The sequence below is a fragment of the Chelonia mydas genome, chromosome 3 (genome assembly GCF_015237465.2).
Source record: "Chelonia mydas isolate rCheMyd1 chromosome 3, rCheMyd1.pri.v2, whole genome shotgun sequence".
NCBI lineage: Eukaryota > Metazoa > Chordata > Testudines > Cheloniidae > Chelonia > Chelonia mydas.
In genome coordinates, this window is record NC_057851.1 from 36,795,832 (window position 1) to 36,866,847 (window position 71,016).

The 71,016-nt window shown below is 43.3% G+C and overlaps 2 protein-coding genes and 2 long non-coding RNA genes across 13 annotated transcripts; 2 read left to right on the plus strand and 2 right to left on the minus strand.

Moving 5' to 3' along the window:
* Positions 1-12,970: 12,970 nt before the first annotated feature.
* On the plus strand, positions 12,971-22,028 carry LOC122465325. Its single transcript, XR_006290074.1, has 3 exons — positions 12,971-13,122; positions 20,033-20,127; positions 20,363-22,028. It is a non-coding gene; the product is annotated as an uncharacterized LOC122465325 (long non-coding RNA).
* Positions 22,029-31,832: 9,804 nt separating this feature from the next.
* Positions 31,833-34,441, minus strand: LOC122465326. 4 transcript variants are annotated; one of them, XM_043544347.1, is made up of 5 exons: positions 33,290-34,441; positions 33,060-33,206; positions 32,855-32,968; positions 32,700-32,759; positions 31,833-32,604 (listed from the first exon to the last, which is right to left on the minus strand). In XM_043544347.1, the coding sequence occupies exons 1-5, from the start codon at positions 33,548-33,550 to the stop codon at positions 32,029-32,031; spliced, it is 1,158 nt and encodes a 385-aa protein (XP_043400282.1). In that variant the 5' UTR covers positions 33,551-34,441; the 3' UTR covers positions 31,833-32,028. The 4 variants fall into 4 exon arrangements, with proteins under 4 accessions (XP_043400282.1, XP_043400283.1, XP_043400284.1 ...); XM_043544350.1 differs by having other exon boundaries at positions 32,463-32,604; positions 32,690-32,759; XM_043544348.1 differs by lacking the exon at positions 32,855-32,968.
* A 6,256-nt stretch (positions 34,442-40,697) lies between these two features.
* On the minus strand, positions 40,698-46,055 carry LOC122465327. Its single transcript, XR_006290075.1, has 3 exons — positions 45,334-46,055; positions 42,006-42,189; positions 40,698-41,456 (listed from the first exon to the last, which is right to left on the minus strand). It is a non-coding gene; the product is annotated as an uncharacterized LOC122465327 (long non-coding RNA).
* A 376-nt stretch (positions 46,056-46,431) lies between these two features.
* Positions 46,432-54,447, plus strand: TMEM18 (transmembrane protein 18). Of its 7 annotated transcripts, XR_005224585.2 has the most exons (7): positions 46,433-46,587; positions 47,370-47,490; positions 48,221-48,275; positions 49,936-50,029; positions 50,120-50,205; positions 50,799-50,928; positions 52,563-53,522. XR_005224585.2 is itself a non-coding variant. In XM_037894160.2 (6 exons), the coding sequence occupies exons 1-6, from the start codon at positions 46,540-46,542 to the stop codon at positions 54,150-54,152; spliced, it is 435 nt and encodes a 144-aa protein (XP_037750088.1). In that variant the 5' UTR covers positions 46,432-46,539; the 3' UTR covers positions 54,153-54,446. The 7 variants fall into 7 exon arrangements, 5 of the variants coding, with proteins under 5 accessions (XP_037750088.1, XP_037750090.1, XP_037750089.1 ...); XM_037894160.2 differs by lacking the exons at positions 50,799-50,928; positions 52,563-53,522 and adding an exon at positions 54,122-54,446 and having other exon boundaries at positions 46,432-46,587; XR_006289392.1 differs by lacking the exons at positions 50,799-50,928; positions 52,563-53,522 and adding an exon at positions 50,386-50,776 and having other exon boundaries at positions 50,120-50,295.
* The last annotated feature ends 16,569 nt before the right edge of the window (positions 54,448-71,016 follow it).

Genomic DNA, 71,016 nt, shown 5'->3' on the forward strand with positions numbered 1-71,016 from the left:
ACCCCCTGCTCGAAGCAGGACCAATTCCCAGTTAAATCATCCCAGCCAGGGCTTTGTCAAGCCTGACCTTAAAAACCTCTAAGGAAGGAGATTCTACCACCTCCCTAGGTAACGCATTCCAGTGTTTCACCACCCTCTTAGTGAAAAAGTTTTTCCTAATATCCAATCTAAACCTCCCCCATTGCAACTTGAGACCATTACTCCTCGTTCTGTCATCTGCTACCATTGAGAACAGTCTAGAGCCATCCTCTTTGGAACCCCCTTTCAGGTAGTTGAAAGCAGCTATCAAATCCCCCCTCATTCTTCTCTTCTGCAGACTAAACAATCCCAGCTCCCTCAGCCTCTCCTCATAAGTCATGTGCTCTAGACCCCGAATCATTTTTGTTGCCCTTCGCTGGACTCTCTCCAATTTATCCACATCCTTCTTGTAGTGTAGGGCCCAAAACTGGACACAGTACTCCAGATGAGGCCTCACCAGTGTCGAATAGAGGGGAACGATCACGTCCCTCTATCTGCTCGCTATGCCCCTACTTATACATCCCAAAATGCCATTGGCCTTCTTGGCAACAAGGGCACACTGCTGACTCATATCCAGCTTCTCGTCCACTGTCACCCCTAGGTCCTTTTCCGCAGAACTGCTGCCTAGCCATTCGGTCCCTAGTCTGTAGCGGTGCATTGGATTCTTCCATCCTAAGTGTAGGACCCTGCACTTATCCTTATTGAACCTCATCAGATTTCTTTTGGCCCAAACCTCCAATTTGTCTAGGTCCTTCTGTATCCTATCCCTCCCCTCCAGCGTATCTACCACTCCTCCCAGTTTAGTATCATCCGCAAATTTGCTGAGAGTGCAATCCACACCATCCTCCAGATCATTTATGAAGATATTGAACAAAACCGGCCCCAGGACCGACCCCTGGGGCACTCCACTTGACACCGGCTGCCAACTAGACATGGAGCCATTGATCACTACCCGTTGAGCCCGACAATCTAGCCAGCTTTCTACCCACCTTATAGTGCATTCATCCAGCCCATACTTCCTTAACTTGCTGACAAGAATACTGTGGGAGACCGTGTCAAAAGCTTTGCTAAAGTCAAGAAACAATACATCCACTGCTTTCCCTTCATCCACAGAACCAGTAATCTCATCATAAAAGGCGATTAGATTAGTCAGGCATGACCTTCCCTTGGTGAATCCATGCTGACTGTTCCTGATCACTTTCCTCTCATGTAAGTGCTTCAGGATTGATTCTTTGAGGACCTGCTCCATGATTTTTCCAGGGACTGAGGTGAGGCTGACTGGCCTGTAGTTCCCAGGATCCTCCTTCTTCCCTTTTTTAAAGATTGGCACTACATTAGCCTTTTTCCAGTCATCCGGGACTTCCCCCGTTCGCCACGAGTTTTCAAAGATAATGGCCAAGGGCTCTGCAATCACAGCCGCCAATTCCTTCAGCACTCTCGGATGCAACTCGTCCGGCCCCATGGACTTGTGCACGTCCAGCTTTTCTAAATAGTCCCTAACCACCTCTATCTCCACAGAGGGCTGGCCATCTCTTCCCCATTCTGTGATGCCCAGCGCAGCAGTCTGGGAGCTGACCTTGTTAGCGAAAACAGAGGCAAAAAAAGCATTGAGTACATTAGCTTTTTCCACATCCTCTGTCACTAGGTTGCCTCCCTCATTCAGTAAGGGGCCCACACTTTCCTTGGCTTTCTTCTTGTTGCCAACATACCTGAAGAAACCCTTCTTGTTACTCTTGACATCTCTTGCTAGCTGCAGCTCCAGGTGCGATTTGGCCCTCCTGATATCTTTCCTACATGCCCGAGCAATATTTTTATACTCTTCCCTGGTCATATGTCCAACCTTCCACTTCTTGTAAGCTTCTTTTTTATGTTTAAGATCTGCTAGGATTTCACCATTAAGCCAAGCTGGTCGCCTGCCATATTTACTATTCTTTTGACTCATCGGGATGGTTTGTCCCTGTAACCTCAACAGGGATTCCTTGAAATACAGCCAGCTCTCCTGGACTCCCTTCCCCTTCATGTTAGTCCCCCAGGGGATCCTGGCCATCCGCTCCCTGAGGGAGTCGAAGTCTGCTTTCCTGAAGTCCAGGGTCCGTATCCTGCTGCTTACCTTTCTTCCCTGCGTCAGGATCCTGAACTCAACCAACTCATGGTCACTGCCTCCCAGATTCCCATCCACTTTTGCTTCCCCCACTAATTCTACCCGGTTTGTGAGCAGCAGGTCAAGAAAAGCGCCCCCCCTAGTTGGCTCCCCTAGCACTTGCGCCAGGAAATTGTCCCCTACGCTTTCCAAAAACTTCCTGGATTGTCTATGCACCGCTGTATTGCTCTCCCAGCAGATATCAGGAAAATTAAAGTCACCCATGAGAATCAGGGCATGCGATCTAGTAGCTTCCGTGAGTTGCCAGAAGAAAGCCTCATCCACCTCATCCCCCTGGTCCGGTGGTCTATAGCAGACTCCCACCACTACATCACTCTTGTTGCACACACTTCTAAACTTAATCCAGAGACACTCAGGTTTTTCCACAGTTTCGTACCGGAGCTCTGAGCAGTCATACTGCTCCCTTACATACAGTGCTACTCCCCCACCTTTTCTGCCCTGCCTGTCCTTCCTGAACAGTTTATAACCATCCATGACTGTACTCCAGTCATGTGAGTTATCCCACCAAGTCTCTGTTATTCCAATCACGTCATAGTTCCTTGACATCACCAGGACCTCCAGTTCTTCCTGCTTGTTTCCAAGGCTTTGTGCATTTGTATATAAGCACTTGAGAAATCCTGTGTGTGTGTGTGTGTGTGTGTATATATATATATATATATATATATATATATATATATATATATATATATATATATATATATATATTTAAAAAATTAATAAAAAGTTAACAGAAAACACAAGAATTGGCAAATTTGCAGTTTATGCACAGAACAATGTCCTGGAAAACAAGGCCACGGGGAGCTGCAGGTGGCCGTGCCTGTGGACGGTCAATGTAAAGAAACTGTCTTGCGGCCCACCAGCGGATTACCCTGATGGGCTGCGTGCAGCCCGCGGGCTGCAGGTTGCCCACCAGTGCCCTAGACAATATGCTACAGGTTAATATATTTCTAGATGGTCATGTCCTATACTCTTGAGAATCAGAATGTCAACACTGGCGATATGAAGAAAAACCTAACAGCACTGGAGAGATGCTGGCATATTGAGGATAGTCAGACTTATGCCTGTTCGTTAAGACAAGGGGATATGGGCTTTATTCTACCCAAAAGTATTCAAACTTGATAAGATTGGCTGCAGCACAGAAATATGGTAGATCCTAAACAGAAAAGAAATTATGTATTTTCAACAAACCTCTATAAGAAACTTGAATTTCCTACAATTAACACTTAACATTTCGCTCCATCTTTTGTGGTTACAGCACAGAGAATGCAGAATACACAGATTTTCAGGCACATATGATTTTTTAAAAAAGAATCAATCCAGTAAGTCAATATTTCTTATTTTCCAACATTTCAGTTCAAGTTCCCATTTCTAACATTTTCCTTTTGTATTAAAAGTATTTCCCCTTTAGCATCAATATTACTGGAAGTGACTTTACTTTCATGTATTCATCACACATGTAAACGATATCTTAGAGTTATTTAATGTTAAATATGTTAATTTTTTAAATTATTACAATTTGAAATAGGCTGTGAAGTACTTAAAATGAACCACATTTTAACATTACATCTGTCATTAATGATAAATTAAACATTCTTTTTACACTCTCTAATTTCACTAATTAGGACACACAATTATCATTAAGATTGCTTACAGCTGACATTAATGTGGTGAAACTGCAGTCTATCTTACTGCTTAATTTTTGCATACTACTTTCTAAATGATTTATACCTCTCAGTGGGTTTTTTGCAGTTTACAAACTAGATTTTATTAGAAGTAATCCTATTAGTTTTTTCCATTATCTCCTTATTCACCACACAATATTCAGGTGTCTTCCATTATGTTTTCTGTCTCTACAATTTCTTCACAGTAGTATTTTCCCTTTCTCTCTATTTCCTCAGTATTTGTTTTCTGTAAACTAATATAACATCTGTAATGTTTGTATGAGAGAAATTTTTGAATATGGAATCATTAACAGGGGGATTTTCAAAGGGGATGATGTGACTATACAACAGGGAATCTGAACACTCTTTTATGGAACTTACAGCAATTGTCAAAGCTGAGAGTAGATGTCACTGGAATTTTTAAAATTTAACCCCTGCCCTTGAGGTGTAAGCAACCTAAGCACTCTGTCCTTAGCTTTATTTCCTACCCTGGCATAGCTAATAGGGAGCATCTCCAATGTGTTAAGTGTCAGTGACAAGTTCTGTCTTTTTCGGGGTGCAGGCATATGCTAGTCTGTGGTCTAGCTGTCACTATATATCTGATGAGCCTCATCACTTGAAATGTATCTTATCAATATTTTGTGCCTACCTTTCACCCTCCCCTCCTATGGTAGGAGAAAACCAACAGAAGTTTATTTCATGAGATAGAGATTTCAGACTTGCATTTACATGAGACATTAGACCCACAAAAAGAAAGATCACTGCCTGGAAGGTTTTCCCACTTTAGCCTCCCATCAGAATGATTATATTGGCCAATGAAATCACTACTTTTGGCCACAGCAATGCATACAACCAGCACATCCCTGGAATATGATAAAATTATTCATTCCAAGTCCATACAACTTCTGCATTTCACACTCACATTCATCACAAATTAGTGCTTGCTGTATTCCTTATTTGGGTTTTCAGCATGTCAAGCAAAAAACCTCACCTACCTTATTTGCACTCCCACTCCCACACTGTGCCCTTGTGCTTATGTTGCCTTTTTTATTTTATACTACTGTCTGAAACCCCAAGAAACCCAGACAAAAAGCTTTGTAAAAAAAAACAGTTATACCATAAAAGAAAGCATATGTGAACAGAAATCTAGATTACACATCTATTTGAATACCAATTTTGCAACTGTAGTTTAAAAGAGATCACTATTATATTTTGCAATATTTACCTTAAATGTCTCTTTTCTATCTTTTTAATGTTTGTGTCAGATGAATTGTTGGTAAGTTTACAGTTTTGTTTGCTGATATAAACAGTTGGTTACTTGGTGTCAGACTTCAGATAAATATACCAAATAGAACATAGACTAAAGAAAAAAATCTAAAACTAAAACCCCCCTCTCTATCCACTGTTAGAGTGAGCAGGCACGGTGGAATTCTCCTAGCTATTGGTTTTATTGGTAAGACCTTGAATCTTTATATAACGATGCACAGTCACACTGAAGTTAGTGGGGCTATGCCCAAACTAATCAGCACTGGGACCTACGTGGCTACTAGTGAGTAAGGTAAAGAAGAAGTGTAGATACCAATCCATAAACCCCAAAGATTTTTTTTTATTCATACTAGGTTCTATGATCACAAAGCTTCTCTGAACTCACTATATCCCTGAAAATGTATTATGTGGTCAACAGTGCTCACTAAAAGATTATGTTTCTGAAAAAATAATGTACTCAAGAAATACCAAGTAATAGTGCCATCTACTGTTCTTATTTTGTGTAATAAAAAAATGTCAGGATGTTCCTTCATTATACTTTGCATTCTGTTGTAAAAAACTGCGTTAATCCTTGCAGTTATTTTCTTTCTAGTTATGTACACATATTGACATTAGCATTAACAAAGACTAGAATGGCATGGTATGCCATTAATAAAGTACTGTAACACAATGTCAACTCAAAATGAAACATTAAAACAAACATCAGGTAGACTTTGGACATAAGGATGATCTAGCAGGTAGGGCACAATCTTTCCTATGCAACATAACTATGAAAAAACTCTTTCAAAAAACCTCTCAAAATCTCGCTTGTAATAATTTTTTACGGTTCTAGCTAAAAAAAAAACAAATGTACATTTTTCAGTGAAGGACATTATATATTGCACATTTTGGAAACAGAAAAAAATGGCTACTTATATACACACATATATACACATACACAGAGCAATGTTCTGTATTGAAATTTGACTTTATCAACTTAACCCATTCAGTACTCTATCTCTGTTACTTTCCTGAGTCATGGTTGAGAGAGTCTTAGGGATGGTAGAGAAGCAAATCATCCCAAAGCAACATAGTTATTTGCAAAAGCAACATTCTCTCCCTCCAGTCTTCTTCTCTCACCATCACGAGAGAGAGGTAAACAGAAGACAAGATAAGTTCTCAGAATTACCATAAATATTATCCCTAAGCATATATCAATCACCATTTGACAGATCTCACACACAGTATTTCCATTGTTTTGTCCATTACTAAAGACAACCAACAATGAGCGGCATAAATTAGATGCTCAAAGAAGACTAAAGATTTATTCTTGTAGAATTTAGAGGAATTCAGCAGCTTTTGAGATAAACAGGTATCCAAATGTATAAGTTCTTGATGCATAAGGACAGGCATTCAAGAGGCTTACAGAACCAACAAAAATAGAGCTAAGGCTGTTTAACAGGAGGAAAAATCTTGCAAATATGTATACAGATACCAGCTATTCTAAACTAGACCTTCATTCATCATCAAGTCAGATTTTGGAAGATAGCAAAGACCATAGCCAGATAGACCTAAGGACAAAATTCTGAAGTCCTTAGTTTTATTCACTCCTTATTCAGGCAAACTCATGGTTTGTGAATCAAACTGTAACCCCCAAGGAGCTCACCTAGGTTCCTGGGGCTCTGTGTGCTGGTAGCTCAGGGAGAGGCCCACTGACCCTGGTAGGGAGGGAGAGCCAAGGGCAGAGTCAGAGTCTGCTCTGGTTGGCAACCAATACGGAGAGAGATGTCCCTCCCAGGGAGATGAGGAAGGGGAAGAAGCCATTTTGGAGCAGTCTGGAGCCAGCCAGGGAAAGGGCAGGAGCTAGTGAGTCCCAGGTCTGCATGCAGGGTTCCATGTGAGAACTGGCCCCTGGGGACCTAAAGGCAAGATCCCTCATCTTGATCCTTTCCCTCTCCAAGGTGACTCCCAGTTTGTAGACAGGTTTCAGAGTGATAGCCGTGTTAGTCTGTATCAGCAGAAAGAACGAGGAGTACTTGTGGCACCGTAGAGATGCAAATTTATTTGAGCATAAGCTTTCGTGGGCTAAAGCCCACTTCATCAGATGCATGCATGAATTTGTTAGTCTCTAAGGTGTCACAAGTACTCCTCATTCTTCCAATTTGTAGAGTTTGCTAGGAAAACTTCTCCCAGGCAGGCTGAGTTTGCACTTCAGCTCTCTAGGTGAGATCAGTCACCACATGGCACCACTAATCTGGCTGCTAGTCCAGGGCTGCTGCCTGCTGTGAGTGTGTCTGAGTTCTGGGGTGGGAGACTAAAGTTTGGATTTTGGGATACTTTTGTAATGTGCACCTTTAGCCCTGCACCCCTTCGTGGTGAGGGGAAATCCTAGGACTAGAAGTAGCCTGACTCCTGCATGAAGAGGACGCCTGCCAGCAGTGATCATCAGCCCTTCTACAGAGACTGAGGAGTCCACTACATCTCTGAACCTGAGGATCATTCACAGAGTTTGTGAGTGCACCATCTTTTAGTTAGCTAGTCAGGGAAATTGTTTGGGAGACCCCTTACTCCCTGAACTATGTCCTCAAGCCAGGGGGTAAGGGTTTGGGGATTTTATTACTTGCTGCATATTAAACCTGAGGAAGGAGTTACCACCTTATCCTACTTGTGAGTCCTTTGGACTGTACTGAACCCAGTCAGTCGCATTGCTAACTGCTGCACAGAAGATATCATGGTCACAGGTCATCAAGGGCCACAGAAAAGTACATGTAGCAATGGAACACTAACTTTATATTTGCTATATCAGGTAACATGACTGGGGAACTTTGCAGGTATTATCAACAGGGGCACCAGTGACCCTGAGATTAATGTTTTACCCTGTTATATTTATCTCCTGTTTAATATAATTACTGAGTTGAATATATTGTATGTGTTTGTGTTATTTCTTGGGAGTCCCCAATTATTTGGCAAGTAAATGGGGATTACTCTGTGTTTTGAATTTTCCTCCCAAGCTGCCCCAGTGACCCTGCCAGGAAGGAGTGAGTGGAGTAGAGGCATTGCCAAATAAATTTCTCTAGGAAGAAAATAAAGCAGTTACACCCTGCTGAGTGGGTGGCAGGATCCAGAACAACCCAGGCCTGTCCATTGATACCTGTAAGAAGATTGGCATTAAAGGAGGTAACCAGGTGGAAAGGGGACACTACAAAAGTTAATCAGAACACTAAAACTCCTTTTGCCTTTTTATTACTATGGCCTGTGATTCAAACTAAAAAAAAGACAGTGAACTGTGGGCTGAAAATAAGGCAACTGTACGTGTTTAAAAAAACGTATTCCATTTCTCTGCCATTCTGCAAAATGACACCTGATGGCACTGCAGAGCTGACAATCATTGTAGCAATTCTCTTGAAATAAAACTGGTTGGTTACAGGTTAGCCAGCTATTTCAAATGAATAATTATGGGGCAGTACCTAGGATTCTGAGGGAGCCAAAGCTGCTTTTCCACCTGCAGTTTGGCCTGGCCTCTTCCACGTTTGAAAAGTAGCCCAGGAGAGGTATAAAATAGTTGCCTTACTGTAACACATCAGGTCAGTGAGGAAGGGCTAAAACGTTCTTTAAACGTGAGACTGGTGGAGTTTGTGAATGGTTTCTGTTAACTGGAGGTGCAGAATTCACCAATACAAGCTGCCAAAGCCTAAGGCTCTCATTTTACAGCTTCCTGTACTGATGTTGAAAGTTACAGCCATAAGTTTTCTGGAAGCCATTCAATTTCCCTACTGATTTAATTAGATTTAGTTGAAAACATAGGTAAAAGTGTCCTGATGACTGAACTAAAGAATACTTGTTTGTAGTGTTGTAGCCATGCTGGTCCCAGAATGTTAGAGACAAGGTAAGTTAGGTAATAAATATCTTTCATTGCACCAATAGAAGTTGTTCCAATAAAAGATAATACTTCGCCCACCTTGTCTCTCTAGAGAATATTTGTATTTCAGAGTGTTTCTAAGTGGTTTGGAGATTGTGGGAAAGTAGTTGTTGTAGATATTGTTCTGTGAAAAATCTTAGAAAGAAACTATTGGATAAAAGAGCAACATCAAGTTATGTGCACAAGTATTAATAAGTACCTTCAACTGTTGGACTACTGCAGCCAACTTTAATGGACATGCAAGTGAAATATCTGATTAAGCCTCAATACAGCATAAAAAACCATTACTGTATTTTTATCAACCAAATCTGAACAAAATAAACCCCACAAATCATATACCCTAGACCAGTGGTTCTCAAACTAGGGACGCTGCTCCAGGCCAATGGGGGCTGCAGGAAGCGGCACGGGCTGCGGGATGTGCTGGCCGCCCTTCCCGCAGCCCACATTGGCCTGGAGCGGCGAACTGCGGCCCGTGGGAGCCGCAATCTGCTGAACCTGCGGACATGGCAGGTAAACAAACTGGCTCGGCCCACCAGGGGCTTTCCCTGAACAAGCGGTGGCCCTCGTTTGAGAACAACTGCCCTAGACATAGCCCCCACACTGAAGTAGTATCAGTTTTCAGAGAGAGAGAGAGAGACTCCATCTGCTACATTGTAATAAGTGCAGTATAATATATCAGCATTGTAGGGCTTGTATACATATGTACGGAGGGTCTCTGTGTGCCTTAAGTATCACGTTGTAACTGTTATATGATTTGTGTAGCTATGTGTTTTGTGTAGTTTTTGTCTTTCTTTTATTGCACTACTTTAATGTTTAATTTCTAAACAAAAGTTAATAATGTTATATTTTATGTATTATAATATATTCCCTCTTGCTTTATTGAATGCATTGTAACTGCTTATTGCCTTTAAATAAATGATACTTTGTTTTTGAAGAATTACTGCTTGAATGCCAATCCTTTGAGCGGAGGGCTGTATCCATGTCCTCCCACAGGGTAAACCTGGTAAAACCCTGACAATTCCTCTAGGGCAGGCCACCACCTTATAACCCATTTGGGCACAATAAATTGACGATAAATTTATTATTATAGGCAAGCCAGTATTGGAGTGCCTTGGGTCCAAATGTTGGGGTAACACCCTTGTATATATCTTCTGGAGCTGCAGAAAAATGCATGTCTGATGTGGATGAAACAATATTGGACACCTGACACAGTGCAATACAGCAGAAGACATTTAATCAGTTTCAAAGAGAAACATAAGAATTGCCATACTGGGTCAGACAAATGGCCCATTATCCCAGTATCCTGACTTCCAACTGGCCAGTGCCAGATGCTTCTGAGGGAATGAACAGAACAGGGCAATTATTGAATGATCCATCCCTTCTCATCCAGTCCCAGCTTCTGGCAGTCAGAGGTTTAGGGACACTCAGAGCATGGACTTGCTTCCCTGACCACCTTGACTAATAGCCATTGAGGGACCTATCCTCCATGAACTTATCTAATTCTTATTTGAACCGAGTTATACTTTTGACCTTCACAACATTCCCTGGCAATGGGTTTCACAGGTTCACCATGCATTGTGTGAACAAGTCCTTCCTTATGTTTCTTTTAAACCTGCTGCCTTTTAATTTATTTGGGTGACCCCTGGTTCTTGTGTTATGTGAAGGAGTAAATAATTCTTCTGTATTCACTTTCTCCCTACCATTCATCATTTTATAGATCTCTATTATATTCCCCATTAGTCGTCTCTTTTCAAAATTGAACAGACCCGGTCTTTTTAATCTCTCCTTATATGAAGATGCTCCACACCCCATATCATTATTGTTGCCCTTCTCTGGATCTTTACCAATTCTAATATTTTTTTTCAGATGGGGCAACCAGAATTCCATACATTATTCAAGGTGGGGGTGCAATACAGATTTATATAGTAGCTTTATGATATTTTATCTTATTAGCTATCCCTTTCCTAATGGTTCCTAACATTCTGTTAGTTTTTCAGTACCACTGCACACTAAGCACATCTTTCAAAGAACTACTCACATAACTCCAAGATCTCTTTCTTGAGTCCTAACAGCTAAGTTAGACCCCATCATTTTGTATGTATAGTTGGGATTATGTTTTCCAATGTGCATTATTTTGCACTTACCAACACTGAATTTCATCATCTGCCATTTTGTTGCCTAGTGACCCAGTTTTGTGGGTTTTGTAACTCTCTGCAGTCAGTTATGGACTTTTCTACTCTGAGTAATTGTATCTGCAAATTTTGCCAACTCAGTGTTCATCTCCTTATCATTAATATATTCAACAGAACAGGTCCCAGTACAGATCCTTGGGGAAGCCTGCTCTCCACCTCTCTCCAATATGAAAACTGACCATTTATTCATACCCTTTGTTTCCTGTCATTTAAACAGTTAGTGATCCGTGAGAGGACCTTCCATCTTATCCCATGATTGGTTACTTTGTTTAAGAGCCCTTGATGTGGGACTTTGTCAAAGGCTTTCTGAAAGTCCAAGTACATTATTAACTGGATCACCCTTCTGCATGTGTTTGTCAACACCCTCAAAGAATTGTAATAGATTAGCGAGACATGATTTCCCTTTACAAAAGGCGTGTTGACTATTCCCCAGCAAACTGTGTTAATCTATGTGTCTGAAAATTCTGTTCTTTATTATACTTTCAACTAATTCACCTGGCACTGAAATTAGGCTTACTGGCCCATAACTTTCAGGATTACACCTCTGGGGCCTTTTTGAAAAAAAATCAGTGTTACATTGGCTATCCTTCAGTCATCTGGTGCAGAGGCTGATTTAAGTGATAGGTTACATACCACAGTTAGTAGCTCGACAATTTCATATTTGAGTTCTTTCAGAACTCTTGCATGAATACCATCTAGGCCTGGTGATTTCTTACTCTTTAATTTATAAATGTGTTCAAAACCTTCTCTACCTGTTTCCAGAGAAATTCTCCAGTCACACTTTGTTTGCCTGATCTCTCCACACTGAGATGAATACTACAGACCCAGAGTATGCTGAGTTGAAAGCCCAGAATTTCTAAAATGGTGCCCTGCCAAAGAGGCAGGTATGTGTGTGTATTGATCAGCAGAATCACAGCTCTCAGGTAAATAACAGTGAGCATAGGCAAGATTGGTGGCTATTGAGCAAGCACAGTAAGGGCTGACAGAGAGGTCAGTTAGCTGAAGAGCTAGCTGATCAGAGCCCACTCATACTAGTCAAAACTTCTTCTAAAGGTCAGAGCTGTCAATCAGAACTCTGAAATAATGGTTGATCCTGGGCACATGCGAGTGAGGTAATAATTTCTAAGAATACAAAGGTATATTAGAAGAGAGCCACAATGCAGCATAAAAGGCCAGCTGTCAGCAGACAGTTTTGGAATCAGAGTCTGAGTCAGAGGGAGAGAGAGAGATTCGAGCAGAAGTAGATGGAAGAACTGGAAACTAATACAAGAGATTTTCCAGCTGCTCTGTTCTGTGGAAAGAATACAGCACTAAGAGCACTGTGCTGCCACCACTAGCTGAAGCAGGGAGAAATCAAAATTAAACTTCTTTAAAATAACAGAAATGGAGTGGTGACAGTGAATCAGTGTTACAGTATACTTACATATGGATAGTTGTTTATAAATATAGAGGTTTAATAATTAATAAAGATAGTTTTAGGTGGTTACAGCTTGAAATAACAAGATGGCAGTTGCAAGAAACACAGTCAGAGAAATCCAAAATGGAGGTCTGGGAGAGAATCAGCCAATATCAAGCAAGCAGGCTCAGGTGAAACAAAGGGAGGGGTCAATTAAGCATAACACAGGTCTCAATCAGGTCCAGCTTTGATTGACTGAAGGCTTAAACCTGACTGGTGGGAATGCTTAGGATTGTAAAAATAATCAGTCAGAATAAGCAAACATCTGTATATAAGACAGAGAGCTGACAGGTCTGGGTCAGTGAGTGCATGTGTGGAAAGCCTGAGGGAAAGGAAGCAGAAGCAGGAAAGAAGAACACATCTAAAAGAGTGACATCACAGGAAAAAGGAAAGCAGAACATTGAGCAGCAAAGCAGCAAAATGTAGAGAGAGCAGAAGGACCACTCAGAGGAAGGAAGACTACAGGAAAAGTAAGTTTGGTGATTTCAATAAGAAATAAACTGTGCCAATGGGTGTGTCTGAAATAATAAAGCTGGATGTCTGTGTATGTATATTTATTATGTTATTATTATGTAGTTTTAATGTTTAAATAAGTAGTTTGTTGCCAGCATCCTGTATGTGATCTGCCATTGCATATAGAATGTAACCACTGAAAAGCCCTTTCTAACTGTATTATACCCAGGGCTGGATTACTCAATAGGGAGACTAAGCACGTGCTTAGGGCACCAGCAAAGCAGGGGGAAACCCCAAAAAATGATATTTTTTTGGGGGGGGGAATTTGATATTTCAAAAAAAGCACTGAAGTAGTCATCATGGGAAAAATCAGAACTTTGTTAGACTTCCTTACATTCCACTACACACTCTTCCCCCATTTTTCTGTTCTCTTTTTGTTACTTATCCCCACCTAAACTAGGGGGTGTCCTACTAACATAGATCAAAATAATGTGAGGAAATCAGATCCTGTCATTTATAACATTCCTCAATCTGAAAAGCCACACTGGTGAAGAAATGGCAAATCAAGTACTGCATTATCTGTGCGAAGTTTTCAAAGTAGATTTCTCAAAGTGCAGAGGTCAATCTTATGACAATGCTGCCAACATGTCAGGGCGTTACCAAGGAATGCAGAAGAAGCTTTTAGAACAGAACAAATATGCCATATTCATACCATGTGCTGCACACTCTCTCAATCTTGTTGGCCGCAGTGCTGTTGATTGTTGTCCGGTGGCAGTAAGTTTTTTCTCAACAGTCCAGTTACTTTATACATTTTTCTCTGCCTCAACACACCGATAGACAGTTCTTAAAACATATTTGGGCAATGATTGTGTGTTGAAATCTCTTTCTAATACTCACTGGGAGGCACATGCAGTGGCAATAAGTGCAATTCTGGAATCCTATTCAAAGATTGTGGATGCATTAGAAAGTATAGCTGAAGACCAATCACAAAAGGGAGAAACTATACGAGAGGCAGAAAACATTGCAAACAAGATGCAAGAACTAGAGTTTGTATTCATGTTGACCATGTGGAATGAAATTTTACGACACTTTTACCACTCAAGTCAAGCTCTCCAAGAAAAATAATTGGATTTGAAAACATGTGCAGACTTCTGCCAATCATTAGCAGACCACTTACACACTTTGAGGAATGATTTCGAAAGATTTGAAGACATATCAAAAGATATCTTGCCTGATACTAACTACAAAGAAGCCCAGTCCTGCAAGCAAATCAGGAAAAAACAAGCAAATGATAGCAGTGCAACAGAAACAGCATTGAATCCTAGAGATAAATTTCGCATATCTATTTACAACGCTATAATTGATACACTTGAAGCTCCTATGAAGAGGAGAGGTGAAGTGTACAAAGAAGTATCAAGTAGATTTTCTTTTCTAAATGATATGGACTTATCTGACAAACAATATTCACAAGGTTCCCAAAAGTCAGTTGACTCATACCCTGTTGACTTGAGCATAAGTCTCTGTGGAGAAGTATGGCAGTTCCACTGTTATATGCACGCAAAGTTTAATGAAACAGGAAAAATGAAATTCAGTCACATTGATCTTCATGACACAATATTGAAAGACAGAATACAATGTGTATTTCCAAATGTAGAGATCGCACTACATATTTTTTCTAACACTGATGATAACTAATTGCTCCACAGAATCCTCTTTTTCTCAGCTGAAAAGAATAAAAAACCCTCAGAGAACAACAGTGTGTCAGGACAGACTTGATTCACTTTCCCTATTGTGTATGGAAATGGACATGCTTCGTTGAGTCAGCTTTGATGAACTTATCCAGAATTTTGCAATCAGAAAAGCTAGAAAGAAGCTATTTTACTTTCAGCATACATGTAAGTTTTATGTCATTTCGAAAAATAAATTTTTATTTTACGGTATAGTATTGTTTTTATTTTGAATTACATATGAGGGGGCACCGTAATCTTTTCAGTGCTTAGGGCCTCTAAAGGTCTTAATCCAGCCCTGATTATACCTTAATATGCATCTGTGCTAATACAGTTTATAAGACATAAACTGTAAGAACTAATGTATTGTTTCTCTAAATATACATTTTATATTTATTGTGTTAGGGTTGTGTTAAATAAAGGTTATTTTTGTTTTTGAAGAATTACTGCCTGAGTGTCAATCCTTTGAGTGGAAGTCTGTAACCATGTCCTCCAGGGGTTAACAGAATTAGTCTGTTCTGGGGAGTTCTCCACAGGCTGAAGGGAAACCCGCTGGTAAAACTCTGACAGTTCCCCTAGGGTGGGCCACCCCTTTTCACCTACCAAAAACAGACAAATTGCGAATTAAGTTACGGGTAAAGGCAGGCCATTGTAGGGCTGGCTCGATTCTGATTTGGGGGGTAACATATCTTACGTCCCTGGGTGGGCCCACAGTGTTATTTGAAGCCTCAAGGAAGGTATAGTAACCCCTAATAGATAGGAGGACAATTGACAGCAGGAAGTATTTTTTTTAATTGCTTTAAAAAACTGATGCTATGTGCTCAAGACAAGAAGGCCCACAGGAAACAGAATCAGCCACCAAGGGTAAGAAGACCCAAGAAGGCAGATTCTGGAATCGGGTACTGAGGGTAGAGAAGCCCTGGGAGGCAGACTTTTTCCTGAGAATTATTAAAGTATAGGAGCCTCTGAAGAGAAGTATTATTCTGAGGATAATAGCACAGTTTGAAGGGTGGAAATTGAGGATCACAACCTAAATTTCTGCTGGGCTAAGTGGTTGAAATAAAATATAATACAACAATGAAAGGGATACGAAGTCATGATATCACTTAGAAATGCTGTTGGGAGATAGAATTATAAGACTTTGTTAAAAAGATGGGGTGCGGCACTTGGAAATTAGAAGCATGCATTGGGCCTGGTGCTTACCAACTGTGTAAACAATGGCTTCAGCCAAGAAGAAAGGGATTCTCTCAGGAAAACCCAGCAAAAAGGAAAAGAAACAAGCAGCTTTACAAGGTTTATGAATAGTAACAAATATTTTAGATTTAGATGTAGATAACCTTATGGAAGAAATATAAGAAGCAAGTGTCACACCATGCCCATATTCTTCATAGAAATATGCTTATGATATGAATATGGCATAACTAAGTTGTATTTGATGCAAGATGGGTCTTGTGAGATATCACTGGAAAGGTTATGATTTACTGACTATGACTGTCCTATTTGAATGTATGTATCATTGTGGAATCTGAAGTTAGGGATATAAGCTCTGTATCAATTGCAAAAGTGTTTGTCTACTGTCTCGTGGGCATTTCCCAGATGCAATCAGCCTGAACGGGCCATTAGGAAGAACAATAAGACTTTGAAGATACTAACCTCCCACCTTCCTGAGAAGCTTCCTGGTTTCCTGCTTTGACACTACAGAGTCAGGTGATTATGTCACCGGGTACTAGACCCAATCTTGGGCTTTCACTGTTTTTCCATTAAAGGGGATCAGACTGGGAAACAAGATCCCGGTCATATATAAATTTTATTTAAGGCTGGAGAGTGAGTTAATCCAGGTTGCCAGTTCTTCACTGAATCCCCACCCAGGATGACTGCTGGGAACACCTAAGACTGATCTGGGGAGAAAGGTTAGCCTCTGAAGGGTATACCTGGAGATTTAAGCTGCAAGCAGTGCAGTTTACCTTCAAGAGACTCTGCAACCTGCATAAAAACAACATTTAGGGTGAGAAATTACTATTTGTAGCCAATTTCTTTAATATATTAAGCCTAGGTTGTGTGTTTTATTTGCTCAGGAATCTGCTTCGATCTGTTTGCTATCCCTTCTAATCACTTAAAATCAGTCTTTAGTAGTTAATAAACTTGTCTTTGTTTTCTATAAACCAGTTTGTATAATTCATATTGGGGGGGAAGGGAAGCAGTAAAAAGCGCTGCATATCGCCCTCCACATTTAGGGAGGAGGCGAATTTTATAAGCTTGTGCTGTACAGATCTCTCTATACAGTGCAAGACAATATTATTTTGGGTTTACACAGCAAAGGAGGTGTTCTCAAGAGTGCTGGGTAAATCCCCGAGCTGAATCCTCCCACACAGAGCTGATTTCAGTCTGTGTCTGCAGCTGGATGTAGCCTTACCTGTGAGTAGTATATGGCTCGATAGCATTCATCGCCATGCATTTTTTGACAGTTTTCCATGCCCCCTTTGGGGCTTATGTCCCACCCTCCAACCCTGTTTCCGTTGGCGCGGAAGTTTGGCGCCATCGGCCATTTTGAAAAAAAAATCTTATGTTTAAATAGGGGGAGTGTTGTGTATGTTTGTGCTTGGATACATTTAGAAAAAAAGGTTGAAAGACTAGAGTGAGAGAGTTTAAAGAGGGAAAAAAGAAAGTTTGGGTAAGGTTTAAAGGAAAGAAAGGTTATTTGGGGAGGTAGAGAAAGGAGAGAGGATTGTAAAGGTCTAGTTTGGCATTTTATTCAAGAATAGAAAGAGAACTTGAAGAAAAAAGGAGATTTTTGTTTTTAAAGGGTTAGTTTTAAAGAAGAGAGGTAAGTTATTAAAGAAAAGAGATTTTTGGTGAGTTTAAGTAAGGAGAGATGATTTTAAAGGTCTAGTTTGGCATGTTATTAAAGAATAGAAAAATTTGAAATAAATGTAAAAGGTTATTAACTAGCAGGGTCGGTTAAGAAAAAAGTTAAATAATAAAAACTAGGTTTAAAAGGGGAATTTACTAAGGCAGAGCCTGTTTAGTAAGCACATGGTAAAGTGAATACAAAAGCATTTAAATACAAGGGTAAGTTAAGAAAAGAGAACAGGGCAAGAAAAGGGAAAAGAAAGCCCCTTTGCAAAGGGCAAAGATAGACAGCACATGGTTGAATCAGAGAGAGAGAGAGAATTCTTACCTTTCAAGTTTTTCTGTAGAATGAGGCAACTTCCCTGGTTCAGACCCTCTCAGCCTTGTTATCACTGCCTTTGGATCAGCCCAATCAGAGGTTGTTCTACAGAAGCGTCATGGAATTAATTTTCCAGAACCAATCCTATAGTTCCAAGATTTTAAACAATAGCCAACTCCCTTCTCTCCCCGCTCCCCTCCTCTCTCCCCCTTCCCTTTTAACTGCCTTATTCTTATCTAAAAAAACAGACCCCCAGCATTTTTTCCCACAATATAGTCCTTTTACATAGGGGCTTTCATAAAAGTTAAAACCATAAGCTTTTCGTAACAAACAATTTGTAAAAGTTGTCCCCTAGGTTTTAGACTAACATGGATTATTTTTAGTAAGAAGAATGTGAAGCTGCAGCAAAGCCCCTGTTAGCAAAAACAGCCTCTGTGAGTCAGTGGATCAGAGAGAAGCAGTCTGCTTCTTTCCCAAACTTTTTAACAAACACCAGTAAAAGTTACATTAAGCTTTGTATACAAATAAAGCTCTGCTTTATAATGACTTGAAAAGACAAACATATCTAAAGACACATTCCTTTATTTATAGGGGTGTTTCAGTAAAAAAGAGCATGCTGAAGCACCCATAGCCTAAACCCTGACTAACAAAAAGTTTTTAAAAGCTTTTCCCCAAGGTTTTTAGTAAGAACAACTTGAAACAGCCTTTTGAAGGTAGTGGATTAGAAAAGAAGACGACCACTTTCAAAAACAAGGCCAGCTGAAGACACATTCCTTTATTTAACCCCCTTGGCATAGGTGTTTCAATAAAATGTGAGTCTGCAGAAACAACCCAGGGTTAAAAACACTGAAAACCTGTTTAGTTGTCCCCTAGGTTTTAGACTAACGTGGGTTATTTTTTAGTAAGCACAATTTGAAACAGCAGCAAAGCCATTTGTTAGCAAAAACAGCCTCTTGATCGGAGATAAGAAGGCCAGAACATAACAAAGCCCTAAGCCTGCTTTTAAAACAAAATGATACCAAAGACTTGTATTAGAAAGAATGGTAACTTTAACTGTAAACTTCCAGATGCCCAACTAGTAGAGCGGGCCAGACATCTCCATCAGGAGTTGGGGCTTTCGGACCAAAAAATGATTAGCTTTACAGACGTGAGCTCTTTTGAAGAGCGCTTAGGCGTGGCTATTAGCGTCATGTATCATGAAAATGGGAACTTGTGCTTTTTAATATATAAAATAAAAACTTTTTACAATGAAAGTTTAAAAAAGCTAAAGTATGTAGCCAGAGGCCCTCCCGCATTTTTTTTTCGAGAAAAAGGGCCTCTGCTCTGCTCTTATCTAAACAACCAGGACCTTCTTTGTTTTTTTCCACCCTGTAACAAAAGCTGACCAACACATAATATAAACAATTTTAAAATGTGTTTTTTAACGTGTTGCCTAAAAAACCCCTCTTTTCAACTTATTAACAATGTAAAATAATAAAAAGATAACTAAAAACAACCCTCATGGCCTGTAAATTGTGCAGAAAGCTTTAAAAGCCAGGGTTCAGTTACAACCCATACCAACTGTGACTTTTTAAAAAAAAAGGTTAGACCATCATATTAAAAAAAAAAATTAAAACCCACAGTAAAACACAGCAACCTTTTTAACAAAATGTAAAATAAGGGTTTTTAGTAATAAGTTTAACAGGGATTATTTTAAAATGAGCAAGCTTGTTTTAAAAAGCCAGGGCCACAAAATGAATTAAAGAATACAGGTTGCAGCTTTTAAAGACTTCTGGTTACAGAGATGTTAATGGGTATATTACCATTTACAGTGTCTTTTTATTAACTGTTTAAACACATTTACTATAGAAAATAAGAACTTTTTAATTATTAAAGTTTAAAGAAGCTAAAGTATATAGCCACATGCCCCCCCCCCAACACACCTACCCACCTTTTTTCCTAGAAAAAATGTCCTTTACACACCTTGGTTTTTCGAAGAAATGCCTTTTTAAATATTATTTTTTAGAGGTCCCAAGACCTTTTTTCCAACAGGTTTAAACCTATAAATAGGGACAGAAAACTGGACAACGCTGTTAAAGAAATACTGCTGATACAAGACTTCTGCCGCCACGGGGAGCAACGCCATGGTAAGAAAAATTACTATGGTGTGTGTCTGTGTGTTTGCCACCATGGTTTTATACCTGTGTTGTGCTTAGTTAACAGTCAAGATATATATATTTTAAATAGGACAAGGCCTTTTTTCTTGACATACCAGATTCTTCACTAGAAGTTTTAAATTTTGGTAAGCTGATTAATATGCTACACATTTATGGTTTATTTTTAAAAGAAATGGTTTTATGGATTTTTTTTTTTTTAATTTAGAACAAGATGGAAGTCAAAACCAACCAATAGGTTTTCATGAGATTACAGAAGACAGTATGATTTGTTTTTAAATAGGTGTTTGAAATAACGGTTATTGGAAATAGTTTTCATGTTTCTAGGGGGGGTGCGTTAACAGGTGTATTGGGGACTATGTTTGTTGTTGTTAGTAAAAAAAAAAAAAAAAAAAGCTGCCTTTGCCCCCAAAGGTTTTACTATAAAAAAGTTTCGCTGGACGTTGTTGAGAATTTGGAAGCTGTACTGCCCCCATATGGCGTAAGCGGGAATAGCGCTTTATTTTTGTACATTGTATTTGAACATAGTTTTTAGCCCCCCTTACTAAAAAAAATGTTTCAGCATTGAGGGGCAGGTTATCCCCTATATATATATATATATATATATATATATATAAATTTCACATATGTTGTGTTGCTGTTAGTAAAAAGAACATACAGGCTTATGTGCTAAAAACATTTTGTCTATGTGTATTGGCAGACTTATCAAGCGTTATCCCTCAAGAAGAAACGTTGAAGGGGGCCAAGAAATTTCCCTCTGAATCAGCAACAGTTTCCAGGGTTTGAAGCAAGGGTATTAGGCACTCCGATTTTGAACAGCCCTGCACATCCAAATCCCTCATTACACAGAGCCAACTGCCTTTAAAGAGGGGCAAAAAATTTCCCTCTGAGGCAGCTGCAGTGGAAGCAAGGGTATTAGCCCCCCTGATTTTGAACAGCCCTGCACATCCAAATCCTTCATTACACAGAGCCAGCCATCCTTAAAAAGGGCCAAGAAATCTACTTCTGAAACAGCAACAGTTTCCAGAGGTGGGAAATAGGGGATCAGACCCCCCAATTTTGAACCGCCCTGCACCTCCAGAGCCAAGAAATCTACCTCTGCAGCTTCCAGGGACATTGGTAAGCAATCCAAAGGGGTCAAAGCCCTTAGTTCTCAACAACCCTATGCCTTCACAGCCCAGAAGGAATCAGCTTTAAAAAGGGTAAAAGCAAACAACCCTGTAGCAGCAACCATGTCTGAGATGGGTTTGAGCAGGGACTAGGGGCCAGCCCCCCTGCTTCTGGGCAACGCAGAACCTCTGCTACAAATAACAACCTCCCCGTAGGTCTTGCTGCATCAGTTGTTGTTTGTAATGAGATGTTTAGTGTTTATACATCTCTTGAGCGTTTAATAGATAAAAAGTTTTCGAAGCTAATTCTTGAGGTTTTTCAAAAGCAAAATGCTCCAGAAGAAAGGGTGGTTTTAGACCAAAAGATAACAGAAACCCAGGCACTGATTGAAAAGGTGGAAAGCGCATTGAAGGTGGAAGGGAGGGTGTGACTAAACATGAAACCTAAAAACATAAAGAGGGGTTAGGGGGAAAAATGGAAGAAATCTAAAAAATTGAGGAGGCTTTTGGCCAAAAACTTTAAAAAGCCAGAGCTTTTTACAGAAAATAACCCCCCCAACCAAGAAAGGGAAATAGACATAGACTCCCCCCCGACCCCCTCTTCTGAAGGTCCAGATTCTCCTGCTCCTAATACACCTCCTTAGGTGTATTTGGAATGTGTGAGACACTGGATAAGACCCCGAAGAGAGTTTAACACTTACGAATATTTTTAAGAATTTCGTTTCACTAATTTGGACAGAGTAATGGGGTTCACAGAGGCCACGGCAGCCATTGACACCGCTATTCAAAATTTTCTAGGTGATATTAATAATCAGGTGGGCCCTGAAGATTTTGTACAGCTACACTTAGATGCCCCAGGACTAAATCAACCGCTTTTTTCTCTACGGAGGCCTTGGGAAGATTTAAACACCATAGATTTTTTTAAATAACATCATTACGGTGTTGCAAAGTAACGCAGAGATTGTGGGGTCTGGAACTCTAAAACTGGTTGTTACGATTATTAGAAACAGGGCTGGTGGAGGTGGGTCTGTAAGACCCTCAAAGACTATCACATACAGTAAAATCATCGGGGAAAAAAATAAAACAATTAATTGATTTAAATAACCAGGGTAACAACCTGTGTTTTGCCTGTAGCGCCCTGGGTCTTTTATCAGATGAAAAAGTTACAGATGCCCAACTATTAGAGGGGGCCAGACATCTCCATCAGGAGTTGGGGCTTTCGGACCAAAACCTGATTAGCTTTACAGACATGAGCTCTTTTGAAGAGCACTTAGGCGTGGCTATTACCGTCATGTATCATGAAAATGGGAACTTGTGCTTTTTTACAATGCTTGGTGTACATTACCCCAAAACTGTTTTGTTCGGTTACATGACAAACATTATTACGGCATCCTAAATATTAAAGCCTTCACAGGCACACCATATTTGTGCAACTACTGTTACGCCACGTACAGCCACAAACACCAGCATGCCTGTAAAAACTACTGCTGTTTGTGTAATAGTGCTGAGTGCCTTGAAGTGGCCAGTGAAAAACAGAGATGCCCCAGCTGTAAGCTATTTTGCAGGTCCAAGGCCTGTTTAGAAAGGCACAATGCTCTGGCAAAGGACGGTAAAGTTGATTGTAAAAACAGAAGTTTTTGCGATAAGTGCAGCTTCTATGAAGTTAAAAATCATTGAAGCAAAAATTGTCCCCAGTGTTATCAGAAGACCAACAACACAGATGGTCACGAGTGTTATATGCGTAATATCTGGTCTCCAGAAGAGGGGAAGGATTATGTGTTTTATGATTTTTGAGTGCATGCAAGAAACAGGGGTACATGTGCCAAATTATGTTTATGCCTTGTATTTAGATAAAGGAAACCAGCTGGGAATTTAAGGGGAAAGAATGTATTAGTAAATTTGTTCAAACCTTTGTAGACAAGCGCTTTAAGGGATACACTTTTATCGCTCATAACGCTAAATGTTAGAATTGTTGTTTTTTTTCTTAGACAGCTGATTAAAGAAAAAATGGCTGTCAGCCCGGTAATGCAAGGTGAAAACTAATGTGTGTAACAGTGGTGGACTTAGACATCAGATTTATAGGTTTTTTACATTTTCTTCCCATGACACTCAGCAAGTTACCCAAAGCTATGGGGTTTGAGGAAGTCAAGGGGTACTTTCCGCTGAACACCGTTGAAAATCAGAACTGTGTGGGGCCTATGCCCAGGATAGAGTACTTTGGAGTAGAATACATGCTGCCTGAAGAAAAAAAGGAATTTCTGAACTGGTACCAACACAATCGCCAAAACAAATTCGATCTCCAGAAAGAACTGCCCTATTATTGTCAAAAAGATGTTGAAATTTTGCAAGAGGCTTGCGATTGGTTCAGAAATGAAGTCATAAAAATGTCAGAGAAGCAGATTGTTAAAAACCCAGGACAGGATGATGAGGAGGTGGTCACTAAGTGTATAGACCCCTTTCAGTACCTTACATTAGCCTTGATTTGTATGGCCATGTACCGGTTTAATTTTTTAAAACCACGAACCATAGCCCTTCTGCCATTAGACAATTACCACAAACAGCAGAAGAGATATTCCACCCAGGCCATTCAACGGTTGCTGTACGTAGCCCACACTGAGAACATTTACATCCAACATGCTTTTCAGGGTGGGGAGTTTAAAGTGGGGTCCTATTTTTTGGACAGTTATGCTGTCATAGCAGGTAAATCCACAGACTTTGAATTTCACGTTTTTTCATGGCTGTCCTGTCTGCTATTGTGAAAATGATTACAATCCGTTGCTTAATGTTACCTATGGACAACTGTACAACCGAACCATGATTAAGGCTGAATTTCTAAAAAGACAGGGGTTTGAGGTAAGGACTGTGTGGGAACACTAATGGCAGGCTATGCTAGCTAACGATAAGCGGGTGGGGGATATTTTCTGAGAAAAAAAACTGCCACCACCTTTGGTTCCTAGATATGCCCTTTATGGTGGTAGAATGAATGCCATCTGCCTTTATTACAAACCACAGCCCGGGGTGCAGATTCATTACTACGATTTTACCAGCCTCTACCCTTTTGTTAAGAAGACTAAACAATACCCTGTGGGACACCCCGTTATCGTGTATGAGGGGTTTGGGGATATCAGAGGGTACTTTGGCATCACCAAGGTTAAAGTGTACCCTCCAAGAGGTCTGTAGTTCCCCGTATTGCCATACAGGGTCGGTAGTAAACTAATATTCCCCCATGCGCCCTTTGTGCAGAAAGAAGACAAAAGGACCCCTGCACACACAGTCAGGAGAAGAGGGCTTTAACAGGGACTTGGTGCACAATAGAGTTGGTGGAGGCTTTAGACAAAGGGTACAGAATCACTGAGATTTATGAAGTCTGGCATTTTAACAGCTCTTCAGATACCCTGTTTTCAGACTACACTAAAACACACCTGAGATAGAAACAAGAGGCCTCGGGGTTCCCTCACTGGTGTACGGACGAGTTGAAAAAAAAACAGTACGTTAAAAAGTACCGTGAATGAGAAGGCATGTGTCTGCATCTAAACAAGATTAAGGTAAACCCCACAAAAAGGCAAATTTCAAAGCTGTTTTTAAATTCCTTGTGGGGAAAATTTGGTCAGCAAACAAATTTGACTAACACCAGTATAGTGACGGACCCCGACAAGCTCTTCAAGTATATCTTTGTACCTCTTTACGACGTGTCAGCGTGCGAGTTTATTGATGATGACACGGCCGTGGTGTCTTGGAAGTACGCAAAAGGATGCTACACCCATTCCAGCAACACTAACATGTTTATAGAGTCCTTTACCACCGCTTATGCCAGGCTAGAGCTCTACCGCCTGTTAGACCGCTTACAGGCACGGTGTCTTTATCACGATACGGATTCTGTGATTTTTGGGAGTAAACAAGGGGAGTGGAATCTGCCCCTAGGGGATTATTTAAGGGATCTGACCAGCGAAATACCACCAGATGACCACATCGTGGAGTTTGTGTCTGCTGGGCCTAAAACATAGGGTACAAACTGTCCAGCGGTAAGACCTGTATGAAATTAAAAGGGATCACGCTCAACTCAGGGAATAGCGAAAAAATTAATTTTGAAAGCTTAAAAGAACTCGTCTGGGATTACCGCATGGGAGAGGGCCCAAAAGAAATTGTGGTACAGCAGCCAGGAATCATGAGGGTAAAAAAGCACTGGTTGATAGAAACAAGAACTCTGGGGAAAAAACCAGAAAGTCATTTACAACAAAAGAGCCCTCGAGGCGGATTTTAAAACCTTGCCGTACAGGTACTGATTATTATGAAAAGCCACGTTCAGATTGTTCAATCCTTTTCCTGTTTGCTTTGTGGCCCCTCGAATTCTGGAAAATCATTTTTTATAAAGCAATTGTTAGAAAATGGCAATAAATTGTTATCGTGTGTGCCTGAAAATATTGTGTGGTGTTATAGCTGTTGGCAACCATTGTATAAAGAGTTGCTGCAAAAATTTCCATGTATTACATTTTTGGAAGGTTTACCTAATACTTTTAATGGTGAACATTTATTTCCTAGTAATAAAATGAATATGCTTATTATAGATGATCTAATGGAGTCCGCTTCTGAAAGCGGCAAAATCGAAAAAGCTTTTATGAAATACGAATACCACAAAAACCTAAGTATTGTGTATATTTTGCAAAACATGTTTTGTTAGGGGAAAAAAAGCTGAACGATTAATTTAAATACTAAGTATACGGTTCTTTTTAAAAACCCACACAATAAACTGCAAATCACCACTCTGGCCCGGCAAATGTACCCTGGTAAAACACAATTCTTTTTGGAGGTTTTTGAGGATGCTACCAAAAAACCCTACAGGTATCTGCTGGTGGATTTAAACACTTCAACGCCTGAAGCCTTCAGGTTAAGAACAGGCCTTTTCCCCACAGACTGGCCCTGTGTATATGCCTTAAAAAAATTCCATGAAAAATAGTTATTTTTATCAAACTTCCATTTTAAAAAAGAGCATCCCCCTGACAAACATTTCTAGCCACATGCAGAGAAACCTGGCTCTTTTAAGATTTCTCATCAAAGCCAAACAGCAGCAAAGAAAGGCTATTCTTTGCTCAGCTTCTGATGACCTAGTAGAAAACAGGGAATTATTTAAAAGCTGAGCGATAAAAAACTATCCCTCAAAAGAAAAAAGCTAATTGTGAAACAGGCCGGGAGCTTTATCGGACCTTTGTTGAGCTTGGCACTCCCTCTACTGTCAAGCCTTTTAATTAACAGATAATGGAACATGTTGAAAAATTGTACCTCGTTCACAGCCATCAGTTAGAAGAAATAAAGCGTGCTTCCAGCAGTGAATAAAATATCAGAACCACAACCACTCGCCAGTTGGATTCAGAAATGAAAGACATTCTTCAAAGATCCAGTTTATCTGACTACAAGAAGGCTAAACTTTACAAGGGGGTCCTGCAAAGATATCTGGTATTGGCCAAGCATGGTGAAATGGAAAAGACTAAAATAAACCTCTTTCTTCCTGAGCAAGAGCAAAAGGAAATTCAACCTCCTGAAGTCCAGTGGGGTTCATCGGACTTTGTCATTCAGGAGGTATTGGAGGGGGTAAATCCTCGCTATAAAAAAAAAAGCTGAAATATTGTTAAATAAACTCAGACAGCATAAAGATGTTTCTTCTTGGGCCAATAATGGCAGTTTTGTGTACTGGGGAGAAGCAACTGAGGGGTCTCACATGCTCGATTAAGTCAGGGGGGTAACCGGCTCGTATTCTTTCACTAACAAGAGGTTTCCTAAGGGGCGGAATGTTTTTATGAAAGCCTTGGCAGAGCTGAACGTGCCTACATCCGTTGTAAGCCATGTTACCAATAAACAGTTTTTAGAAAGTCTTAAAACAGGGCTAGAGCCATAAGTAGCAGCACCCCTTTTAAAAATGTCCCTCTTAAAAAACAAAAAATTGAATGGTTAATGGTGTAAATAAAAGACGTAAACAAAATTCAACGTGTGCTTTATTGATGCACCTCTTTAAACTCACGACAAGACAAACACGTCTGGACATATTGAAACATGTTTGGAACAAGTCTGGGCATGCTTGGCCTTTTTCCTTTTACAAAACGTACCACCAGGTGGTCATTTTCTGGTAAATCATCAGTGTACAATTTTAAAAGATCAAAAGATAAACCCCTACTATGCTGCTTTAAAAAAAAATAGAATGATAACTGCAGGTTACAGCTAGAGGGTCCTGTAGTTGTCTCTGATGAAACACAACGTTATTAGAGTTACAGTTTAAAAAAGTCATAATAGATTTAGAAAAAAAGTCACTGTCTGGGGAAAATCCGTAGGAGTAAAAAAACTCACCAGGGCCCTGTTTTGGTAAATAGAGGGCCAACCAGTGTTCCCCTGGTAAGTCGTGGGGGTGCATGTTAACAAATAAGCCTCGAAGGTCTTCCAGACACAAAACCCTTCGGGAGCAAGTCGCTAGGAAAAACATCTAAAAAAAGAAGCATCCTTTGATAAAATACGCCTTAGCTGCACGGTGTTCATAATCACATATAGTCAAACGGGACGTTTCTCGTATGATTCACTTCGAGCACATTATCAAAAACCCCATACACTATCATATTAACCATAAAGGGCAGCACCGTTGCAAACCAAATCTCCACTCTCAGGTTTCCAGTTTTAATCAAAGAATAATGATCGGTGCACTCCTGGTCCGGGGTCAGATCGAAGGCGTACAGCGTATAGCCCTCGGGAAATTCACCACTGTCAATCAAGAGCGATCAGTCTTTTGCATATTTCCCAGTCATCTTCACAAGCTGCATGTACTCCCTCACACAGTTTCATTCTCAAAATCGGGTTGTAGGGGTTTTGCCGGCACCTGTTCGCCATCCACATACGAGGCCACAAAATTAATGTTATAATGTTTAAAGTTAAAAGGGTTTTTAATGTAGCTGCTGCTGAAGGCTTCGTTATCTATAAAACCGATTATGAGCTGTTGGGTAACTGTCCTAAAAAGAGGTTTTCCTGGTTACTGACAAGACTGCCGGCCAGAATACTAAACGCCTTTATGCCCACCCTGTCTACCGGGTACTTAGCACTGGTGGTCATTAGAGCTTCAGCGTGCTCCAAATGGACCCCCAGGGTCACTTTCACCCTTTTTACAAACAGGGACACTGAAATAATGTGAGGTTTCAGAGTAGCAGCCGAGTTAGTCTGTATCCGCAAAAAAAACAAGAGTACTTGTGGCACCTTAGAGACTAACAAATTTATTAGAGCATAAGCTTTTGTAGGCTACAGCCCACTATATCGGATGCATTGAATGGAACATATAGTAAGAAGATATATATATATACATACAGAGAAGGTGAAATTTGCCATACAAACTGTAAGAGGCTAATTAATTAAGATGAGCTATTATTAGCAGGAGAAAAAAAACTTTTGTAGTGATAATCAAGATGGCCCATTTAGACAGTTGACAAGAAGGTGTGAGGATACTTAACATGCGCAAACAGATTCAATATGTGTAATGATTATTCAATATAATAATAATAATGTGTAATAATTATTCAGTATGTGTAATAATGTGAATTTTATAATTCTGGTTGGCATTCCCGCTCATGAGGCAAAAACCATCTTTGCTGCGCGTCAGTTTAATTTTCAAGTCCACACCGTTCAGCAATAGTTTTTCTTGAAAAAACAAATCGCTGTGTAGAGGCCCCAACAAATTCAGCTTCCTGCTGCCAGCCGTTAGTCTGGCCCTATGTATAAACCCCTCATTAGTCGCACCGACCAAAAGGGTGCTTTCATGGGTCCCCGCCATGTCTTTATGAAAACCTCCTGTCGAAAACTGCGTTGCAAGGGTGTCATGGCTGTAGTTCAGAATCAGCTCTATCAAGGCTCCGTAAGGGTAACAATTGTTGCTCTGGCTGATAAGCCGGTCGCCTAGAGTGACATCCAGCTGATTAAAAAGGGTGGCTATGGAATAGTTTGTTAGGGCAACCCTGGCGTCGTCATCAATGTCTGACCCATCTTCTTTTACCACCTTACAGCACACATACAGCAATGTGTTGTTAAGATCTAAGTAATGATCCCCGTGTCCCGAAATAAAAAATTCTAGAGGGGCATTCACCGTTAAAGCAGCCAAAGGCGGCACCTCTACATAAAAGCTATTCTCAATACTGGTTTGTATGGGGGCTATTTGAAATAAATCCAGTTCCGAATTGGTGCATTCGTCAGAGCCACAATGAATAAAAGCCATTTTAAAATATATCCCTTTTACCACGGGCGATACATCATTTCCTCTTCTTAGGGCACCTTTTAGTTTTATGACTGAGGAGTCTTCTGACAGCTTTTTTTTTAAGGGGCCTAGGAGGCCCTTTAAACGGCTGGCACGATGCTGCTCTCTTTCTCCTCATCATGACTAAACCAGAACCTTCCTGTGGCTTGTGCGCTCCTATTTTGTTTATAATGGTGCTAGACACGTGGTTCACTACTTCTCTGGTTATATTTTTTGTGGCTGTTTTCATGTGGGGTTTATTAATTTCAAAACCGCTTCTCAAAAGCAGCATGGCTTTTCTAAAAAGACTGCAAAATATCCCTCCTAAACCAGCCCTGTACGTGACGGGTAATCCTTGAAATCCCGGTAAGGAATAACCAGCCTGGGCCTTGTAGTAGTTCCTACACTAAATGAGATCCCCGTATTTTTTCATAGTCACCATTCTTTCATTTTCTTGGGGCACAAATGTAGTTAAACAATCACCTTCCCAAAACTAAATGAAACGTGTTTATTTTGATCCGTCTTTATTTCAATAGTAATGGTACCGATATGCTGTTTACTCACGGGGACGTAATGCAGTTTGTCATACGTGATGGTAATAAATTTGTTGTTGCTACCGCGGATGGGAATGCAGCGCTACCGCGGATGGGGATGCAGCGCAACAGCGGCACGTAGTAGTCCCCCACTAACTGATGTTCCACTATGTCCGTGTACACATATAAAGAGTTAAACCCTCCCATAATGTCTAAGGGGTATGGTGCTACCCTACATGGATAATCCAGAATCGTTCCCAATATTGCTGCCAATTCTCCCAGTGTGGAAAAAAAGTAATTTTCATCGTTTGGTTTTAACCGAACCCTTCTAGTCACCGAGTTGTAAATTAAGTTGACCTTCAGTTTTTCGGTATCTTTGTCGATATGCTTAATGTTCTCTATTAAATGATGAATGCTTGAATAATAGCTGGCGTCTATGTTGTAGGACTGAATTTCTTTTTTCAATGCTAATATAAATGGTGCGTCGTAAAAGAGTGTGTTTCACGAGTGACAATAATGAATTTCCGATAAAGCAACATCCCAATAACCTATCAAATTTAAAGGCTTGGCTAGTTGTATTGTAAAATTGGAACTAGTATTTTGAGGAAAAGCCCCCGCAGAGGCGTTGCTTGGTAAGGTAAGGTAAAGTCTCCGTTCAGTCATTTCCCCCCTACTTTATTAGAGGTCTTGCACTTGAGACGCTTTAACACAACTGTTAAATATTTTAGGCCATCCTTTCCGTTTCACAAAAAAATTCTCGTTCCTTCCCCAACCTTTTTTCGCTAAAAACTTTCCTACCCTGTAAATGCGGTCCTGGTTAGGGTTTACTTTTTGTAATTCTTCGGGGTAAAATGAACCTGCGACTTCCTCCTCTCCGTAATCTTATAATGCGTACACAAGCCTCTGTCCTCGTAATAAAACCCCTGACACAATTTCATGAAACATATTTCATCAGTAAAGGTTTGCTGATATCCTTTTTCAAAAGTACCCTTCGTTTTAGATACCCTTATGTGATCCCCTTTCTTAAAAATCACATGTGGCGCTTTTATTTAAAACCCGTAGCCGGTTTTCCACACGCTCAGTGCGTTAGAGTGTGTCACGTCGATCGGGCATCCTCTAATAGTTCTGTGATAACTTCTGTTGTAACCATCTATGAAGGCCTGCAGCACATCGATGTAGCAAAAATAAAATATACCTCCACATCTTTGATTTTAAAGTTCTGTTAAACTTTTCCATGACCCTTGCCTTGACTTCATTATTGGTTACAAAACGGTGTATCCCATGTTGCTTAAACAAAGTTTTTAAAGCTTTGTTTAAAAACTCTTTTCCTCGGTCTGTTTATAATTTTTGAGGCAAAAATGTGTAAAAATAGCTTTAAACGCCTTTGCCACTTCTTCCCCGGTCTTATTCTTTAGGGTTACCGCCCAAGCGTATTTAGACAAAATATCTATCACTGTTAAAATATATTTATGACCATCGTTGTGATTAGAACAGGAGGCCATGTCAACCAAATACGCCCGCCATTATGCGTCCACATCAGACACAACCGTTTTTTCTTTTAAATGTAAGCATTGCCAATTTATGTAAAGCGTAAGCCTCTTTATCCGCAAGCCACGCGGCAACCTGCTTTGTCTTTTAGCAGTGTCTTTTAGCGGCCTGAAATAAGGGTGTTACACCCCCCAAACTTCCAACTTTTCCGGGAGAGTAATACATTTTCTTTAGCAACCTCGCCATGTCTAACCCATCTTACTTTAAAACACATGTATACACAAGATCCAGTTTTTGCTTTTGTTTTTATTTAATACAGAAGAGGCTATACACATTTTACTTTAAAAAAAAAGACAAGCTTTTAATGCAGCAGCAAAGTAATATACGGTACGACTATACACATTTATTTAATGCATAAGGAAAGTAATATAGAAAATGGTTATACAAACTTTTTTTTAATTTTACAATACATCTTAATCACTATTTTTTTTTAACCTTTAGGGTGAGGAGCTGGCATGTAAAAAGTTTTACAATCCATTTTACGAATCCTGCTACACACTGATCGGCCAATTTTGGCTGCCACCTCGTTTGACAGGTCTACCAGCAAGACCACCGGGTCAGATGTCTCTGCAACCTCCCTGATCATTTTAACAACTTCAGTTACAGTTTCAGTGGTCATGTTAAGCTTTTTCAGTTCGTAGCCTTCAGCTATAATTACATTTAGAAGCTGGGTCACATTCAGTTTGGAAGAAATATGTCTAATCTGGTGAAATACTTCTGAGCGACCCCAAAAGATACAAGGGTGACTAAATGAGTTGGGCTCGCCTACCACGCAGGCTGCACAGTTTTCCAGAAGTTGTTTTTGCAAGCAGTGGTAAATGGTTTTTACTACAACGGCCCTAATAATATCGGCCATAACATCATCTTCGCAGCTCTGCTGGTCACCCTCCTTACTTTTTACAGACTTTTTTTTACAATCTTGCTTCATGCAAAAACAACAGGTGCATATCATGGTTATTCTTCTCAAGGGCCACCTCTCTTTATCCTCTTCATCCTCTGAAGATGTCTGTCAAAAACAGAGAAAAACGTGTATTAAATTCTTTGTTGCAATCTTTTAAAAATAAAAAAAGACCTACAGTTTATTGTGCTACCTCAATCTACCCTCGTCTGATTCTGAATCATCATCCCCGGCAGACGCATCGTCGGACCCATGGCACCTTCCTGTTATTAAACACAAACATATAGCTGTGTTTAACGCCCCCTTACATATATGCTTATATTTATATTTCTTTCAAGATTCTCTAAGTAGCTTTTACCTCATCATGTTCTTTTGGGTCTACATTTGACAACCACTCGCTGCACCCCCAGGCTGTGTCGTTTGTTTCTGAATCACCACAGGCGGGGGCTCCGTCGGTCATCGTTTCAGCAATCTATTATTAAGCACAACCATATAGTGGCGCTTAACTGGTGGCTTACATAGATATATTTTATTTTCTTTCAAATAATTTAAGCTGTTTTTACCTCATCATGCACTTCTGTTGCTTTGCCAGTAACAACGTCGCCGTCTTTCCATGATTTGGGGTTTATCGGTTGGTTTTCGACATCACTATCCTCCAACGGTCCCTCAGTTGCCATGTCCTCGTATACAGGTTCTTCTTCCATTCCTACCTATAAAAAATAAAAATATTTAACCATCAATATTTATAAAATATTTGTAATTTTTCATTAATTTGTTATAAAAAAGGTCTTACCTCTGCCTTCGAGTCGGCTTCCTCCAAAGCCGACAACAAATTTTTTCGCACTTTATCCTTTTTTTCTTTTACAAATGGTTGTGGCTCCATAAAGTCTTCCTGTTTCTTAGGTTCAATTTCAGGATGAAATACGGGGTTCAGTAATGGTCCCGCCTCATTAGCAAAATAAGCGTAAAAGGGTCTTCTCTTCTGAACACGAACTGGTGCACCCAGGGGCAATTCTGGCTTCTTGGCTTCTGTAGGTGTCTTGTACATGGACATGTCTTTGTGTCTAGGCTCCCAGTTTTAAAGCCCTGCTCCCAAAATATGTGGCTTTATACACATGGCCAAATGCTCATTGGTTAGAGTTTTTCAAATAACCCGCCCCGCACTAGTCCATTTCTAAAAGGCTCTGGTTTAAAATTTTGGGACTACAGAATAGGTTCAACAAGTGCATTCTGTGACCTAGCTGTAAAATAGCTACAGATTGATCCACTGAAAGGAGGGACTAGCTCCCCAGGAGCACCACCCAGAACAGCTATCATTTCACTACCACCAGTCGCTGGGGTAGGATGTTTCACTCTGCATGTGTTCAGTAACACAGACTCTCTTACTGCTTTATTTTTTTCTCTCTTTACAATCCTCTCTCCTTTCTCTACCTCCCCAAATAACCTTTCTTTCCTTTTTTTCCTCTAAACCTTACCCAGACTTTCTTTTATCATCTTAAACTCTCTCACTCTAGTCTTTCGACCTTTTTCTCTAAATGTATCCAAGCACAAACACACACAATACTCCCCCATTCAAATACAAGAACATTTTTTTTTCAAAATGGCCAATGGCGCCAAACTTCGGCACCAACGGAAACAGGGTTGGAGGGCGGAAAATAAGTCCCAAAGGGGGCGTGGAAACCTGTCAAAAATGCATGGTGATGAATGCTATCGAGCCATATACTACTCCTGTGTGTGTGCTAGAGAAGGCTTGAGGACCTGGCACAGCAAGGAGAGAGTGAGAAAGCCCAGGCTGATGGAATGGGTGGGCTCAATGGGACCCCAGTATAACAGTAGCATCCTGGATGGGGGGGGTCCAACATCACAGTGGCGGAGCAAGCAGGGTAATGTGCACAGCTTGATGCTCTGAGACCCTGGTGGTGATTTTAAGTGAATTTTAAGAGTGTTGGCTAGAGAAAAAAGTGGTTACTGGTTTATTTTCTGTTTGCTTATTTCGGGCAAGGGAAGTAGGGACAAAAAAAGTAAGACAATAAGTGAAGCTACCAAAAAGTTGGAGCTCCACAGGTTGCAAGAAGAAGAAAACAAAAAGATGCATAAGAGACAGATGGAATTAAAACAGATGGAAATTGATAAGAAAAAAGCAACCCCCCAGAGAGCCATGGAACTGGGACAGCTAGAGGCTGACAAAGAAATGGAGGCAGAACAGGCCAGGCATAGAGCTGCTCTGGAACTGACGGATAGGTTGAGGAAGCCCAGGCTGGTGGAACGGGCAGGCTCAGTGGGACTCCAGTATATCAGGTGGCACCCCAGATGGAGGGGTGCAAACTGTCACAGCAAGGAAAAGAGAAGAAACAAAAGTTAAAGAATTAATTAGTCTAAGAAATCTTAAGAGCAACTATGTTGACACAAACTGTCCAGATCATTAGTTTCCAAAACAAATTAAACAAAGGAAAGAAGGAACAGGAAAAAATTATTCAAGAAATGAGGGAATGGAAACAAAAGGCAACAAATAGGCAGGTCACAGTGAGAGCTGTTCTCTTAGATGCAGGAGAAAAAGGGGAAGAGACTCATGAGGCACGTAAAAAACAAACATTAAAAGAGGAATTAAGAGTGAATAGAGGGGTAAAAGCAGCAATAAAGTCTGGTAGTAACCAGTGGATCAGCGACGAAACAGAATCAGATGAAGAGGGTTTTGATTCTCCCTCTTACAACAATTCAGAAGAGTTTCCCTCAGGACCTTATGGTCCACTAAGCAAAGAACTGAAAGAATTACAAAAGCCGCCTTCTATGGCCCCAATAGTTACAACTATTGTTACTAAAACTACTGCACATGGCAATGAGGCAGGATGAGAAGAGCAAACAGAGGAAAGATCCTATACCCCAGAACAAAGTAAGGCCTTACGGAAATCCATGGGTTTTCTAAATAAGAATACCATAGTCAGGTACTTAGCCAAAGCATTAGGGATGCATGGGTTAACAGGAAGAAACTTCTGAGCTTCGATAAAAGAATGTATTAGCTCAGAAGACTTTGCTGAACTTCCTTGCAAAATCCAGGGTAGAGAACAAAGAGATAGAAATGTAATAGAGGAAGAAATACTGAAATTCTTCTCCCTAATGAAGACCCAGTTGTGTGGTTCCATAAGGAAAGACAACAACCAGGGGAAAGGCCAGAACAAACATTCTGGGCTAACCCCATTATGATGCCATACAATTCAAAAGAGCCTTGTTGCTCGGACTCAATCAGATTTTGAGACTGGTTATGGTCTCTGACCACCCTGAACTTACCTCATTACATGAAATTGAAAAGGCAAAAAGGTTATATAAAATACAAAGTGAAACTTTCCCATCCCCAAAGAAAAACACAGAGTATCTGTAGTAACATTATCCAATAATGGCCTACAGGGAAAAGGAGATAAAAGAATGGGACAGCATAACTTAAGCAGAGGAGAACAAAGAATAGAGTAAAAGAAAAGTAAAAAGCTTGTTGCTCATGAGAAAAAGAAAACTTTTGATTTAGGTAGAAATTGGCTTTGGAAAAAAGTGTCACAATATGAGCCTAGGGATCAGATTAATGGGTTGCCCACTGAAGAACTTTTATGAAGACTGGCAAGTCATGAAGTCAAAAAATCACATCTACGGCTCCCCAACACTCCAAAGATCATGGAATCATAGAACTGGAAGGTCATCTAGTCCAGTCCCCTGCACTCAAAGCAGGACTAAGTATTATCTAAACCATCCCTGACAAGTGTTTGTCTAACCTGCTCTTAAATATCTCCAATGATGGAGACTCCACAACCTCCCTAGCAATTTATTCCAGCGCTCATCCTTTGTAATTTGACCTAGTTTCTACTTTTTGTAGGACTCTTTTTTGATTTTTAGATCATTGAAGATCTCCTGGTTAAGCTAGGGTGATCTTTTGCCATACTTCCTATCTTACCTACATAGTGGGATAGTTTGCTCTTATGCCCTTAATAATGTCTCTTTGAAAAACTGCCACTGTCATCAACTGTTTTTCTCCAGACTTGCTTCCCATGGGATCTTACCCACCAATTCCCTGTGTTTGCTAAAGTCTCTGTTCTTGAAATCCATTGTCTTTATTTTGCTGTTCTCCCTCCTACCATTTCTTAGAATCATTAACTCTTCCATTTCATGATCACTTTCACCCAAGCTGCCTTCCACTTTCAAATTCTCAACCAGTTCCTCCCTATTTGTCAAAATCAAATCTAGAACAGCCTTTTCCCCTAGTAGCTTTCTCCATCTTCTGAAATAAAAATTGTCTCCAATACATCCCAAGAACTTGTTGGATAATCTGTGCCTGGCTGTGCTCTGTCTGAGTAGTTGAAGTCCCCCTCACCACCAAGTCTTGTGATTTGGATGATCGTGTTAATTGTTTTAAAAAAGCCTCATCCACCTCTTCTTCCTGATCAGGTGGTCTGTATTAGACCCCTACCATGATATCACCCTGGGTTTTTACCCCTTTCAGCCTTACCCAGAGACTTTCATCTAGTCTGTCTCCTATTTCCATCTCACCTCAGTCCAAGTGTATACATTTTTAATATATAGGGCAACACCTCCTCCCTTTTTTCCCTGCCTGTCCTTCCTGAGCAAGCTGTACCTTTCTATACCAATATTCCAGTCATGCGTATGAACCCACCAAGTAACCTAACAGCCAGGCATTCACTTCCAGGATGCATCTGTCTCTGCCTGGGTCCCCACCCTTGACCAGAACTATAGAAGAGAACACCATCTATGCTGAGAGAATGGCTGAGAGAATGTCACCCCATTGAAAGAGCAACCAATCAGAGGCTGAGAAAACTTTATATCACTCAGAGATGACCAATCAGAGACAAGCTGGGTAGGCTGAAATTGTACATAAGGTGACAGGCAAGTAGGCTGAACTTGTAGTGGTTCGAGACCTTCAAGAAGAACAGAAACTGCAAGACTCCTACTTTGGAAGAAAAGGGTTCCTAGTCAGCTTTGGGTGCAGTCTTGTGAGGCTTTGGGAGGGGGTTGTTTTGGGGTTCCAGAAAGACACTGCCTGCAAGAAGCCTCAGGAAGCAGCAGCCGCAGCAGCAGCAAGAGAACCCTGAGGTTGTCCTGGCGACAGCTGCTGTAACAACCAAGCCAACGGCCTCCACCAGCATCAGCTCTATAACTGATGCTGGAGGACTAGTCGCTCCCTGAGCTGCCTGCCAGAGTAAGCTTTAGTATCGTGTCTCACCTGAGAGGAACAGCACTGAGACAGAGCTGAAGGACCTTGAAGATTCAAGAGATACTGAAGAATAATAGAAGTGTAATTTTTCATCTATTGTTAAGGAATGTGGGTTTTGCTTGTAAATAAAGTTGGATGCCAGTGGTCTGAGTGAGATCTTCCCTACTAATTTGGTAGCCACTTGGCCAGCGCCTACAGAATGTTTAAATGTCAAATGGTAAATGTTTATTGTTAGTGTTAGATGTTAAATGTGACTGATAGTGTTAAGTGAATGATTACCTTGTGACAGATTATACAGTCTGTGTCAGTTATTTGATGCACTGTTTTATTTTTAAACTGTAATTCTTGCTTTACTAATTTCCTATTGTTTTTATGTAACTACCTAATCCCCTTAATAAATGATTATTTTCGTTTTTAAAGAATTTCTGTTTGTGTGTGTCAATCCTTGAGCAGAAGGTGGTATCTGTGTCCTTTCAGGGGTCAGCAAGACTAGGTTGCTCTGGGGAGCACTCTGCGGGTCAGAGACAAGCCCCTTGGGAAAACCCTAGCAATTCCTTTAGAGCGGACCACAACCTTGTTTACCCTTTGTCAGACAAATTTGTGGGTAATTTAATTGGCATCTAAAATCTTTAAGGTAACAGTTGGGGTATTCTGAGTCCCCATAACTTCCCCTTACCAGGACCAACAGGGTGTAGTTGAATAGCCAAATAAGGAAAAGGCATAATATGGGGTAAAGGGTTAAATCTGGATAATGGCAGTGTACTTTGGTGATAACAGACCAATGGATGCAATTATTGAAATCCATTGCTGAAATGCATACACAGATGGGAATAGCACTTAAAGCAAATGCTCAACAAATGGATAAGAAGATGGGACCAATCTTGCACCCTCAGGAACAGCAGATACGGGACAAGGTCATATACAGGCAATTTAAAGAAAAAGATCATGTGCTTAGCCCTATATGGGAAGGACCAATAAGAATAGTAAATAAAGCAAGTCCCACAGTGTATCAGTTAGATATTTGACAAGGGGAAAAGAAAGCTTCTAAATGGTTCCATTCATCACAATTAAAAAAAGTGGAAGGGAGACCAAAAATAGTTACAATAATATCTCTCTTGTTATAGAGACAGGCAAAAGATAAGTTAGGAAAAATGCAGAGCGAAGGAGTATGGAACGAGATGTGGGATGAGGAAGATTGGTATCCACCTTCCATTCCCTCTACCTGGATAGAATGAGATTTAGAGGAGTTCCTGGAAAGTTTACCTGGTCTGTGACCAGCGGTTCTGCCTCAGTTGCCTGAAATGCCTTACAATTCAAACTGGGAATTTGCAGAAAAACCTCGGAAAGGGGTTTAAAATTGGAAAAATTATAAACTGCTTAACTGAACATAAAATGGGTGGTGATAATATCAGGATCCTTTGTCATGCTTAGAATAATAATTAGTTTTAGAAATAAATCTTTAATTAAATAAAAATTAAGAATAGTTTAAATTAGAAAATACAATGATGGCAGCTATAGGGGTTATGTAATGGGAAATCCCATGGGAATGTATGGGAGCCCATAGAAATGAATAGGGATGATGCAATCAAGGCAAGGTATTGTATCCCATAGAAATACACTGTAGCACATAGAAACAAATGGGACTTCCAGACAGGAAGTAGCTAGGGGTCATCTAAAGGTCAGCTGAAAAACCCCAGAGGAATACATTCAGCCCATAGAAGTCTGTGCATGTGACTAATTAGCATACGCTAATTACTAATAACATATCCTAATATCTGGAAGCTGATTGGCTGAACTTGAGTATCACGTCAGTACATGTGGCATAAATTAGCATATGCAAATTACTGGAAGCTCACTGGCTAAATTAGTATAATAAATTAATAGCTAATGAGCTGAAATTATATAGAAAGGTGTCAAGGTTCCTTCCCCACTCTGAACTCTAGGGTACAGATGTGGGGACCTGCATGAAAAGCTCCTAAGCTTACTTTTACCAGCTTAGGTTAAAACTTCCCCAAGGTACAAACTATTTTACCCTTTGCCCTTGGACTTCCACTGCCACCACCAAACTTTATCTGGGTTCCTGAAAAAACGTAGTTTGGAAACGTCTTTCCCCCCAAAAATCCTCCCAACCCTTGCACCCCACTTCCTGGGGAAGGTTTGGTAAAAATCCTCACCAATTTGCATAGGTGAACACAGACCCAAACCCTTGGATCTTAAAACAATGAAAAAGCATTCAGTTTCCTTACAAGAAGACTTTTAATAGAAGTAAAAAAGAATCACCTCTGTAAAAGCAGGATGGTGAATACCTTACAGGGTAATTAGATTCAAAACACAGAGAATCCATCTAGGCAAAACCTTAAGTTACAAAAAAGACACACAGACAGAAATATTCATTCTATTCAGCACAGCTATTTTCTCAGCCATTTAAAGAAATCATAATCTAGCACATACCTAGCTAGATTACTTACTAAGTTCTAAGACTCCATTCCTGTTCTGTCCCTGGCAAAAGCATCACACAGACAGACACAGACCCTTTGTTTTTCTCCCTCCTCCCAGCTTTTGAAAGTATCTTGTCTCCTCATTGGTCATTTCGGTCAGGTGCCAGTGAGGTTACCTTTAGCTTCTTAACCCTTTACAGGTGAGAGAATCTTTCCTCTCGCCAGGAGGGATTTTAAAGGGGTTTACCCTTCCCTTTATATTTATGACAAAAGGTGACAACCAGCAGGCTAAAATCTTGTAGGGGACAGGGACCTGAAGGAGAACAGAACGCTGCAGGACACATGGAAGGAAGAAGACACTCACAGAGTTGCGGCAACCATGCCAGCAGAACCATGGGTAAGAAAGCTAACTATTGCCTTGCAGAAGCAGAGTAGCTAGCTACCTACGATCATGAGCATCGACAGCACTCACTCACAGCATTGACAATGCTCACTAGCCGCCATCACTCTCAAGGCAGATATTACGGCAGCAACATTACAAGCCACAACCAACGGCTTTTATAAGTAGTTAATGGCCCTTCTACCCTAGTTTCTATAGCAGCTTCACAGCACATGCTCACGAGCATTGTTCTCAAGCAGCTCTTACAGAAGCAGCAGCAGTCCACATAAGGTTCTGAGATTGCCCTGACAACGGCCATTTCTGCCACTCCACCAACAGGAGGCCACCACAGCAGCTACCAATCGGGCTTCCATATCTGCCATCTGAGGAGAAACTTCACCTCAGCAGGAGCAAGCGGCCACCCAACGCAGCCACTATCATCTGTGATTCACCCCCTATGAACGGCGATCTCTAGCTACTGACATAGCTGAAGGACCCTTGTAAGACAACTCAGAGGGACTTTTAAGAAGGCTTCTGTAAGTCTTTTATCTTAGCATCCCAGAGTGTATGGGTGCCGAGTGTAAATGAAGTTGGATGTTTGTGGTCTGAGTGAGATCTTCCCCCTACCCATCTAATAATTGCCTGATCAGCACTTGTTGGATGCTTAGTATTAAGTATTTAGTATTAAATGTTTAACTGATATATTTTCACGTTTAGTTGTTCTATTGTTATAAGGCATAGAGCAGTGGTGGGCAACCTGCGGCCCGCAGGGTGCACGGTGCCCATCAGGGTAATCTGACTGCGGGCCACGAGACATTTTGCTGACATTCCTGGCCAATGGGAGCTGTGGAAAGCGTCAGGCTACAGGGAAAGGAAGCGGACGTGCTCTGTCTTTACTAATATGTTCCAGTGTCCAACAGTTTGAAAACATCTAAGGTCAGAAATAAAATATATCAGATAAATACCTTTAATCAAAAAAATGACAACCCAAAAGAGAAAGCTAGAAGACGAAGATCGAGAATTTCAAAATGATTGGACTGAGTCTTACGCTTGTATAGCGAGTTCAGCTGGACTCCCACTGTGCCTCATTTGCAACAAGAAATTATCCAACAATAAGAAATCAAACCTAGAAAGACATTTTGAAAAGAAAGATTGGACGTTTGCTATCCAGCTGGAGATGTGAGGAAAAAAGCAGTAGAGGAGCTCCGATGCAAAGCAGAGTAAACAAGATGTACGTTTGCTAAATGGATGAAGGCGGCAAGCAGAACCACTACTGCTAATTTCGTGGCATCTCAAGAAATCGTCAGAAGAGGGAAGCCATTCAGAGATGGAGAATATGTGAAAGAATGTTTCATTAAAACACCTGAGCACCTCTTTGGTGATTTTAAAAACAAAGATGAAATAGTTAAGAAAATCAGAGAAATGCCATTATCTGCGAAGACTGTAAAGGACAGAACTATTAAGATGGCAACAGACGTACCCAGCCAACAGGTTAGTGACATTTGATCAGCACCAGGTTTTTCTATTCCCTGCGATGAGACATGCGATGTGGATGACATCACTCAGGTTGCCTTACTCGGCAGATACGTTAAAGATCAAGGTCCTCAAGAAGACTCAAAGGACAAACTCGGAGCAAAGATATTGCATCTGCTGTCACTGAACATCTGAAACAAAAATATATTGACATAAACAGAATAATTTCTATTGCTACAGATGGAGCACGGTGCATGAAGATTTCATTTCTTTACTTAAAAAAAGTATGGAGCACGATGTAATTTCATTTCACTGCATAACCCACCAAGAGGCGCTGTGTGCACAAACTTTTCCAGAGGAAATCTTAAAAGTAATGGAAATGGTCATGCAGATCATTAACAAAATAATCATCGGCAGTTTTGTGAGTTTCTTTGAGAAGTTAACAGCCAATATTCTGATCTTCTCATGTATATCAAGGTAAGATGGCTTTCCAGAGGCACAGTCCTGGTGAGGTTTGTGTCATGTCTTGAGGAAATTAGGGTGTTCCTCCGAGAAAAGGGCCTTAAATATACAGCGCTAAAAGATCCTCAGTGGCTGCAGAAATTCAGTTTCATGGTGGATTTACCTTCTCTTTTAAACGTGTTGAATCGGAAGCTACATAGGGAAAAGGAAATACTGCAATTTCGCTTCTGAAAGAAGTTCTTTCATTTGAATGAAAGCTGTCTTTGTTCGCAAGGAACATTGAGACTGGCATGTTAGTGCATTTCCCAACACTGAAGCAATACAAACAAATGACTGTGACTTTGACATTAGGTTCCTTGCAGAAACAGTCATCAAAATGCAAGCTGCATTTTCTGACCGATTTCATGAGTTCAGAAGGGAAAAGGCCACTTTGTCATTTCTGTTGAAACCGCTTGAAGCTGACACTTCTGCATTAAATTTGTAGGAACAGATCGACTCAAGTAGCAGACATGCAAGACAAGGATTTATGGAATTCAAAATTGAAAGATCTTATCACTGAACTTGAAAATCTGGAAAGGCAGAAATCCACCCTAGGGCTACAACACAAGTGGTCTGAAATGGACGACCTTAAACGGCAAGACCAGATAGAATCATAGAATATCAGAGTTGGAAGGGACCACAGGAGGTCATCTAGTCCAACCCCATGCTCAAAGCAGGACCGATCCCAATTAAATCATCCCAGCCAGGGCTTTGTCAAGCCTGACCTTAAAAACTTCTAAGGAAGGAGATTCCACCACCTCCCTAGGTAACGCATTCCAGTGTTTCACCACCCTCCTAGTGAAAAAGTTTTTCCTAATATCCAACCTAAATGTTCAACGACTTCCATTGCACTTCAATGTTTGGAATTGTCTACCAGATCGTACAGTCATCTGAAGAAATACATATTTGGGCTTCTCTCAATCTTCGGTTCAATGTACTTCTGTGAACAAGTGTTTTCCAACATGAATTTCATCAAAAATAAACTGAGGAGCCAACTGCAAGATATTAGTTTTGAGTTCTGCTTGAAAATGAAAATTACAGAATATTCACCGAACATTGAGCAACTCTCTAAAGATGTCCAACAGCAGAAGTCACATTAAAAGTATTGGTGAGTAGTAATAACTTTAATATGTTCAATTATTATTAGTTGATAAATTCTAACTCTACAAGTAGCCTTGCATCTCATGTGGCTCTTGAAATATTTTGGTCAAAGACAAAAACAAAAAATGGCTCTTCTTTTTTGAAAGGTTGCTGACTCTTGACCCAGACAAGACAGAGGAATTATACAAGAGCTGTAAGTTTGATTTTCTATCAATTTTAAAGAATAACTTTGTGTGCATATGTCAATAAAGCTGGATGCCTGCTTTTAAGTGTGACTTACTCAACCCCATTCTGTGAGAGGCCGACCACTGCTCACAGAATGGTAACTGTTAATTCAGTTTTCTTTAATGCTATATTGTAGTGCTGTTTTATGCATATGCATGAGGGACTTGTATGGTACTTTGTAATAAGTCCAATTTTTTTTTATTAGAGGCCTTATGCATATGTATAAAAAGTTCAGTGTGTGCAAATATCACAACATTGTATTTGTCTTAGTCTGTAGTCTCTTGTACCAGTTAAAAGTATGATCTCAAAGAGTAATCCAATTGTGCCTTATTACCTCTTATACATTGTATTTTTTCCCTTTTCCTTTCTGCTTTAATTGAACATACTATAACCACCTAATTTTCTCTCAATAAATAAGACTTTGTTTTTGAAGATTTACTGCTTGCTTGTCTATTCTTGATTGGAGGGCTGTATCCGTGTTCTTTCAAGGGTCAGCAAGGTTAACTTGCTTCCCTGGCAATTCCTTTAGGGCGGGCTGGTTACCGGTTTAGGTAAATTGGAAATTAAGGTTGTAAATTAGAAATATTATTTTAGGTAGTGTACTTGGCTTAATATAATTGAATTAAAATCTTCTGGTAACAACTGTTCCATGAATTTTGCCTTTGACCACTATGTAACATCTGCTTAGATGGACCCTTGGTCTGATACAGTATGGCAATGCCTGTTTTCCTACAAAGTTTACACACGAACTCTGCACTGGCTACCACTAAGCCCTGGCCCGGCCTCTCTTCTCCACCTCTGCTCTCTCCCGCAGGAGCAGAAGCTTGGTGGTGCTGCGCACCCCAGGCTGTGTCCTGCTGCTCCACAGCAGCCAGCAGCCAAACTCCCGCCTCTTCCCTCAACGTGCAGCATACTCGTCCCTCCTCCTCTCACTCTCTCTCCCTGCCCCCGTTCAGCTGTGTACTGGGGAGAGAGAGGAGGAAGTGGAGAAGAGGCGGGGGCAGGGCCTTGGGAACGGGGGTGGAATCCCTTCTCCAGCCCCCTGCTGTGAACGGCTCAGAACAGGGGGCTGGGAGAACCCCCACAACTCCAGCCCACCTCCCCAGCCCTGACCCCTGCACCCCCCTCCCACACACCCAACCCTCTGCCCTGACTCCTGCACCCTCCAACCCCAGCCCTGACCCCTGCACCCCTCACACACCCTGCCCTGACTCCTGCACCCCCCTCACACACTCCAGCCCTCTGCCCTGACTCCTGCACCCCCCACGACCCCAGCCCTGACTCCTGCACCTCCACACATACCCAACCCCCCACACCCCATCTCCTGACTCCTGCACCCCCCACACATACCCCCCAAGCCCCATGCCCTGATTCCTGCACCCCCCCCACATCCCCACCCCCACCCTGAGCACCAAATGGGGAGCTCCTGCGCCCTCCTGCCCACATATTCACCTGCACCCCTTGCACTAAATGGAAGCTGCCCCAGGTAAGCGCTTCCTATTCCTTACATGGGCGTGTACTTGGCGCAGTTCACACCCGCCCCAGACACCTGTCCCTTTTGCGCATGAGGGAGACGCTGGTGCATGTATATCTGGCGTGCGTCAGATTGCAGCCCCTATTCTGGCTCCTTTTAGATATACTATTTTCCACTGCTCAATCCATTCACACATCGGGGCAGAGTTCCTCTGGGCAGCATCTGCTGGCTCCCTTGACACCTTAAAAGAGCGGTGGGTTTTCTGCTTGGTGTCCCCAACAGGTTCCCCTTGTTTAGCCCAGTGACCTCACTCCCATTCCTGTTATATCTTTAGCTGTCCCCCACAAACATTTGGAATCCCGGACCTATAGATCCTCCCCTTAAGCTGTGGGGAGATCCTTTAGCTTCTGCCCGCCCACTTCCTGGATCCCAACAGGACCACACTTCTAGGACTACAGAGTTGACATGGGGAGTGGGAGGCAGCTGCTATCAACTCCTGGCCAGGTTTACTTCGACTCAGGTCTGGGTGCACTACAGCATGGATGCCTAAAGCCCTAGATTCCACCACAGAACAGAAAATTTGTAACCTAGGATTAAAATGCAATGTAGACGCTCAAGTCCAGAGTTCCCTCACATGGGTCTGCTGACTGGGCTCCAAATAACCCTAGTGTTTTATACTGCAATGTAGACATAGCCAGAGGTACTGAATAACTGTAATGCTGACAGAAAGATATTTCTTCTGCTTCACCCTCTTCCCAGGCCCCGTTTAACATAGTCACCTATTTCCCACAACAGACACCCCTTCCCACCCATAGGCGTGCTACCCCGGGCTGTGGAAGGGAACTGAGCACCCCAGCAGGATAGGAGCGAAACGTAAGGGCGCACAACTCCCCACCCTGCTCCAGCGCCAGGCAGGCAGCAAGGATCGCGGGAACGCCCCCCAGAGCGTCCCTGCCCTGCACCCCCTGGCAGCCCTGCGAGAATGGGGCACCAGGGTAGCTTGGCTGCGCTGTGTAAGTGCAGAAGGGTGACCCCCCTCCCCCCAACAGACACCTGCCGAGCCGGGAACGAGGCTGCGCAGAAAACACCAACACCCGCTATCCCCCTATCGCGCGCGCTCGCTGTCTTGCCCTATATGTGCTGTGAAAGGCCGCGAGCCCTAACGTCGCTTCCCCGTCCTATCTCGCGGGATTTCCCCCTTAACTTCTCGCGAGAATGAAGGGAGGCGGCCTCGGCAGAGATGGAGCCGCCGCAGCGCGTGCCTACCGGCCTCCCCGCGATACTGGCGGTAACTTCCCCCGCCCACCCTGGCGAGGGGAGAGAGCGCGCGCGCGGGGGTGGGGGATCTTCATCAAGCACGGGAGGGAGGGGCCGTGGGGCGGGGCGATGGATGGGTGAGGCCGGGGGAGGCGGGAGATCTGCGGGGAGCCGGTGGGTGAGGGGCGGTGAGGGGGGTATTAACGGGGCCCCGTTGGGGGGAACTGTTGGGCTCTGGTACCTCAGTCTGTGGAATAGGGGGAATTCGGCTGCCTTTGGGGCAGTAATCCGGTACCTCCGGTACGTGACGTACCGGGCGTTATTGGGCTCTCTCCCGTATTCTGGCGGCAGAAAGGGCTCTCTGGGCATGAGAGAGTGAAGCTGTCCAACCCCTCCTCACACAGGCCCAGTCATGGGTGTCCCTGGCCTCCGAATGTATCCGAGGCCCTACTTTGCAAACACTGGTGATGGTGAAGTGACTCACACGTGTAAGTGTCCGTAATGTCACAGACCAGGCTGTTTTACTTCATTGTGTTTGTTTCCTTCTTTAAAGGAAGCTTTAAGTTGGGGCTGTCTGCTTTCGTGTTAAATCGTTTTCTTAATCTGCGTTCCAAGGCTGAGCTTTTCTGATGTCAGTAATTTAGAAGAGTAAAGTAAAATTCCAGGTTTGCCAGGGACACACGTAAACCGTCTAAGATCGCTATACTGTTAATACGTAAGCCTAGAGTAACAAAGTTAGCGTGGGTACAGGTAAGATGAAAGTTTGTTCTATTTCGTAAAAGTTTCTTAGTTGATTTTATGTTTTGTCTGCAGCAGACAGACTGGTCTGAACCATGGCTGTTGGGACTCACAGTTTTCCACATCCTCTGCTTTCTGATCACTTGCTTTTCATTCCAGCGCTACCACCTGCAGATAGGGCATTTTCTCTGCATGGGTGAGTAGAGAATTAATAACTTACCTGAGTTTGTGTTTCAGTTTGAAATAGGCATCCATATCTTTAAAGTTATATATATCATTATACACCTCCTCTATTGCACACTAGTGATTATAATTTTGTTTATGTTCATTTGTTATTATATACGATCACACACCACTTAGTAATGTAATATACCACTCAACAGTGTGTGTGTGTATGTATGTATGTATATATAAACTTCCCCCTTTTTACTATAATAAGCCTGATTTATTTGTGCCCTGTTTCCCAAACAGCTTGAACTAGCAACTCAAAAAAATAGTTTAAATCTTTTGGTCTTGTTGAAGACTTGGCTTTGCTTATTTTAGGGTGGTTTTGTGGTTGAGAATTATTTAGCAGTTAAGTGGTTTGTATGTACTTCGTGTCTATATTGGCCGCATTGAAGATGACAAAGTTGAATAGCAAGGAGGTAGTCTTGGGAAGAATGGGGACTCTGTGGTTTTTTAAACTGTTTACTGTATGGTAGCCTTGTCAGAACACAGAAGTTTAAATGAGCATGTTCTCTAATTGATCAGCAACGCAACAACGTTAACCAGTACGACTTTAAGTGAGGGGTTACTATATATATATATATATATATATATATATATATATATATATATAAAAAATGTGTATAGACTCGGAACTGATCACCAGCTGTGCATTTGTCAAGAAATGTTCAACCTAATATTAGTTTCCTTCTGTGATCCAGTTGCCTTGGTGTATTGTGCTGAATATATCAATGAACTGGCTGCTATGAATTGGAGGTAATTACATTAACTTTTATTTTCATATTTAAATTTTGCTTTTATTGGGAATGCTGATTTTTCTGTACAGTCCTCAAAGGCAATTTCTAAATGAAGTGTCACATCCCTCAACAGTGGAAAGTAGGATAATGAATGGTTTCATTAGTTAACAAAAAAAAAAAAAATGAACATTAAAATTATAATGCAATATGTGCTAAGTATTATATTTTGTTTAGTACTGTATACCTAACTCTTATCCTTAAGGGAGAAAATGGATCGTTTTTATGCTTGTTTGACCATCTTTAAAAATAACATTACAGATTCAGATTATTTGGTTTTTGTTTTAGTTCAAACTAACCCCAGAAAACGTGTGAAAACCCTTTTAAGTAACAAGTGAAAACAAGGTTAGGTTTTTTTTTTTTTTGAGAGGAGGTGGAAGGTATTTTTGCTTTTGGTCATGAAATTCATCCATATTTTTATTTGTGCAAGAACACTGAAATTTTTGCATGATTGGTCTCTACTCAAGAGACATAATTCTGGAACAGCAAGTTGTGATAAAACTTGTCTGTTTATATGTCTGAATCAAGCCTGGGCGAAGTGGGAGGTATGACTTACTGAGGTCAAACTTGGGTGCCTAAAACTAAGCACGTAGGGCCAGATTTTTAAGGGTATTTAGGCACAAAGTTGCACATGGGTAGCTGGTGGAATTTTCAAAAGTGCACAAATACCTAATTGCCGCTGAAATCAATGGAGTTAGACACCTAATTGCTTTTTAGAATCCCATTAGATGCTTATCTGCCTCTCTAGGTGCCTATATGCCTTTAAAAATCTGGCTCTTAATCTGTATTTAGACACCTAAAAAAAATTGGCCTGATTTTTTTCAGAGATACTGAGCATCTATATCTTCCCATGACTTATGAGAGCTATAGGTGTGCATCACCCTGAAAATTAGGTGTTTTTATTTAGACATCTAACTATTGATATGTGTGCCAAACTTAAGACATGAATGCTTGAAAATTCTGGCCCTAATGCTTAAATACTTCATGTATTCAAATATCAGGAATAATTGAAATTGGTGTCTACAAAAGAAGGGCTATTTCATAAATGTAAGTGTGTGTTTTCTTTCTGATGCATAAGCATAGCTTCCTAATGTGAATGTGCACAGACAATTTTCAAAGAGGAAGTTGTATCTATTAATCACTTTGGGTATGTCTACACTGCAGTTGCGTACCCACAGCTGGCCCATGCAAGCTGACTTGGGCTTGCGAGGCTTAGGCTAGGGAGTTAATGTGATAGCCCAAGTCAGCTGTCACAGGCCAGCTGCAGGATTTTAATTGCAGAGACATACCCTCAGTTGCGATGTAGATGTTGGGGCTCAGTTTGCAGCCTATCCTTTAGGATCCAAGGTGGGAGGGTCCTTGAGCCCAGGCTGCAGCCGAGCCCAAACATCTACACGGAAGATAAACATCCCGAGTCAGCTGGCACAGGCTAGCTGCAGGTTTTTAATTGCAGTGTACATATACCCTCAATTCTACCACATTAACAGAAATATTGTGCAGAAGTGAAAGGGTAGAATTGGTTACAGTATGCATACAGGCAGAGCATACATGTACAGGAATTATTTTTTATTGAAATGTAATGTATGAAGTATGCTGAGTAACACGTGTTTTATTTATTTCAGGTTATTTTCTAAATACCAATATTTCGATTCAAGAGGGATGTTTATTTCCCTAGTATTTTCAGCTCCCTTGCTGTTGAATGCTATAATAATAGTGGTATGTGTTTAATTTAAGTTTATATTTTTAATAAAGCAGATTATAAATTTAATGTGTCCACATTATATGTAAATATATTTACTTTTTCAGATTACCTGGGTTTATAAAACATTGAATGTAATGACTGAATTGAAGAACCTACAGCAAAAAAGAAGAGCAGAAAAAGAAAAGAAAAAGTGAATATTAATTGATTTATTTTTAATAACACTTTATGTAACCATTCCTTCCATTTTATTAATATACATATATATATATGGTACTCTCTTTCCCACCCACCCCCGTCTTATACTCTGGGCTTGTCAGCTACAAATGGTCATTGTTTACATGTGATATGAATATGGCCATGCAAACAGAAAAAAGCTGATCTTAAAAAACCTTCATGCTCTTTACGATACAGTAATTTGTTTTGTGCTGAGCCAATGTTTTAGCCTCTGCTAGATTAGACTTTCATATCTTCTGCTCAATAATCACTAGTCTATAAATTATATACTTATTTTACAGGCTGCTCATTAAGGGTCTGATTTGATATCCATGTAAAGTTAATTGGAGCTTTGGTACGGATTTCAGTGGGTGCAGGATTATACCCCATCTGTGCTTACAGTGCTTTATTATGAAATTAAAGTGTCAATACATTGAAAAACAACTGTAAAAAAAGTGTTGTGGATCTGGTGCATCCCACCAGGTGTATGTTAATAAGCAACTTTTACAGAATCAGTTTACAAATAAAAAGGATTGGTTTTTTTCTAACTCTCACTCCTGTAAATTTAAGCTGAGACATGGTGGTCAAGATGGGTTCTGAAAAAGATTTGGCGGTCATGGTGGATAATCAGCCGAACATGAGTGCCCACTGCAACACTGGCCAAAAGGACTATTGTGATCCTGGAGAATCTCAAGTAAAAGTAGGGAGGCTGTTTTACTTCTGTATCTGGCACTGGTGCGACCACTGCTGGCATACTGTGTCCAGTTCTGGTGTCTACAGTTCAAGAAGACAATTGATATATTGGAAGGGGCTCACAGGAGAGCCACAAGAATGATTTAAAGGATTAGAAAACATGCTTTGTAATGACTGAGCTCTTTAGATGGGATCCCAAAAGGGACTTAGACATTTGCCACACAGCATCACAGTGCCTAACTGTAGGCAACAGGAGCAGCGGGACCCACAAAGCTGAGATAGCATTTAAGCTTCATATATGATGTATGGGAAGAGCTAGGCACCCAAGAATGTGATCTTCAAAGATAGCACACTAGGCAGGGAGTCGCCTAAGCTAGCAATGGCAAATGCTGACAAGAGTGGTGTGTCCTAAGACCCAGCTGTCTGTCAGAGATAGTGCCTGTCTTTGCTTAGCAAGCCGTGACAAGGAACCCATCTGGAATCAGGTGGCTTAGGAGCCTACAGCATTTTTTTGCAGAAATGAGTTGGAGGCCTCTAGTGTTCCATACAAATGGGGCGCTGCCTACTTGATAACTTTTAGCACAGTGGAAAGAGCACTCACCTGGGATGGGAGAGAGCCAGGTTCAATTCCCCTCTCTGCCAGAGGAGGAAAAGATTGGATTAGGTGGTCTCCCACACCTCAAGAAGGTGCTGTAATCAATGAGCTATGGGATATTGTGATGTGGGTCTCTCTCAATCTCCTAAAATGTTCCACTGTGGATACATGATGTTTGAATGGAGGAGGGTGACTGGGTGCAAGATTTTCCACTTCCCAGGTTGGTGCTCTAATCACAGTACTACAGTCATATTCTCTGTCACCCAATGACTGTTCCACTGTGGCTAAAAACCTAGTTATTGGGCCAGAGCCGAATGCAGTATAACTGAAAAGATGATCTGGTACAGACTTCCAAAGAACATATTAACATTAAAGACTGAATATTAATCTGCATAAGCCAAATAATACTAAGATCCCAAGTTTACACACACATATAAGCTTAACTTTAATCACTTTAGTAGTCCCCTTAATGCCAGTGAGATTACTCATAGGAGTAAAGCTAAGCATGTGCATAAGCTTTTGAGGGACATGGGCCCAAGTTTGTATCACAAGTGTATTTAGATTGTGGTAAACATGTTCAGTGATTTGGCTGCAGATAATTTCCTTGATCCTCTATACAATAAGACTGACTATTGAGAGATCAAGTATAGCTGTGTAAAAACTCTTGCCCCTCCAGTGGAAAAAGTAGGATTTTGTGAAAAGAGGTACTGGTTGTTTGCCATACTAGGACTTCATAAGTAAGAAGTCCGCCATTTGCAACAAAACGTGTTCAGTGTTGTAAATGGTTATAATTCACCCTTAATCTAATTAATAAATTTGCACAATCTGTCCTTTTAATGTGAGATTAGGAAAATGAAAAATAGTTTTTCTAAAACTGTATGAAATTTTCATGGGATCAGCCGTTACAAACAAAACTGCTATTTCTGAACTTAGACATAGAAGAGAATTCATAGAGCAGTTCTCTTAAGTTATAAATAAATATAACAGGGCAAAAATAAGGATCTCTTTCTGTTTCCAAGCATCCTGTACTCTATTTGTCTTTTTAGGCGCTGATCTTGCAAGCTGATCAGTGGGGACAGTTCTCTGCACCTTTGTGGAGCCGAACCAAAATCAGGGAAGCTTGTGCAGGCCCAAGAGTCCACCCACACAGATCACCTTATAAGGGCTGGGCCCTTCAGCATCAGGGACATGTCTCACTTTGTCTTGTACAGCAAGACAACAGTGTTGGAGCATAATAAATAGCATACTGCAATCCTGAACAGAGTAACACACATGCCAATATAAAAACTTTGATAAGTAAAAATGACAGTTTTAGCATTGAGGAAGTTGAATATCACCATAATGATACAATAGTTTGCATACTTTTAAGTGGATAGAAGCTGGATATTTTCTTTGTTAAAAATCAATTAATATGAAAGCACAGTGGCTTTTTTTCCTAAAGTGTGGATATGTGCACATTGGAAGAGAATAAGTGCCAAATCAATAAAGTAGGTATTTTTTAAAAATTGGAATCTTCTTAGCTTTTTTTCAGTTCCAGGAAACTCTCAAAATACACTTTAGAATTCTAAGTATAATTGAAGCAGCACATGGTTTTAAGCCTTCTCTATTAAAAGGTCTCTTAAAGGTAAATAGCAATATGTTTAAGAAAAATAATTTAGTCGTATAAATTAATGACTACAAACTGAGACAAATGTGATTTTTTTTCCAAATGTTATAAAATGTAAATAACACAAATATTCCAGCATTTTTTCCCCCCATGGGATTATCAAGCCTTACCTACGTTGATTACTTTTCCTTTAGATAACCTTTTCATGTAATGTTATGAAGGAAATTTTAAGTTTTAGAGTGAGGGAAGTACATAAAAGAATAATAAAAAATGGTTTTCAAATTATTTTTTTTAAAAAAGTGTTTTTTAACCATAAGGGCATCCCCCAGAGAATTAAACGGAAAGTGGTGATTGTGTTGATTGTAATAGGAATGGATTTATGAAGTGATGGAACAATAAATGTAACCTAAAAGCCTACTTGCTGACAAACCTAAAATAATTACATCGTTAATTCAGATAGTTTTTGCTGGTTTCAGCTTTCTATATGTGTACGTAACTTGGGACTAAATTTTTATTTGTGGTGGAAAGCCTGAATCAACATGCTTTGCCTGGAAGATTTCAGTGGAGGTTTTGTGAGAATGCTCCACGTTCAATGACAAGGAGTCTAAGATACAGCCAAGGGATAGCTGCTCTACTAACTACTGCAGACTTTGGGCTAAAAAGAGGAATTTGGTCATTGGATTCATGTAGCTTGCAGGGGCAAGCTTCACCTCCAGCGTGCCCTGATCTCTTCTCAGTGCTACAGGGAGAGTCACTGTGGAATAATGCTAAAAGGTGCATGAGGAGTATGACGTCCACCTGCCATCCTTCCAGTAGCCCAGCTTTCGCTGTATTTGAATCATGGCAATTCTGGGGCATTATGTGCCTTTTCAAAGGGGGGCAGCTAGGACTGTGCCCTAAATTTGCTAAAGAACCCTAAATGCAATAGAATTTGAAGTTAACATCATTCCAAATGCAAAACTGGTTAATGAACTGAGCTTGAGGTGAATTTGCCCACAGACACTTGATTCGGCTCTGTCTGGGAACTTGACAAGAGGAGGAGGAGAAGAAAACACAACCCTCCAAAAACAAGTAGGAGTCGGTTTTTAACAATTTTTTCATTCTATATAAGAGGGCACACTCTCTGGCTTGGAACATGTTTACTGAAAGTAATGTGTTTCTTCAAGTTCAATAAGACAAAGTCAGATTATTTTGCCCCCTTTTTATTTTAAAGCTAAACTAAATCCATTAGGAATGAGGACACCTACTAGTACTGGCATAGACCCCAATACAGCAAAACACTTAGGGCTAGATTTTGAAAGGTATTCAGATGGTTTGGTCTGTTGGTTGGATCATTGGCTTCCCCGGCCCAGCCTGGGTACTGCTGGGGTCAGGGAGTGCAATGTGAACATTGATCCATGCCCCCCGAGGCTGCCGAGATGCCATTTGTCAAAGGAATAGCAATGCTGTTCCTGGGTCTGGTTCTCTGCCCACCACAGCAGCAGTCATTGGGATATGGTACCTTGTAGATCCCACTCTTGGCACCACACCTGCCAGCCCCCACGGGGCTGATGAAGGTCTGCCAACTTCAGGGTTCAAACACTTCGCTACATACCCACTGCAGGTCTTATTTCACCCTCTTGAGGCATTAACTCACAACAAAGTGTCCCTTGTTGACCGGGACTGTTATGACAGTGCTAAGAGGACCAAGCACCCTGAGTTGAGAGAGCATCACTCTGCTCAGCTCTGGGTCCTTTCTGTAGCACAAGTATTCTCAACCCAGGCCCAGACTGAGTGCGCTTCTTTCTGTGAACAAGGACTTCTCCCAAGTCTCAAAATCTTCCTTTTAAGGTGCTTCTACCCCAGACCCAGCTGTCATCAGGGACCATCCCTTTGGGGTATGGAAGATACTTTCCCTGCCTTCCAAAGCACTTTAACCTCCCCTTCCGGGGGCAGTGGGGAAGGGTGGAGCACCCTGTCATGAGTTTTAATAGGAGGGTCCAAAATGATGAAAGGCCTGGAAAGACTCCTCTATACACAGAGAGATTGAAAAGACTGGGACTATTTCAAGAGGGAACATGCTAGAGGTGTAAAATCATTCATAGATTCATAGCATTTAAGGCTAGAAGGGACCATTCGATCATCTTGTCTGACCTTGTGTATCACACAAGCCAGAAAATTTCATCCTGTATCGAGTCCTAGTGATAGACTTTAGGAGCTCAGTCAATGTCACTTAAAGAGGTGGTTTGATTAAAAGGCTATAAATACCGACATGGGGAACAAATAATTACAAATGGGCTCTTCAATCTAGCAGAGAAAGGTCTAACATGGTCCAACGGCTGGAACTTGAAACTAGACAAATTCAGACTGGAAATAAGGCGTACATTTTTAACAGTGAGAGTAATTAACCATTGGAACAATTTCCCAAGGTCCTTGTGGATTGATTCTCCATCGCTGGCAATTTTTAAAATCAAGATTGGATATTTTGATAAAAAGTATGCTCTAGGAATTACGGTGGGGAAGATCTTTGGCCTGTGCTATGCAGGAGGGTCAGACTAGAAGATCATAATGGACCCATCTTGCCTTGTGAAAAACAACACCTTACAAAAGTCTAAGTTTGTCACATCTATCTTTGACATGACCCATTTTCCATAAAACATTGTTCACCTGCTTTAAATATGATGATGGCAGATGATACAAAACTAAAGCTAGTTCAATCCAAAGCTGACTATGCCCTCCCTTTTCTAGATGTATCACTCTGTTTTGGGCTGTGTGAACATTCATTTTGTTTGAATGGGCCCCATTTGCCAAACAAACTCTCCAGAACTCTCTGTGTGACTGCCTGTCCTTTAATTCTTTAGCGATTGAATCCTGTATCGCTTTGCCCATTATTTCAGGCTAACTGGCCTATAATAAGCCGGGTCAACCTCCCGTACCTTTTTGAATATTGACAAAACATGAGCACAATTCTAGCCTTCTGGAATTCCCTCAGTAATCCTAAATTTGTTAAAAATTAATGTCACTGGGCCAATAACCTCGTGAACCAGCTCTTTGAGGACTCTTTGGTGTAGATGATCCGAGCCTGCTGATTTAAAAATACTTATGTTTGGTTCTGCATTCAGCTGGCATCAGTCCAGCCTTTCCATCTCTCAAGGATTCTCACTTACCTCCGATGTGGCGAGGCTGATCACAGCATGAAAGGCAAGAAACAGCACCGTGCATCTCATGATCGTTAGGCAGGAGGCCCAGTTGAAATATAGGAGGAGTGAACTCATTTCGTAGGGCTCAGACACTAAGAACCACAGATACTCTCAAACCAGCAACAAGTACCCAGGCTACACCTGACTGCAGCTTGCTGCTCTGGCAACAGGCAGGCGCTGATGTCGTCTCTAGGTCAGAATGGGGCTGCCCTCCTGCAATCTCCCTCTCGCCTGTGACCTGTCAATGCCGTACTTACATCAGGAGATAGGATGGGGCAACCACCCCAGGGGGCTGAGCTGCTGAGCTCAGAATAAGGCAGGAGAGAGGGCATCCGATTTCCCAGGAAAACCCCAGCTCTTTTCCGAGCTTTATGACTCTCAAGCCCCTAGGCAAGGGACGTTTTCCCCCTCCTTGTGGGAACTCATAAAACCCCTGTGACTGAGGCAGAATCTCCCAGCCTGAAGTGAGAAGCAGCCCTGAAGTGATTATCTAGCGCTACGAGTGCAGACAAACTTTCACGGTATCTCCAGCCCAAGCATTCCAAAACCATGAGCTGGGCCCCACCAAACTCATGAGATTGGCTTCAAAATAATGAGATCTTCCAAAAAAATTCCTCTGGGGAACTCTTCATTTGCCTGCTGGTGTCTAAGCCGCTAGGGTGCATTCAATTCATGTCCTCCAGCTTCTCTTTGCAGCCATGAGGGCTTGAAAATGGTTGACAAATAAAATAAAAAGCAGAGATTCTCAAATAATTCACTTGACTCCAGGCCTGGAAGCTTTAGGAAAAGCACCCTCTATCATAAGATAATAAAGAGCCCTAGCTCTTATCTAACACGTTCAATCAGTAGATCTCAAAGCACTTTACAAAGGAGGCGTGGAACATTAGCCCCCTTTTAGAGATGGGAAACTGAGCCACAGAGAAGAGCAGTGACTTGCCCAAGATCACCCAGCAAGACAGTAGCAGAGCCAGGACTAGCACTTAAGCCTTCTGAGTTCCATCTAGTGCTCTATCCACGAGGCCACAGTGCATTTGAAGTAAGGGGTCATAGTCAGTACATTCCTGTGGTGCTTAGTTTGGGCTCTTCCAATCACCATTGTTATTGAAGTTACACATTTTGACCTGTGACCTGTACTGGCACAGGGGCATCATTATTAAAACGAGTTTCTCACAGCAGGTTGCATCTGAGTTCTTGTTAGGCCTGAACACAAGTTAACTGGACCATGTCTCCGATGTCCCCATGAGAAAGTTTAGAAGCCATTGAAGGCCTTGCAGTGCACTGACATACTGGGATTTTCAGAAAGCCTTTGACAAGGTCCCTCACCAAAGGCTCTTAAGCAACGGAAGCTGTCATGGGATAAGAGGGAGGGTCCTCTCATGGATCAGTAACTGGCTGAAACATAGGAAACAAAGGGTAGGAATAAATAATCCATTTTCACAGTGGAGAGAGGTAAATAGTGGTGCCCCCAGGGATCTCTACTGGGAACAGTACTGTTCAACAGATTCATAAACGATCCAGAAAAAGGGGTAAACAGTGAGGTGGCAAAATTTGCAGATGATACAAAACTACTCAAACTAGTTGAGTCCAAAGCAGACTGCAAAGGGATCTCACAAAACTGGGTGACAGGGCAAGAAAATGGCAGATGAAATTCAAGGTTGATAAATGCAAAGTAATGCACATTGGAAAGCATAATCCCAACTATACAGCTAAAATGATGGGGGCTGATTAGCTGTTACCACTCAACAAGAGATCTTGGAGGCATTGTGGGTAGTTCTCTGAAAACATCCACTCAATGTGCAGCGGCAGTCAAAAAAGGAAACAGAAAGTTGGGAATCATTAGGAAAAGGATAGATAAGACAGAAGCTGGGAATGGGCGACAGGGGATGGATCACTTGATGATTCCCTGTTCTGTCCATTCCCTCTGAAACACCTGGCATTGGCCACTGTCGGAAGACCGGAGACTGGGCTCGATGGACCTTTGGTCTGACCCAGCGTGGCCGTTCTTCTGTTACAGCTCTTCAGTCTCCTTGATACCTGTGATGTCATAATCCTGCTCAGTTCTCCAGCCTTCCATGGAGTCTGGGTGGAAGACAGGGGAGATGTCACCTCGTGAGCTGGGCCTGTAAGAGCAACCTGTGTTCAGGCAGAGAGGGGCTCCTGGGAGAGCAGAGTCAGTGCTCCGTTAAAGAGCCGGAGACAAGGGCCTGGCCTGAGTGTAACCCACCAAACTTTATTACACCCGTACCCATAATAATAGCGCAGATTCATTTGATCTCTCGCTCAGTAAGTGGTCTTGGTTCCACTAGATGGGACAGGACACCTCACCCAGGAGGTGTGTGGGTTACACATGGAGCCTTCACCACCAGACTTCAGGTCGCCTTCCTCACAGCTTGGATGAACTTTGCTTTGAGGGGTATCCTGTAGAACAGTGGCTCTCAACCTTTTCCGTCTACTGTGCCTCTTTCCGGAGTCTGATTTGTCTTGTGTACCCCCAAGTTTCACCTCACTTCGAAACTACTTGGTTACAAAATCAGACATAAAATACAGATGTGTCACAGCACACTCTGACTGAAAAATTGCTGACTTTCTCCTTTTGTCTGTACGAAATGTTAGTTTGTACTTATTTCGCTCGTGCTTTTTATGTAGCCTGTTGGAAAACAAGGCAAATATCTACAGGAGTTGCTGTTTTCCCAAGCAGACCTCTGTCCACCCCGTACCCCTGTCTAAACCACTGCTTTAGAAGAATCAACTTCCAAGAGTCAATGGACTATAAAAGGAAGGGGCAGACAACCCCACATTCTTTCACCTAAGAAAAGAAAAACACCAGCACCTTTGGGCCCCTGGAAGAGAGCCTGAGCAAGGGGAGAGCCAGTCCCCATTTTGCCACAAGACTGTGGATGAGAGAAACCATCTTGAACGGAGCCTGTGTCTAGCTAGACTAAGTTTTAGACCTTTAAAAGTGTCGCTTGTTTTCCTTTACTTGTAACTCTTTCTATCTGCATTCCTTATACTTGACTTCGGTGACTCCTATATAGGTTTTGTTAATAGACTCATTTCAGTTTTACCCTAAACTCAGGGCTGCATTTCAAGGGAAGAGTCTAGTTATCCCCAGTTAAATTAATAAGCTGTGAAGGGCTTTGGTGTCTTTAAAGGAAGAAACAAACCATATGATTTCTCTGGACCGTCCACGGGTTGAGGAAAATCCAGGACTGGGCGCTTGATTTGGAGCCCTGCAGCACAAAACACCACCTCTTAAGCTAGAGCAGAACCTCCGTCAGCTGGCACCAGGACAACACCCACACTTGTCTGCTTTGCCCATGGTGGAGAAATAATATTTATCGCTATGTTAAAAGAGTAACAGATAAAGCAAAGCGTCACTCCCCGAACTCCTGCTTTTAATACACTCCTCTGGAAATGACTAACCCTCTTTTAATTGGATTTGATTTTTGCAGAGACAGAATGATGTACAAACCCGGCTGAAAGGATCCCTTCCCATGACTCTGAACAACCTTAGTCCTATGAATTAGGGGGTTTTAACCCCATTTGATGGCTCTTCCCCAACCTCAGATCTCATCGGGAGGGTCGTCTCTTATTTCCCTATGTTGCTTTTTATTAAACCCCACACCTGGGGCTGGATATTTAGGTAGCCACATGAAATGGGTTGGAGGGTTTGGGGGACCAGGGAACCAGGGCCCCACTGTCCCCTCCCAGGTATTTGTGGGCTGAAGCCAGCCCCTGTAATCACAGGTCTCCCATCCTCAGAGCAGGAGCCAGGGGGAACAGCACCAGGACGATGGTGGGGGAGACATCTTCACCGCCTCCTGGACCCAAAAGAATGGCACCAAATTCGGCTTTCTACCTTTGCACTCTGGAGACTCTTTCCTCTCTACTGATTGGCTGTTTGTGGCAACATCCTCTGACCCATCTCCCGCAGACAGTCTCACTCTCCTGCCCTCCCTGCTCCTCCCTCCTCCCTTCCCTCCTCATGATTCCCCGTCCCTACGCTGCCATGTCCCTTTCTTCCAGGGCTGGATTAACTTTTTGTGGGCCCGGCGCCAAACATATTTTTGGGGCCCCCCTGGGGAATGAAGAGGCCAGGGGCAAGAGCACAGCGGGCAGGGTGGATTTGATTTAAATCATGTTTTCAATCACTCGTCAGGGAGGCTCGATTTAATCATGGGTTTCAACATAAAAGTGCCTTCTTATTGGTTGTTATAACCTTAATTCATATTCTTCACAGCTCAGAGATAGATGTAGGTTTCATTTTTAGAAAGGACACACTATGCACTTTTAAACCGTGTTTTATTTTGAAAACTTTTCAGATGAGTTTTACAGCTATATCTCTGCACTGAGCTGAGGATGGGGGTGCAGGGTCTGGGAGGGAGTTAGGGTGCAGGAACAGGCTGGGGGTTGGGGTGCAGGGTCTGGCCAGGAGCTAGAATGAGGGATGGGGTTCAGGGTTGGGGCAGGAGGTTCGGGTGTGGAGCACTTACCTGGGGCAGCTCCCATTCGGTGCAAGGGGTGCAGGTGGGTATGGGGGGGGAAGGGGGGAAGAGCTCCCGTTTGGTGCTCAGGGTGGGAGTGGAGATGTGGAGGGGGGTGCAGGAGTCAGGATTGCGGGTTGGGTGTGTGTGAGGGGGTGCAGGAATCAGGGCATGGTGTGTGGGGGGGGCTGGGTATGTGTGGGGATGCAGGAGACAGGGCTGGGGTTCTGGGGGCATGGAGGAGTCATTGCAGAGGGCTGGGGGGGTGTGAGGGGGTTGCGGGAGATAGGACTAGGGGCTGGGGGTGCGGGAGGGGGATGCAGGCGTCAGGGTGGAGGGTGGGGCAGGGGGATACTCCCAGACCCCTGCCCTGAGTGGCTCACGGCAGGGGCCTGGAAGGGATATGCCCCGATTCCACCCCCTTTCCCAAGCCCCCCGCTTCTCCTCCCTCGCCCCCCCTCGCGTGGGCATACAGCTGATCGGTGGCAGGGAGGGCGGGGGTCACAGTGCGCTGGGGGAAGAGACGGGGGGCGAGGGGAACTTGGCTGCCATGGAGCCTGCCCGGCTGTAGCAGGACAGAGACCGGGGAGCCGTGGCACCATAAGAGCCCCCTATTCCAACCCCTTCCCCAAATCCCCTGCCCTGCCTCCTCCCCCGCGCCGTGCTGGGGGCCGCGTCTCCTTCCACTGCGCATTCGACACACACAGCTCGCGGAGAAGGAGAACAAGGGGGGAGAGAAAAATCAGACAAAGGAGACGTTCTCCCAGCCCAAGGGCCAGGCAGACGAGACAGGCCTCAGCTGGAAACACGGCCTGTTCCAATCCTCACACCTGCAGATCAGCGTCCATCTTGAGCGCTGCCCTCCAGCGCTGCCTTTTCTCTTGCATGATGGGGAAGCTGGTTAATTCACTCCAGGGTGGCCAGAGGCTTCCTGTTATGTCACAGACCAGCAGCTCCGCGGAGGAGGTCACTGTACGCGCTGACACTCACCTCTCCGGGCCCTTGGCGATCGGGTCTTAGGCATGACGGAGCAGCCCGGGACCCCGCTATGAAAAGAGGCTGCGGGGCAGCGTGGTTGGGTGTGTGGAGCCAGATCCTCCGTTGGTATAAAGCAGGAGAACTTCATTGGTGTCACCGGAGCTGGGCTGATTTACATCAGCTGAGGATCTGGCCCATCGTTACCAGGCTGAGCGGTCTCTGGGTCGCTGGTTCTGGCCCACATTAGGCTGGCAGTGAAGAGAATTTAGGCCCAACTCTTCTAAAGTGGCCCCTGGTTTGCGGGGGGCTCTTCTCTTTTCTACGCCCAGCTGAGATTCCTGCAGGCAGCTTTTCCGAGGTGCTGAGCGCCAGGGGCTGCCGTAGGAGCCAAGTGGAGTTGTGAGTTCTGAGTGCCCAGCACTTCTGCAGCTAGCTCCAAGGTGTAGCAGGTTGGATGCTGTTAGGATATAGATATTCAGGCCTGTCTGTAAAGGCCTGTACTTTAAGAATTTAGGGGTATTCTTATCACTTGGCTAGTTCTAGAGGTATAAAAGAAAGAATCAAAATCACTGTCTGCTGGTGTAAGGGCCTTCTCTTACTGTGACAGTTTGAGGCCCTGTGCTTAGCCTAAGGCCTTTGGCTAAGCAGCAGAGGCAGCCATAAGCCAGGAAGCGAACAGTCACATCCTCACATTCTAAACTAGTCACATTGAAAGAAGGTGCTATTGGGCTGTTAGGAATACAATCCTGTCCTGAATACAATCCTGTCCTGATAATTCCTATCACCTCCAGAGAAAGGGAAGTGCCTAGAAAATGTAAAAGGAAACTTAGTTTGATAGCATCCTGTCTGGCAAGAACTCACTTATCAATAGCTGGGATGTGAAATCCTCACTTCTGTATTGTTTTGTCATTATAGTTCCCACTTTCCTATTGTTCGTCTGTATAATCTCTGTCTGGTTCTGTGATTGCTTCTGTCTGCTGTATAATTAATTTTGCAGGGTGTAATCTAATTAAGGTGGTGGGATATAATTGGTTAGCTAATCATGTTACAATATGTTAGGATTGGTTAGTTAAATTTCAGTAGAATGATTGGTTAAGGTATAGCTAAGAATATTACTATATAAATTAGGGGAAACAGGAAGTAAGTTGGGATTCGAAAATAAGGAAAAAGGAACTTGTATTTAAGCTTGCTGGAAGTTCACCCCAATAAACATCGAATTGTTTGCACCTTCAGACTTCGGGTATTGTTGCTCTCTGTTCATGCGAGAAGGACCAGGGAAGTGGGAGAGTGAAGGAATAAGCTCTCTAACAGATGCCCAGAAACAGGGATGCCCACAAAGCGGTGGCCTTTGGGGGACATACAGGGCTGAGGGATTATCGGCTTCCTTCTGAGCACCCAGATTTCCTATTCGTTTCTCCTCTGAAGAAGAGGCCAGAGGATGTGGGATGACATATTTCTTTTAGTTCAGGCCACGGGGCTGTTTAGGAGCAGTCAGAGGTGACCAGGGACACTGGGCGCCTGACCTGAGACCCTGATTCTCACCCCCACTCCAAAAATTAGATCCCTTTAAGGAGAGCCAAGCTGGGCCCTCAGGAAATGGAGGCATCTGAAATCACTAGGCCCGGCTGAAGATCTTAGCTCAGGGGATGAGAGGTATCATCTCATGAAGGCCCCAGAAGTCCTAACATGTAGCATGGTGCACGCCAAGAATGCGGGCGGGGGGATCTGTTGTGGTGTTTATCGGCCACATTGCAGCCTATGCTCATGCTTCTCTCGGCCACGTGTAACTGGCGCAGATTTGGTTTTGCTGAAGTGTTTCTGCCTAATTCCACTCGTCCAGTTTCCCCCGGTCTGTTTTCCCTGGGAGTGAATAATAAGCCCACTCCTTTGCTCACCACCCTGCCTTTCCTAGGGAGGCTGAAATACCTGCTTCCCAAACGCTGGCCTTTGGTCGTGACTGCTCCACGCCTGAGCACATCCCCGGCCTCCTACAACCTAGTGCTCAGCACACGCCAACGCCAGCTGCTTTCGGCTACAGGGTTTCTGTGTGATCGGCCCAGAGCCACTTCTCCAGGCCCTGAGCAGAGCCGTTCTGGCTCCTGACAGCTCACATGGGAAGCTCACCTGGCAGAGCCGCTACCTACAGGCTACGAGGATCCCAAGTGCTTTGGGAAACTGAAAAAAAAATCAGACCCCCCCCCCCATATATGCCTTACTGACCTTTGGGAGATGCTTATAACCATAGTGATCTCTGGTGGTAACTGGCTGGTGGCGCACTGAACTGCCCTCCTCCTGTGGGAGAGGGCAGGTGCCTGCATATCCCTGTCGGAATTGCCGTTCAGCCTTTCAGCCCCAAATGAGATCAGGAGCCCCCGGTGCATCCACATAGCGAGCGACCCAGTCATTGCCCCGCAGAGCTTGCAGTCTAAGTGTTGGGGAGCGGGGCGTGGGCAGTGTGGCCTAGTGGTTGCAGCAAGCATCAGGCGCAAGGAAATCAAACCCAGAGTCAGAACCAGAGTTAGAGGGCGGATGCCAGAGCTAAGGGTCAAGGCAGAGACAGAACCTCAGGAACTGGAGCCCAGTGTCAGAACCGAAATCAGGGGTCGAATGCCAGGCCAAGGGCCAAGCCGGAGTCCGAGTCCGAGGCAGGGCCTGGAGCTGCGGACCAGAATGGGGGTCCCTGGAGTCAGGGAAGGCAGGAGAGGGCTGGGTCCAAGGCAGCAGCAGCAGCCCTCAGCTGGTCTCCTAAGAGCAGATCTGCTGATCCCCTCAGCCAACGGGCGGTTTGGCCAATCAGGTGGCTCAACTGGGGCCCAGCTGGACTCGTTAGGCTGGGGAGTTTAAACAGGCAGCTGTGGGTCCTTATTCCTGACACTAAACACACAGAATGGGCAACAGGCGGCAAGACAACCAACAGCAGGGCCTCCCAACCCGGCCACCTCAGACCTGTTGCAGCAGCTTGGTGAGGCCCAGGAAGAAACGAAGAAGCACCTGGAAAAAGCAAGAGTGAATTATAAGCAGTATGCAGACAAGCATCAACAGCAAGGCCCCACCGATGCAGTGTGACAAAAGCTATGGCTCCCCACGGAGCATCTCTTCACGGGCAGACCTACTCACCAGCTGGACTTTCGGTTCCTTGGCCCTTTTCAGATCCTGCGGCAGGTTAATCCAGTCATTTCTGAGCTCCAACCACCCCGCTCTCTGCAGGTCACCCAGTGCTTCACGTATCACTTTTGAAACCCTACCCAGAAAACCCTTTTCCTCACAGGATCCAGCCACTTCCTCCAGCGGTACAGGGCCACGAGGAATACATGGGCCACAAAATCCTGGACTCTAAAGGTGACAGTGGCATGCTCGGGTGTCTTGTTGACTGGGAAAGGGCCTGAAGAGCACACCTGGAAGCCTGTGGAAAATGTAGATACTCCTACCTTTGTGCAAGCGTTCCATAGGAATCACCCTGAAAAACCTGGTCCCACATCACTCTGTACAGGCCATAGGAACTAGTGTGGTCTAACCGACTGTGCAGTGACCATCCAACAGCTGCTGGAATAGGAGCTGAGCTGTCAGTTCTGTCATCTGATTGACAGGACTCTGGGGATCCTGGTTGGCCACAGCTTCTATATAAACCCAGCAGAGGAGCAGGAAGTTATCCATGCAAGTGGGATCCCCCTACCCCTGCCTGACTCCTGGTTTTGCCCTCTGGCCCACTTGGGGCTCTGACTTCCTGGTCGCTCATGTGGCCTGACTCCTGCTCTGGTCATGAAGTTAGACGACCCATGCCCTGATCATGACAACAAGTGGTCCATACTGGAGGGGGAGGGAACTGGCGTAGGGCAGAGGAGTGATCAAAGGCTTCACAGAAGAAGTGAGTTTTTGCTCTGCACATACAGCACCTAACACACTGGGGCCCTGATCCGTGACTAGGGCTCCTAAGTGCTACCATAATACAAATAATAATAATGCCTAGAATCCAGAGGTGCTGAAGGCAGAAAGGGCTACTCCACCTACTCCCAGTCTGAGCCTTGTCACCAGGAGCCCACTGATCAGGCAGGATGAGGGGCGGATGCAGACACAGCCAGGGGACAGTAACTCTTCATCCTTAGCTGAGCGATCTCTGCACAGTCTGCTCCCTAGAGCTGCTGTTCTTGTGAGAGCCGGGCTGCCTCATGGGTGCATCAAGCAGAGTCAAAGGGTCAAGTTTACAGTGTGAGGGGAGAGGAGAAACCCAATGGTTCCTGGTCTTGTTGGCTACCCCTGTTGCCGGTACCCAGTGCCGAGAGGCTAAACAACAACTGAGGTTGGTTCGCTACCCGGTGTGCTACACCCAAGAATCAGAACGGGGTGGAGAAGCAGAAAAGTTTATTTGCAGCTGCAAAAAGGTCCAGGGAGAATAGAATCTCAAATCCTGCACCCAGAGCAGGAAGTTACACAGGCTTTTATACATCCTTTTTCCCAGCATACCTATCCAATAGCAAGCTGCCCTAAGTATCCATATAGCCAGCCAATCCAGTTCCCAGCTAGTTCCCTTCTTCTCTGTATCATTTGTTAAACCATACATAAAGCTGCTTTATTCAGCATTGTTCTTCCATATCTGCCCTGTGTGGCCTTGCTTAGTTTCAGGCAGTCTGACTCTGCAACATATTGTTGCAGATCCTCAGCATAACTGCTGCGAGTGCCTCCAGGCGGGGGGGGGCCAAGGACACCTGGGCCTAGTACACAGAGCTGCTGCGAGTGCCTCCAGGTGGGGGGCGGGGGCCAAGGACACTTGGGCCTAGTGCGAGGGGGCTTCATCGACACTCGTGGTCTTCCATCCCCTCGAGTTACCTAGTGGCCATGCCCCAGTGTCCCCAACACCCCCAAGGAAATCTTTCAGAGCGATTTCTGTGTGAACCTGTGTGGGTAACTCTCTGCCTTGCCCTGTTCCCTGGCTTTGCTTCTTACTTCACATCCACTTAGCCCCTGAGCCAGGCTGCTCCCCACCTGTCTCTTGCTCTGTGTTCGCCTAGCCCAGCGGCCCTTCCCTCCCTCCGCACCGGCCCTTCCCTGAGCCCTGGTCAGCGCATTGAGTTCTCACCAAAGACAATGTATTAAACAGCAACGGTGAGGAGAATAAGGAAAAATGGAAGAGGGTGAAGGGGAACAAGGGACCCGCCCTGTGGGCTCGGGGGCACCACCACCGGCGTCTCCGGGACGTAGGGAAAGTTCACCGGCTCTTCCTCACACCCCCAGCCTCCCTCCCAGGCCGGGCCGGGCGCGGTGACACCGCGGGTCGCACCCAGCTCTGGCGCTGGCCACGGGCCCTCAGGCGCGAGCTGGCCGGGCCCCCGACGGCGCGGCTGGTCTGCACGGCCCCAGCTCCCGGCTGCCCCGGCTCCCCCAGCTCTGTCCCTGCTCTGGCTGCTGCTCTGCCCTTAGCTCGGCCCCACTCGCCGCCGGCAGCTCCCCTCACACGCAGGACGGGACCCCGGGCTCCCGGCTCCCTCGCTGGCTGGCCTGCCCTGTCAGTCGGGCTGAGCTGGAGCGTTGGCGTCTCCCCGTTGGCCCTGGGGACTGTCAGTCTCAGGACCCTGATTTCTCTCCCTCCATTCCCCTTTCTTTGGGGACTGGGAGAGGCCAGCCAGAAACCCCTCTGAGTGTCAGTGGGGGCCAGCAGCCCCCTTCCGCCGGCCTAGAGCCGATCTCCAGAGCAGGCCCCGTGGACTGAACCGGAAATGGGGGTTCAAAACACACACAGGGAGCCCCTGACGCTTGGAGCTCCAAACAGTCCTTAGATCTGGCGGAGGTTCCCCCCTTCCAGGCTCTTCATCCACCCACCCTCCAGTCCCTCTTCCGACTGCACGGGAAGCCTGGGGCTGCCCTGACAAAACCTTCAGCACATCTGCCAGGGACCGGGTTGGAACGGTTCCCATCCCATACAGCTTGATATCAGTCTGTTTGCCCCGGGGGCCTCTGTCTGGGCTCGGTTGTGGTGGTTTTGCTTCACTGTGGAAACCAATGCAGATTGCCCCAGCGCCTCCTGTCTGCAGCTCAGGCTCCCCTGGGACATGGGGTTTACTGCAGGCGAAGGGGGGATGCCCCTCGATCACACAGTGGCCCAGACTCCCTGACTGGATGCCTAGGCACTACCACAGTGGGCTCTATCCAGAGGTAGAGCTGGGCAAATAATGGATATTTCCATTCAGTGGCACTTATGAGAAATACATTCTTTTGTTTGGGGTCAAACTGAATGTGAAACTTTTCCGTGACTCAAGGACAGGCTGTGGTGGGTCTATTCCAGAGCAGAGATTTGAACTGCTGTCTTTTACAGCGAGGGGAAATGCACCCAAACCACTGGACTAAAGACAGAGCAGTTGCAACAACACCAGGGGAACCACCTTTCTCCTTCTCTCCTGGCCCTTTTGGGACTGGCCAAAACTGTGTGTGTCAAATGCGCTATTCATTTCAGGTCACTCAGAACTGCATTTTTCATGTAATAATCCTCCTCATCCAAAGAATGTCACCCAGTTTTACACAGAACACCAAGAGCTAAATTCACAACGGACTGAGGTGCGGTGACACTGAATGTCACCATGCCGATCTTTTGGATGATTCACAAACCCTGCGTTGGTGCCTGGGCTCCCTGTAGAACAACTGGGGAGAGACAGACACCTGAGAAAGGGATTCACAAAAGCTGGCAATGGAGAAGACTTCAGGTTCAAGTCCCACCCTCTAGCTGAGGGGAGAAGAATTTGAATGGGGATCTGCCACCTGTCAGGTGAACACACTGGGCTTTGGGACAGCCTGACAGGGGCTCCCTCAATCACTCCCTGTCAAGGTTCCTTCCCCACTCTGAACTCTAGGGTACAGATGTGGGGACCTGCATGAAAACATCCTAAGCTTACTTTTACCAGCTTAGGTTAAAACTTCCCCAAGGTACAAACTAATTTTACCCTTTGCCCTTGGACTTCCACTGCCACCACCAAACTTTATCTGGGTTCCTGAAAAAAACATAGTTTGTAAACGTCTTTCCCCCCCAAAATCCTCCCAACCCTTGCACCCCACTTCCTGGGGAAGGTTTGGTAAAAATCCTCACCAATTTGCGTAGGTGACCACAGACCCAAACCCTTGGATCTTAGAACAATGAAAAAAGCATTCAGTTTCCCTACAAGAAGACTTTTAAAAGAAGTAAAAAAGAATCACCTCTGTAAAATCAGGATGGTAAATACCTTACAGGGCAATTAGATTCAAAACATAGAGAATCCCTCTAGGCAAAACCTTAAGTTACAAAAAAGACACACACACAGGAATAGTCATTCTATTCAGCACAGCTATTTTCTCAGCCATTTAAAGAAATCATAATCTAACACATACCTAACTAGATTACTTACTAAGTTCTAAGACTCCATTCCTGTTCTATCCCCGACCAAAGCATCATACAGACAGACACAGACCCTTTGTTTTTCTCCCTCCTCCCAGCTTTTGAAAATATCTTGTCTCCTCATTGGTCATTTTGGTCAGGTGCCAACGAGGTTACCTTTAGCTTCTTAACCCTTTACAGGTGAGAGGATTTTTCCTCTGGCCAGGAGGGATTTTAAAGGGGTTTACCCTTCCCTTTATATTTATGACACTCCCGCTGAAGCTATTCTATCCTGGGGGAAATAACTAAAAAAAAACCATTGGTGCAGGGAGATTGGACATTGGGTCTTCCACCTCCCCATCCTTCCTTCAACCTACGTAAGCTCCCTTAGAGGAGCCTGATTGGGCCCCACAGCCAAATTAGGTGGCAAACTCCTACCGTCCCTGGTGTGGGGGCTACAGGGTGCATGCTCAGAAACACAGATGCCCTGTGAACTTTTACTACAAAAAATGTTTAGGATCCTGCAATAGTGAGCAGCAGCTGGGCGGGGGGTTGGAAATCCCAGTGGGGCCTGATTCTGGCAGTTAAGTGCCTAAACGAACAGGTAGGCACTGAAGCCCTTTGGTGAATCTGGCCCCAAGAAGGAGGCAGAGCTGGGAAGAGATATGAGCTCATCGGAAGAAGAAATCACAACTGGGATGGGCTCAAGAAGGTTAGGGGCTTACTACCTGGGATCCCCTCTGAGCCATTCCCATCTCTTGGAAAGCAAAGAAGTTCCTCCTAGACTTTAAGGCCAGGAGGGACCATTGTGATCATCTAGTCTGACCTCCTTCACCTTGCAGGCCAAAGAACCTCACCCATCCCCTCCTTTAATAGACCCATAACCTCCCCGGGCCCTTATGGCTTGGGGGAAAACAACCAGGACTTGGTTTTGTCATCAGTTGATCTCATCAGGTTCCTTGGGCTAGATACCACAATAATTCCCAGGCTTGAGAAGCTCCTTGTAGAGGTATCAGCTACAACACCTTCCCTGGGCCCTAGTGCCACCCCATCCAGCCTCTCCCCACGCCCACTGATGCTGAGGATGGCTAGCCACTGAGTTGCTTGTACTTGAGGTTTGTATCCCTTTAAAACTGGAGAGTCCTGCTGTAATAGTACCTGCCTCTCTCAGAGGATTAGCAGAACCTTATCTCCAGCCACTTGTCTGCTCCCAGATACCAGGTAGATGGCCCACGTTCTGCTCTCCAAACCTACGTCCCTGTGCTGCAGGTAATAGAGCCCAGGAAGCTCAGCTAATAAGTGCAATGCAGGCACAATGGACTGGGGTTTAAGTTGCAGGGCACCTCAATTATCCAAGCCTCAGTTCTTGAGATCTCTGTTTTCCACAGCTTGGCCGTGGCCATTCATTATGCTCAAGCCCCCTTTAATTATTGGTATCTATCTCCCCAGCTCCGACACCCCAGCCCCATGACATCTCAGCTCTTGGAAGATGTGATGTAGAGAGGGGAAATGGGGGTTGGTCATCACTCCAGGTGGATGGCACTCCCCTCAGGTATGTGGCAGATCTCTCCTTCTTTCTCTCTTTGGTTCAAGGGCCTCACTTCCTTCCTACCCCAGCCCCTCCCTCGGGTTTTGGGTCTGCCACCTTGGAAATTCCAAACTCTGTCTTTCCATCACCCCAGGAAAGACCTGCCCTTTCTCTCCCAGTAAGTTTCTCTTCTGAGCCCTGTGCAATCTAAGTGCCCCATGGAGTCCCCTGCTTTCCACCCTCTAGCATAAACATCTCTGGGGCTTTCCACCCTTCCATGTCTAGCACCAGTCAGTTTCTGAAAACTTGGAGGGTTTGCTCTTATCCTCCTCCATGGATTTTTGGCTTTTCTTCACACTTGTGGCCAAAACATCTGAAAGGACGAGACT

Coding starts and splice junctions, on each gene's coding strand:
- LOC122465326 (XM_043544347.1), bottom strand. CDS start 33,550: ATGTCCATGTACAAGACACCTACAGAAGCCAAGAAGCCAGAATTGCCC. Junction 32,969..33,059: donor CAACAGAAGTGCATGATGAG/GTAAAAACAGCT, acceptor GCTTAATAATAG/ATTGCTGAAACGATGACCGA. Junction 32,605..32,699: donor TGATTCAGAATCAGACGAGG/GTAGATTGAGGT, acceptor TGTTTTTGACAG/ACATCTTCAGAGGATGAAGA.
- TMEM18 (XM_037894160.2), top strand. CDS start 46,540: ATGGAGCCGCCGCAGCGCGTGCCTACCGGCCTCCCCGCGATACTGGCG. Junction 47,491..48,220: donor AGGGCATTTTCTCTGCATGG/GTGAGTAGAGAA, acceptor TCTGTGATCCAG/TTGCCTTGGTGTATTGTGCT. Junction 50,206..54,121: donor GCAGAAAAAGAAAAGAAAAA/GTGAATATTAAT, acceptor ATTTGCCCACAG/ACACTTGATTCGGCTCTGTC.